Source organism: Indicator indicator, chromosome Z (assembly GCF_027791375.1).
Source record: "Indicator indicator isolate 239-I01 chromosome Z, UM_Iind_1.1, whole genome shotgun sequence".
In the NCBI taxonomy this organism is placed as follows: Eukaryota; Metazoa; Chordata; class Aves; order Piciformes; family Indicatoridae; genus Indicator; species Indicator indicator.
This window is the reverse complement of record NC_072053.1, coordinates 26354079-26426167: the sequence shown is the minus strand read 5'-3', so window position 1 is coordinate 26426167 and position 72089 is coordinate 26354079. Positions and strand designations below refer to the sequence as shown.

The 72089-nt window shown below is 37.2% G+C and overlaps 1 protein-coding gene across 1 annotated transcript; it reads right to left on the bottom strand.

Annotated features, from left to right (window-relative positions):
- Positions 1–17116: 17116 nt before the first annotated feature.
- On the bottom strand, positions 17117–65676 carry NDUFS4 (NADH:ubiquinone oxidoreductase subunit S4). Its single transcript, XM_054397736.1, has 5 exons — positions 65505–65676; positions 45504–45582; positions 25633–25805; positions 21373–21446; positions 17117–17315 (listed from the first exon to the last, which is right to left on the bottom strand). The coding sequence occupies exons 1-5, from the start codon at positions 65588–65590 to the stop codon at positions 17212–17214; spliced, it is 516 nt and encodes a 171-aa protein (XP_054253711.1). The 5' UTR covers positions 65591–65676; the 3' UTR covers positions 17117–17211.
- Between the last annotated feature and the right edge of the window lie 6413 nt (positions 65677–72089).

Genomic DNA, 72089 nt, shown 5'->3' with positions numbered 1-72089 from the left:
GCAGCAACTTTGTCATTCAACAATGAGCAGGCCTGTTTTGGTGATTTAATCCGTATAAACTCTTTCTCACTTCTGGAATCCTTCAGCTTGCTCTTAATGACAATGGTGACTCTTGCAGAGCCTTGAGGATTGTTCCACTTATATGGCATATTTCAGTCTTATTTTTTTATTTCCATTGTTTGCATGCTATTATTTCATATGACTGTCTAGGGTTGTTACTTCTGACAGCACAGAATGTCAACCTCCATCCAATAGCTCTTCCTGTGCAAGGACTAGTACTTTCCTCTTCAAGGCATGCTGTGCCAAAAATTAGCCTCTGTATCTCTGTTAAATTAAGAAAAAAAATCTAATTTGTGTGCATATGTGTTTCATTGTGCGTTTACTTTTCATTTTTTCAAAGTGTTCAGTGTTAGCATAATGAAACAAAGTTTACTACCTTAAATCTGTGGTAAGAAACCACTTAATTTCTTTTCAGAATTTATTTTAAGCAGGGACACAAAAAAACAGAAGCATTGCTAGTAGCACCTAATTGACTGCTAGTTCCCAAAACTACTTTAATACCAAAGGAGAATGAAACGTGTGGCCATAGCCAAGTTTCAGCTATTTACACACTTCCCCTTCCCTTATCTATCCCAGAAAATATATGTATCTCATCTGGCCTTTCCCTCTGTAAAATCTACCTCTCCTCATTATGCTGTAATGTATTTAAAGGACTTGTTTCTGAAAGCTGTTTCAGTAAAGCAGCTAGTTAATTAAAATGGCTATGTGCTACATAGTAATCTAGTCAGCATATTGCTGTTGTCAGGTTTTGAGGACCATTAAGTTCAAAGGAAAAATGAAAAAGAAAAATTAAGAAAAAAAAAGAAAAAGAGGAAAGTAAAAAGAGAAAAATTAAAATAAAAATAAAAGGAAAAGAAAAAGGAAAAGAAAAAGAAAAACAAAAAGGAAAATAAAAAGAAAAAGAAAAAATTGAAAAGAAAATTCAAAAGAAAAAATGGAAAGGAAAAAGAAAATGGAAAAGAAAATGGAAAAGAAAAAGAAAAAAGAAAAAAGAAAAAAGAAAAAAGAAAAAATGGAAAAGAAAAAGAAAATGGAAAAGAAAAAGGAAAAGGAAAAGAAAAAAGAAAAAAGAAAAAATGGAAAAGGAAATATTGAAAAGAAAAAATGGAAAGGAAAAAGAAAATGTAGAAGAAAAAGAAAAAAGAAAAAACAGAAAGAAAATTAAAAAGAAAAAATGGAAAAGAAAAAGAAAATGTAAAAAAAGAAAAGAAAAAAAGAAAAATGGAAAAGAAAACTGAAAAGAAAAAATGGAAAGGAAAAATGTAAATGAAAAAGGAAAAGGAAAAGAAAAAGAAAAAAATTTAACAAAAAGAAAAAAGTGAATTTGCATGGCTTTAGATGAAAATTTGATGAAAATTGACTTTGCTTACATTTTTACCTATGTTAGAATAACTTGCTACTGTTGTGGAGGAAGCTGAAGGCTTAATCCTCTGGAAACTGGCGTTTTTATGATTTAACTGAGTTGTTAACAGTAATTTCAGCAAAACCTACAAATATTTCTATTATGCCTTTCTTAGCTCTAAGGTTAAGTTATAGCCTGTTTAGCTGCATGATTAAGGGAAAATGCTTTCAATGAAAGTTTACACTTTTTATAATAAACACTACTTTCTTCAGTCTTTAAATAGGGAACAGAAGAGTAAAGCTATCAAAGGAATATCCTAACACGTTGCCTTTCCTTAAACAATTTGGGCTTAGCAAATCAGCATTTGTTTGAACACTTGCAACCCTGATATATATTGACCATTGTCACATTGCAGTTTGCAGTCTTGATGAATAACCTCCCTTTCTCCTTCATCTATCTTATTTGTGACTACACACAAATAATCATCAGATTAGCAAGCTGTGGTGCAAATGAAAGGTAAATACTAGTAACCCAATCACCACCATGGGCACTGTTGTTCTAGTAAGAAAACAACTCCCATTTGTTACTTGTTGACTACATTCAACTGACCTTTTCATTGTTGTTTTGAAGTTTGTAACACAAAGTTTGTAGAAAGTGGTGCTAACATCTTTAGGCCAAATTATAGAATTTTTCGTAAAAAAAATTTATGCAATCAACAAAGACAGTGGAAATGGAGATCTATCTTAAGTACTTTAAATTATCTAACTTTCTCTCTGCTTTACAATAAATTTATTGGGTTTGTATTTAGCCTAATCTAGGTCCATGGAGATGTTTCCCATATGGAAATAAAATTGCTAATCCCAAACTATTTCAGTGCTATTGCAAGGCAGTTAAAAACTACTGCCTTAATTAATTCCATGTTTGATTGCAACCAGCTGATGAGTTACAAATTATTTCCTTGAAAACAACAAATACTAGAATAGCAATTTCTTATTCCCAGTTCTTACCTGAAAATTTTCAGTGTCTCCAGTCAGTAGAGTGACCAGACTGGTATTCCAGACTCCTTACAACTCAAGTTCAGAATCTGATTTGTAAGTCACTGCCAACTTTCAGACATTTTTCTACTTCTGACAAAGTTCCTGGTCTGTGATGTTTCATACTTATATTAACAGATACTGATTCGGGTTAACTGTGATTCATGGCAGAAACACATTTCTGCCATGTCCAAAGCATCACCAGCTCTAATGACATCAAACAAATTTCTATTCCCATTCTGAGTAATGTTTTCTCTTTGTAATGGACATGATTTATGGAGGAAAGGAAACTGGCTGAATAGAAACCTACGGGTAAGCGTTCCCTTTTGTCTGCATGCTGAAACGTAGTTTGGATATAGGAAGAAGCACATTCTTTAGGTATGGCTCTGCAAAACAAAAAAAAGTTTTATAGGTATGTTTATCGCCTAACACTGCCTAGAGAAAAAGCTATAGAGAAAACTCTTGTAAAAAGGGATGAGCACCAGTGGCTAAAATTGTGTGTACTCAACTTGGCAGTGCTTGTCCTCTTGTCTAGTAGATTAGCTGGTCTTAATAATATTGAAGAAAAGTGTATCATGTGATCTGAAAGCAAATGGCATCCAAAGCTCTTACCATTTATTTAATAAAAAGTGTAATTTATCACAGCAACAAATACTTAAAGTATCTGGGACATGGCAAGACATTGGCATGAGAGGAGATGAAAGTTTGATGTGCTCACTTAGTAATATAGATTTAGTTCTCTTTGGTTTCAGCTGGCTACAAAGGAATTCTCTTTGGGTTTAGCTGGCTAAAAAGGAATCTGATTATTTTAATTCAGAAAGCACTTACCAGGGAGAGAATATTGGCTAAATAATTGGGAAAGTATATAAACTGGTTATAAGTAAAACTAATCTGGAAATAGTAGCAGAAAAAACAGTATTTCAGAGATAAGCAGTTCTGAACTGGCTTTTGAAATGCAACAAAGACCATGAGGAACAAAATACTTCTTCCTAGGAACTCTCATGTGCACAAAGTGGGATTTTATGACAGAACAGAAGAGAACCTTTTGTGAAAATGAAAACCACCTTTAGGTGGTTAGCTTCTTGTATCTGTAACAGAGGCTTGAAAGGAGACCTCATTTCCATGTATCTTTTTTTGCACCATACTTTAAACACTTAAAACCTGCCAGCTGTTTACCTGCAGGGGCCAGAGAGATTTACATTTGCATAATTTGGCTTTTAGGGAATGAAGGTAGGCAGGGTTACTTTCTTTTGAAACATCTGAAAATGGCCACAGGAAGTGATGAGCTATTGGGGCAGAATTTACTAGTATTTTCATGATATTAAAAACGACCAATCAAAAACACTTTCCTGTCTGTCCTAGATTTCCTGGAAGACTTTGACTGTCAGGTTTGTAGTCACATAGACTCCCCTCCTGAAATTCAGTAGATTGGTTGAGCCTTTTAACAGTCTTTTCTGGTTTCTTCCTGTCTGCATGGTGTTAGGCAGCACCTATTTTCTGGGATCCACTAGATATTTTCTGTTCACAAATGCCCTGCTATTGCTACGGTGATAGTTTGGACATCAGTGAAATGTCCAACTTTCCTTGTTTCACTCATATTATCCTCTATGACCATTTTTTTCTTTTTTATCTTAATAGTGAATGTTTTGGATCAGTTACAGAGTGACAGAAACTTGGACACAAAGTTCTGAGGTTTCACAGGTAAGTGCATGGTTGCATACTTAACAGTAGTCAGAACAGATACTTTTATAGACAGCTGTGGAGTATCTATTTGTGGTTGGCTGTCATTGATTCCAAGTCCCTTCAAAGACCTATGTTTCTTAGCTTTTAAATTCACCAAACAGTTCTTGAATCTCTGCAGCTGTGTCTCCTTCAAATACATTTGATGCCCAAAAGAACATTAAGCTACTTCATATGTCCTTTACTGCATGTGGTGGGTTGAAAATTCCCACCCAACATTAACTTTGTCAAACCAGCTCAGTTGGAAGCAAAAGAAAGCTGCATTTATTTACAAGCAAAACTACAATCTACAATGAAATGCAATGAACATGTACAAATATAGAGAATTTACAATATTTACAGGTATTTACAATTAACAAACAGCACAAGGATCCCCCTGGCCAAAAGACCAGGGGAGCTGCAACAGCTTCTCCCTCCCTGCCTCCCCTTACCCCCCTGTACAAAAGGGACAAGAGAGAGAAGCAGAGATATTAGACTTAGCCAAAATAAAAGTGATGCAGCCAAGGTCTGGCAGAGGCCAGCAGAAGCACACAGTTAGTATCTCCCAGGCTAAAGCAAGAAAAGAGTGAAATTGTTTTGGGAACCAAATCTTATGGAAACCATTTCTCTAATTGAATTGTTTAGAATAATCATTATTTTCCTTTTTACACCCAATAGTGATTTATTTACATTTTTACTACTTGCTGCTCAAGATCTGTGGAAAATTTTAAAGGCATAGTCTAAGATTACCACAAACAAACTTGAGAACATGCAGTTTACAGTGAAAACATTACTTTTTTTGTTTGTTTGTTTGTTTTTAATGCAGGCACTCCTATGCTTTTGTAGTAAAACCTCCTAGGCTCTCTTTCACTAGTTTGTCAGCTAGAAAAGTTCTATCTCCTGGGGATGGAAGAACATAACAGTCACTTCATTTAGGTTTTCCTTTCAACTCCATCATACAGACAGGTTGGCAACACAGTAAGATTTGGGTTTTGGATAGTGGTGCTGAAGATGTGATGTTAGAGTCATAGCCCTTCATGCTAGATTGCATAAAGAACATCTCTGCAACTTAAATATTGGGCTGTTGTTGGGGTTTGGTTTTTTTGGTGTTTTTTTTTTTTTGGCACTATTCCAAAAGCAGCTTAAAAGACTGGGCAACCTACAGTAGAGACCTTGCTCAGCTTTGTAAGATGTCACTTGCCATCTCCTAATCTTATTCTTGACACTTTGGAACACTTTATTGCTTCCAGATGTCAAAAGTTAACCTCTAGTTCTACAAGTGGATTTATGATGAGTGATCTGTTTTTAGAAGGAGGAACAGTAACTCCTCCTAACCCAGCTCATTCTACATGTTCATCTGCACCTTAATGGTGCTGCTTTGCATGCAGCAACAGGAAACCCTGTTCTTCCCAGAACAAAAGAAATTCTGGGTTGGGCTAAAAGTGTTTTCCCTGAAGTACTATGAATTATCTGTTAAACACACTGACTGACCAGAACAGATCTTCTGTTCAAGAAAGGATGAGACTTGGAAAACCACCACGAAACCCTTTGCTGGAGCTAAAATGACATCCATTTACTGAGCAGAACTACAAAAATCTCTTAAAAGAAACAGCATCTGTGTGTCCTCATTTGTAGTTGAGTAACACCTACTTGGAATTACAGCTCAGCTGTGGATAAAATGGGATAGGATGCAGGGAGAATACCCAGCACTTAACAGTTAACAGTACACAGACATGAAACCAGTTGGATACCCTTGGGGAAACATTTTAAACTGAGTTTATTTGATTAAGCATCATTTCAATCTTTGGTTAGCTGGATGATAAGTATCTCTTCCTATCACTGGATTAACATTGCAAGGTACCAACAATGAAATACATAAACCCCTACTCAAAGGAGACCAAACTGTTGCTTCTTCTATGGTTGCCATTTTATAAAATCTAGTTGTGCAATAAATCTTCACCTACCGTACACATGCCATACACACATGCATTCAGAACACTTAATCCTGAGGTGTTACATGGTCTTCAGTGGAGTCCCAGATATTTCCTTAAGTTATAAATCTGTTAAAAGCATTATAATAGCACAGTGCTGAATACGTGTATACAATACAATGAAGAGTTAAGTTGTGGAAATAATTCAAAGGAGAGAGAAAAGGTATCATGCATTTTACTTTTGGACATGACTTCAGTGGCAGGAGGTAATTGCTTAGTGTCTGAAGATTAAAGTAGCACTTTATCAAAATAAGCATACAACCCAGACTTGTCCCACAGGGAGCAGTGTTTCATGAATGCATAAACAGGTGGCACTGTGCATACTCCAAAGATGGGAATATTTCCAAAAGAGTTGCAAAAGCTTTTATGGAGTGAATCTTTATCTGACTGGGGACCAGGCTCTCATTTAGATATTTGTTAACATAGAGGATTTGAGTAGCAATCCCTATGGATTTGTTTTGGGAAAAAAATCAGCAGCACTGCTTGCAAAATAGTTTGCACAATTTCTCTTTCTAAAGCTCAGTCACCGCAATCAGGCTGCAAATGTTTTGGGAAGATGCAAGACATTGAAGTGTTCTACTACATACAGGATATGAAGATTTAAAAAAAATTATTATGAAGTGATTGACAGGAAAAGCTACAACTGCTTTAAGGAAAATATTTTCTTCTTGATTAAGGTAAGGTGGAAAGCTATTGTTTCTCAAGAAGCAGAATTGAAATGCTCATAAAAGCTCCCATATTCAAATAAATTTAAGAAACAAACAAACAAAAAAAGAGTCAAAAGCCAGTCCCCATTTATTTCACTTATGCTTCTAGAAAGGAAGGTCTCAAACAATGCAGAGTGCACACACACACACACACAGAGCAATTTCTAAAGACTATAACAAGCTGGATGAATTGCTGCTAAGTACAAAGAAACCTTGATACTTGAAATATACTCCCCAGGTCTCCAGGAAACAGGAGGAGAGCTTATTTGGATGAACATGATTGCAAATTTTTTTACGAGCATCACTGCAGGTGACAGTTGTGAGAACCATCTTAAATGTACTGTAAGAGGAACCTGCCAAGAAACATGCTAGAATATTTTATTCTCAGAACCAGGATGCCAGGTCAGAAATTCTTGCATATAACAAAGGCAAAATCTGGCTTCAGGAGAAATGGACGTGCCCAACAGCACATGAGGAAGTATTCTCAGATTCAGGCTTATTACTGCCCAGGGATTTCTCTAAAATTGAAATGTGTTTTAATGATTCCTGTTGATGCTCTGAAATCCAAAGTTTGCAAATTCTGTTCTGCAAAATGGCATTAGAAATTGTATTTCTTTTTCATTCTAAGCCAAAATCTGGCAGAGATGTGAGAGGCAGCATATTCTGTCTGTGATCTGGCAAAGAAGATACTCTAAATTAACTAGAAGTGGGTGGGGAAATATTATCCCTGAGGAACTTGCATGGAAATAAAGCCTGGAGCTTTTGAAGTTCCTTGTGAAGAAAAATAGAAAAAAGCAACAGAGAAATAAACTACAGCAAGTAACAGTCACAACAGCCACCTTGGAGACATAAGATCCAGACTGAGGCTCTGGCTCCAAGCCAGGTATTAAATCCTAAGTCATTTGTATGTAAGATGAGGACTCTTAAGAGTTTCTAGAGTCCTTGTTTCCAGTTACCTCCATGGAGCAGTCCTATTTTGTGCAGGTAACTGGGTATGAGTTGGGTCAGCAAAAAGGTGAGGAATGCCTTAGCCTGACGGTTACAGAATTCATGTGAGATGTAGCAGCAGCACGTGCCAGTCCCTTGAATATGCCTTCCCAGACACCATATCTTCTTGCTATTGGCTACTCTTATGCAAGTTCAGTGGTTTTGATCTGAAGTTATGTCTGGCCACAAAATATTTCAAAACTAATGTTTACTTAAGGCAGAATTTTCCCACAAATCACAATGATGACAACAACTCAACACTTCTCAATATTAATTTCTTTTACAGAGTATTTCCAAGCTGTCAAGATTCAAAGACCTTTCTGTGTGGCTGACAATTCAACCACCAGTTAAAAAAAATTAAAAATTAAGGCTAAAAATAAAATCTTTTTGAGCTAGTCTAGTACTGTATTAATGAGATGCCACAGATAAAAAGAGATAAGCACCTAGACATGACTAGCAATTCATATCACAGATGAGACAGCTGGCTACATTCTGCCATTTTATGCCCTCAGGGGATGGTGAAGGTCATTCCAGTGCACAGATGTGGGATGCTGAGCCCACTGGCCAAAAAAGAAATTCCAAACTCCAGAAAACAGCACCAGGATGGAGCACACATAACCACATCACTCAAAGACTGTGAATCTGTAAGGCAATGCCTATGGAAAAGAATTAAAGGCCCAAGAGCTGCCAGTAAGAAGTGGATTTTTGTTTCTGTGACACCATTTATTTTCTATTATGGATATTTGCATCTTAGTTAAACATTCCTCTGAGATAACACCTCATACCTGATAACATTCATCCCCAGGCCAGGCCGTGCATCTATGTCCCTGGCACGCAACTATTTCTGTCTGGAATCCAAAATGCTCTCAAGAAACACATCACTATGTGTTTAAGCTGGTTTGTTTGTGGTTTTGTTTGTTCGGTTGGTTTAGTTTTTTGTATAGAGACCTAGTCAGAAAAATTGTCCAGGAAGAGCAAAATGAATCATAATCCTGAAAAGAGACCCTGAGCATGTATGCAAGACCATATGGTAATGATCAAAGTTGAAGAAAAACAAAAAGCTGCCTTCCACCTGCAAAACAGAACTGTCTGAAGATAGCAAGATGGGAATGCTTTGAAGATAAGCCATCATGTACTGTGGGAAAATGAGGCAAGAGGCAAAACCTGGTATTGAGACTATTTCCTAAGGTGCACTTTGTGATTGGTGGGTGGGGAAGCCAGGTGCTGATAATTTTCTATCCTGTTCTAACATGTAAAAATCAGCAGAAGAAGTGCTAATTTTATTTGTTACCTGCTTTTCCTTGTAACGTGCCTTTCAGTGGATAGAAAGTAGGCAACAGATGAACTGAAAATTACCTCAGCCCTTCCAAAATATTTCAGGTAGTAAGACATCATCTGTCCTTCCTGAAATGGGATTTCTATATTCTCCTCCATGGTCTTCTCCTGGCTCTTTTCAGAAAGATACAGGCTCAAGCTGAAATGCTGGTTCTGCAATTTCTTTCTCCTGTACTTCTTAATCATTCTGAAATGTGAATGTAAGCGCTGACAGGAAGTGAGGATGCTATCTATGAGGTCTCATCAAAAGAAGTCAATATACCTAACTCTCTACATTACTCTCTTGCACTCTCTGCCTCCTTCAGAAAGCATATTGAAGCATGAGACACAGGCAGTACTTCAATAGCAAACCAAATTAGCTGTCTGGAGGAACTCCTGCTTTGTATCGAGGTGGATGCTTCAGCCATGACTGTTAAAGGAGGCATAAAAAAACTGAAGAAACTTGAGACAGTAAGACAAGTCATTCATTTTTAAGCTGTGCAAAGCAAGGAGACTCAGATACACTTACAAATTCAACAGTATCCACATCCCTCTCTCAGAGGATATTTTACTTATCAGAAATTCATTAGGTCTCAGACATGAAGCATTGTATTGACAATTAAACTTCATGTGTTTACAGCTGAGATGGCAGTAGCTTAACTAGTTTCTGTTTATAGTTATACAAGTGGTTGTGGTGGCTCCATCTGGTCCAGGTCCTGTTTCTGATGGGGAGTGAATGTAGACAGCCGTCTAGCTCGGTAGGGATGCCTGCCGAGTTGCATACCTTTGAGTATTCTCACAGCTTCCAGCATTTGTGCTTTAGGGCACTTCTATGCTGGAGGTGGCTTCTGTATGTTTAATAACCCTTAATGATATTCCCCCCCACAACCAATAGCTTGTTTAGTCTCTCTTTTGAGAGCTGAAAATTTAGCATTCACATTATACCCATGGCAACAGACAAATAGGTATTTCTAAATCTCACTGCATCTCACCTTGTCAGATTTCCACACTAGCTAAATGAATCAAAATTCACCAGCTACTAAAGGAATCCAGTGTGGATATCCACACTGTGGACAGATGGGTAGTTCACAGATTACCTCACTTTAAAGCAGAGTGTACAATGTCTGCATTTGTAGTTTTACACTAAGTTACAGTGACGGGCTGCAGTAAACTGGTTTCCAATTGACTGTTATTTTAAAAATTTGGATTATATTCACAGTGGCAGGTTTTGCTTTTTTACAGCCTAGTTATTTAAAACAATTTTGTTTAACTCACTTAGGTTATTACACAAGTGCAGCTTGTGGAATCCAGTTAGCGCAATTCTCAGTTGTTGTGGTGTGGGGAGCTGGAATCCCCCTCACACATTAACAATAACCAGGCTAGCTCAGTTTTTACCTTTCTGCTCAAACTCTGTGAAGAGGAATTGAAGGGATAGCCTTAAAAACCACCATATCAGTGCTATGGATCAGTACTTCTGGTTGAGGCAGATCTATCATAGAATCAGTCAGGGTTGGAAGGGACCACAAGGATCATCTAGTTCCAACCCCCCTGCCATGGGCAGGGACACCTCACACTACATCAGACTGGCCAGAGCCTCATCCAGCCTGGCCTTAAACACCTCCAGGGATGGGACCTCAACCACCTCCCTGGACAACCCATTCCAGGCTCTCACCACTCTCATGGTGAAGAACTTCTTCCTCACATCCAGGAATCTCCCCACTACCCTTTGCTCCCAAGTTCTATTTTACGTACAGTAGCAAAGAGCAGTTGCAAACTAGGGGTCATTAAAGCAGAAGTTAAAGAAAGCTTATTTGGTTGAAGTCATAAAATATTTAGTAGTTTCTTTTACGGTGTCTCAGTAAAGCTTCTTCATTTGTTATAAATGACATTCTATATTGGTTCTTGTTACTGAGTGGTATACATATCTGAAGGCTATGTATTAGGATGTTCACTGGTAAAGAGATTTTGCTATCAGTATCCCCATAATAAACTGGAAATCTGTCTTGCTGGAGAGAAAATGCACCACCAGAAATCCATGCAACAGATTAATGTGACAGCCTACAATGTAAAGGGTGCATTTCCCCATCCAAGCATATAACTCAAAAATACTTTCTCAAGCACTGTGCAGGCATCCCAAGTGAAGTAACAGAAGAGGTCAGGTGGAGGGAAAGGGGAAAAAGCTAACCCAAATTCAATTCCTGAGAAACTTTGCAATTTTGACAAAACAGCTATTTGTCAACAACATCGGACCATTTGTAAACCAAAATAAGGAAACCTCCAAGAACCAATCAGAAAAGGTGCTATAATAAGCAAAGAATTTATCACAATTACTGCTCGTAATAAGCATTATGTTCTGGGTTTTAATTTACACTATTTCTCAGTTTGATGTTTTACTTAGCTGGTTAAGGTAGAAGACAGCAATGACAAGCTTGCATTCAATTAGAAGAATCATCTTGGTAGACTGACTACAACTTTGCATACATATTCCTGTAACAGACAACTAAGGCATTCTAAAAGACAACTGCTTTACTTGATAGACATGCTAAGAATTTTCTCATCTTCTCTACTTAATAACAGAGAAATTAAAATACCTTCCAGTATTTATAGGCACAATACCAGAATAAACAGATTTCTTTGCTTTTTCTGATTTACTGATACCTTCTCAATTGTACTTATTGTCAAGCTATAGCAGTAGGATATATTTTAGGAGGCTAACCTGCGTGTGTAATATGCAAATATTTAATATTCATTTAAAGAAGATTTTTAAAAAGACACATTTCAAATCTGTGGAGTTTTGCCACAAGTAGGTATCTTGAGTATGACAACTTGTTTTAAAAAATGTGGTGATCACTGAAGATCAGATGGTCAGTAATAAATCTCCATCAGCTTTGAAGTGAAAATTGTTTATGGTCTTTACCCTAAAGAATGTATTTGATTAATCATAAAACCTTGACAAACCTTGACAAACACAATGGCATGAAATGTTTGAATGCCATACTGTTTCCAGTACTAAGGACAGCCATTCTGTGCAAGATCAGGAATATCCACCTGAGCAAACGCAGTTTTGGCAGTGCCCCTGACTGCCAAAGAAAGAATGTGGCTACCCTAAGGATACCCTTTCCCAGTTGTCAGCAGCCTTTAGCTCAGAGATTTTTCTAAACAGGATAATATTTCACATTTAATGCAAACTTTTACTGCATTAATTTCTTGTGTGCCAGAGTAAAGCTGGTTTTGGTAGTCAGAAAGTTGCCAACAAGCTTCATAAATGAGGATGTACTAATTTATTTTTAAGATGCATCATTTGTAGATCTGCCTCCACATGAAAACCCAGATATATGCTACTCTCTGCACCACTTGTGATTTTAAAGTCCACTACCACACTTACCCTCAGTTGTCCCTCTCTCCTGTACACTGAAAAGCTAATTACACCATACAGGTTTGCTCCTTGGACAAAAGACACTTAAGTCTTCTAAGTATGCTGTTGCCTCTCTCTAACTTGGTAAGAGGCCTTTTTGAAAGCCTGCTGTAATCCAGATGGACTACTTGAGTCATATTGTCCCCATATTCACTAGGTCCTCTGAAGAATGTGATTGTGTCTGAAACAGCCAAATTGACAAATGATTTTTAGATCTTACCCATTCGCAGCACTATTCTGGGGGGGAGGGGAAAACCCCAAGTCCCAGTAAACAAAGCAAAAAAAAAAACCAACAAAGCCTGCTACCGGTTACTCAGGTAGAGACAATTCAAAGCAAAATGTTTAAAGCCATAGATAACAGCTACAAAGCTTTAAATCTGAATTCCTCTAAGGCACCCACAGGACTTTCTGACCTTTGTATCTAATCAGCTTGTCCAGAAAGGTTTTCATTCACATTTTCGGTGCCAGAAGGGTTCAACACAGGGACTTTTCTACCTTCACTCACGATGAATGTTGACATGAAGAATCAATATTTGAAATCCAACTGCAATACACACTTTAGAAACATTTTTTTTAGTAACATTTTTTTCTATTAAGTTGCTGTAGGAATATTTAGTTCAGCAGTCTTGTGATGTTGATGATATACTCCAACATTAAACAAGTACCAGTTATAAACAAATCCTTTTCAGAATGTAGGAGTCAGAACAAGAACTTATCAAAGCAAGCTGACTTACCAGATATACGATAACTGACAATACCATAATACTGTCTAGAATTATGGGTTTAAGTTTATTCAGGATTATTTGCACTTTACTTTTTGGAGTAATAAAGTATGTTGGCATGCCTGGTAACCAAACAAAAGGTCAGGTAACTCTAACTGGAGGAGCCAAACTAACCAAGCTCCTGGTGTGAAATAACAGGCAAAAGATAAAATTAGTCCAAACCTTTTCCTTTTCTGCATGACAAAACTTTGCATACAAGGGTAATAAACTTTTCCATTCCCTATCACCTAGTATGATTTGTTTTAAATTACCCATCAAACTAAACAGTTAAGGAATACACTGCTAGAAACCTGAAACTGTGTTTTTAGTTTTCTGACAGTCTTTAGGTTCCAGGGCCTTTGTTAAAATGAAACTTTTTTTTTTAATTAAGAATGCTGCCAATCTTCAAAATAACTTGGTATCCTGCGAATGTCATTTTATCACAACAGAACTATGCAAAATATATCAAGTACATGCAGCCATGCATCTGTATTTTGTAGTGAGTTCTATACTGAAAAGTGCGTATGTAGATACATATATATCTACGTATTTGTAGTCAGCAGTACAACAGGGAACATTTACTTCCAGCATTTGTTTGGCTTAGGTAAAAAAGTGCAGTAAAATATAATGTTTAGACTCATTCTGAGCATTCAGAAGACAGCTAGATAGGTTGGGTTGGATATTATTTTTCTGTGATGTAAACAAGCGTACGTTCAACAGAACTGAATGCATTGCAAGGAACTTGCAAGAAAAAGTGGCAGGAATGGGGAATGCAAAAGTAGTGTTAAATTAAAACATAAAAAGGGGGTCAGGTTATTAGAAAAGTTAAGTTTCACCAAAACACTCCTGGTTTTAAAAAAGTAATTACCACACTGGCATGGTCAACCTTTTGAACCTTTTGAAATTCATGTGTGAAAATTTTCATGTGGTCAAGAGACAAAACACACACACACAAAAAAAAAAAAAACAACAAAAAAACAACCCAAACCAAACCAACAACAAAAAATCCACCTTTCAACCAGACTTGACAGGAATAATCCAAACCTCATGGTGACATGTAGCTGCCTGAGACAGCAATGACAAGCCTTTTTTAGAAAACTGGTGACACTACTGAGTAACCTGCTAGAACTGGGAAAGGATTTTGCCCAGTAGCAGAGTTCTGCATCCTGAACTTTGCACAACACATATATACAAGTCCAAGTGTAAACGACTTCACAGCAGCCTTCTTTTTTCATAAGACTTTCCACAATAATGGAGGCCACAAAACTGTATAGAAAGGCCTCTTACATTTACACAGCTCAATGTGAATGTGAGGCTCCTCTGCAATTGATAAGACGCAGCACTTTTGTACTTAATTCTGTTTTGGTTGTTACTGACACGTAAAATGGAAAGACACCTCAAATGCATTGAAATCCCACTTGGTAAAGAACAAGTTCTACTTGTGAGCTTTAAACCTTATCTTTTTCTTTCCCCTTAATAATTTTGGTCCACGTGTTTGAAATATTATGGCTCTATCTACCACCAAGATGAACCCCTAACCTCACTCAGCATTGGCATTAGTCTTGTGCCCTCAAAATCTCCTTTGCTTTCCATTTTCAGGTTGAAGATACTAAAAACATTAATTATTGTAATTTACATGTTATGGTTTTGGGGGGTTTTGGAATGTATTTTTGATTTGGGAGCCATTTTACCTGTCATAACACACTGCAGAGTAGGTAACAGCTGGAGTTCATCAATGAAACATTCACATTTAACAGTACTTAATTAAAGTTGGTCAGATCATCTTGTACAATTTCAGTTCCAGACTAGTACTGTAGTATTCTGGTAAGTTAACAGTAACAAAGTTTAGTATCCAGTAGATTTTTTGATCTCTAAAATACATTCCTTTTGGAACTGGTTCTTTGAAATCAATTTCTCTTCTGGGGTTTGAGGAATATAGAGACAACAATTATTCTCCATTGTCATCGTGTTCATTCTGAAGAAGCCATCCAATGGTAGGAAAAAAAATCCAATGTGGAGTGCACTGTACAGAATCATAATGAACACATGCATTAAAAAGAAAACAAAGAAGAGAAAGATTTCTTCTTTGTTAAGGGGACTTAAATCTTCCTTTGAATATTTCCTTTACTTTTGCAGGAGAAACAAAAAATTAAACACTGCTCTAAGTGAAACTGTATCTAGTTATGGGAAGTATAGATTAACATGCAATAATGTCATGTGTAAGGCGTCCGAAGAGAACACTGAATAGGTAACATTTATCAGTCATTTCCCTGGACTGCATTATTAAAAAAAACAAGCTGTGCATCTACTGCATTACATATCCCAGCATTTTTAAATTTTTACTTTGACAATCTTAGATAGCTTGATCATTAAATCAAGACCTTGCTGCTCTTCACTAGTAAAAGGCAGAAGGGAAAAACCAAAACAAACCAATGAATTGCTTTTCTTGTCTCCTTAGTAAGATCAGGATATTAAGCTCAGCTGGAATACAGAGAGGTATGATAGATTCCAGTTAGGTGTACTTTGGTGTTTCTTTAAGGCTTTAGGCTCCACTGCAAAATGCACCATTCAAAATTCAACAGGAAGATGAATTGAGTAACACTCCTGTTTGTGATAAGAAAACAGTGACATTGCACCAACATGTTGACTACACGGAAACTGGGTAAAACCCAATGATTTAAACAAATGTTAGCCAGCACATAGTGCAGCTGGTTGAAACTGAAACAAGAATATAAGCACATCTGGGCAACACAAGGTAGTTTTATGCTTTCTTTTAGCTGGTATCCAGTGTATAGAACTTACACCATTCTTTAGATTTATATGGAGAGAGCTGTCTCAACTGTTTTTTCTGTGACAGTTGGGATAAAACTCTCAGTTGCATATGAAAATGGCACATCTTCCCCCAATCTGTAACAGATTTCAGTGATCATGTGTTAATATCTCTATTTGTTAACTAGACATTAAAGAAGAGAATGAATCAAAAGCCACAGATACGTAATCAAGGTATTCCAAACCTAATATTGTGCGTTACTAAAATTCATGTCATGTAAGACAAACTGAGTTTAGGGTATATATTCAATGTTAAGGCTGAGATGCTATCACATTTCATTAGGCAACAGGAAACCTCAATGCAGATAAATGTGTAACTGGCAATAAAAGAAATAGACCTATAATTATATAATTAGTATATGCTGATGCTGTGTGAAGCACCCAACACTCTTCTGATTTAATTTGTGAATATTTAACTAGCTTAGTTTCACTTTTGAAGAACATCACAGAGAAACAACTGCAAATCTCAATCTCTTGGATTAAATCTTCCCCATATCCAACATAAAACCCAATACTATGTATTCCAGGTAGGACTACTTCTGGAATAATATCAATTTATACAGAAAGGAAGTTATATAATATACATTTATATACAATAGTCTAAGTTATACTCAACTGTTAAGTTTTATATCTCATAATTTGCTCTTCAGCTGACAAACTTCTGTTGTATATACACAGACAGAAAAAACCCCAAACAGTTTCTACTGAGCGAATTTGTATATGCAAGGCTGGTAAGTTTAAATAAGAGAGTGAAAAAAATTACCATCAAAGATAAACCATAATATTTAAAGTTGCAGCTGATTTCAAGCATTCCTTTTGATAGATTCCTAGTACAGCAATTTTTTAGAAGTATGAACACTCCAAATCTCCTCTATTTATAGGGAAGTTTGTAACAGGTTCAATTGGAGACATCAAAAACATTTTAAATAGACATCACAAGATGCAACTGTAGTTTAAAGGTCAAATTTATTAGGAGATTAAGAGATGTATTATACGTGGACTATAAATATAGCACAGCTGACTTTATTCACAGTCAGACAGCCAATGCCAACTTATTTTGTAGACACCCGTGTTCTCTTGTTCCAAGAAAAGTTTGCACCATAAGACTTGGATTTAGGTTTTGGAATCTTCTTCTCTTCAACATCATAGCTCCAGCCTGAAGATTACAGGGGAAACAGAGGGGTGAGGAGACAAGAAACAGAGAATTATACATATTGCCAGCATACACTAGAGAACAAATGCAACCTAAACCTTTAAATGTTAATGTATTTTGATTCAGGTAGGCATCCACCAGTTTATTTCTTTGTAGTTGGCAGCACAGAATACTGAAATGCCACACACATGACAAATGCCCATTCTCTCAGTTGATAAGACTCCACCATACTATTTCTTTGTCTTTACTCCTGCAAAGAAACTTGACAGCCATCAGTGAAAAGCTCAGCAGGGAACACAGAGTGTCCTGTAAGTTCATGGCTCCATAACTTCACAGCATTACGGAAACACCAAGCTTTGGTGTGTGCTGGGACAGCAAATGAAAATAAAGATAAGAAAAAGTGGGGAAAAAAATAGCATGCAGAAGATAAATCTGAAATGTTGGGGGAGAATTGAGAACTTGGAAAGCTAGAGAAAAAAGAAGGGTGGGAAGATCAAAGAAAGGAAGAGCAAAGAAAAAACTTCAGCATTAGAAAGGAGTTTAATACTTAACATTTTTTATAAGAACATAAATTAGGAGTAAGAGAAAAGGGAATGAAGTGATAGAAGACAAGTAAATTATGTGATTATTTAAGCAAGAGAAATGCTAAAAAATGTCAGAAAAAGAGGAGGTGGAGACATTAGTGTTTATGTAAATCAAAATGCAAATTGGTTGCAGCCTCCAGGTACCTGGAAAGTTGCCAGGGCAGCACTCAGTATTCCGAAGTTTGGTCTCTGGCTGCAACACTTCACTCAAAGTTGAGATACTTGAGTTGAAGTGAGAAGTGGGTTAAGTACGCAGTTTTAACTGACATTAGTAAAAGGATACCTTTCTTCCTTAGTTCTGAAACAAAAACTTGGCAAGTCCCTGATGGTTAACCTATATCTGAACATTAACATTTAAAACATTCACAGAAAACACCTGAGATGTATCTAGACATGTTTTCTAATATACACTAGTTGCTATATTACTGTGCCTCTGTTTTGTGTATTCACAAATGACACGCAAACATTTTGTTCATGCTTATTAGGCTGAATCAATGTTCACTTTCAAGTCAACTGCTCTCTATACAAAATACTGGAAGAGAAGTTTCAAAAACACACTCTTTCCACCTGTGAAAGCATTGGCTTTTGCCTGTTGTTTGGATTAAAAACATAAAATTGAGTAAACAGAACTAGATCCAGAGTCAAATTTTGGTACTGCAACACTGAACAGCATAAGGCCTAACTTTGATCCACTTGGCTGCTGGAATGGAATCTACACCCCAAGTTTCATCCTTTTATATACTAGATAGCGTGCCTCCAAAAGACATTTGCAACTACTTGCACAATGACTTGGTCTGCCATAGCTATCCAAAATCCACAAACTTAGTTACATTTAGCTTTGGATTGCAAGAGGCCACCAGATGTGATGAGGTTTCACACTCCTGACTTAGGCACCTTCAGTGGCTCAGACAGAGTCGAAGTTACTGTTATAAAAATACCCCCATGGGGGAGGTTACTCTTTGCCCCAATCCTGCCATTCAAGCCAAGTGGATAGCAAGCAGATTTCATTGTCTGTGGAAGAACATCCTCATCTCCTGACTAAAGGTTATTGTGAAGAGAAAAATTCTCTGTCCTTGTTACCCAAGATGTATGATTTTAAACAACTGCCTCTGTGATACCAAACAGGAACATAAAGAACTTAAGCTGACAGGCTAAACTTTTAACTTCATCCAATTACAAATATTTCCTCCTTGCCTCAACTTCAGACCATCCTCAGCTGTCGTATTTCAGACAGAGATCTCTCCTACTCTCCTATTCAGTCCTGTTACTCCTGCATTAGAAAACCCAACAGATGTGGCACACAGAAAGATAGCTTGCCTCAGGCTCCCAAGTTCTTAGGTGAGAAAGAATTCTTAGGTTTCCCAATCACATCAAAATACTTGCAATACCTAGGATTTGCAGAAAACAAGCTTGACGCTCCTATGGAATTTTGTAATGGAAAAATTCAGGTTGCTCATGTGGGGAGGACAGAAAGGCAAATATTTGTGTCCCTAGACTTATGATCTAAGTTCCAGTGTAAATGTGTGCCTAAGTTTTTCATTTCTTTCTACATTAATATTGTAAATTTTTTATTTCCAGATACATCTGATACTGCAGCTATTATTGCAGAAAACAGTAAGCCTAAAACCAAGCAACCTTAAATAAAAAATGGAATAATAACTTATTCAAGCCCATATTCGAAGAAAACTTGGGTACATTACATTTATGGTCAACTTAAGGGTGCAAGCTGAGTGAATACTGAACTACTAATACTAAGTCACAGCTTCAGTTTAGTTGGTAGAATTTCTCTATAGTTTGCCTACACAATGGAGATTCATTACTAATTCAGTGAGGGCATAAATTTTCTACACTGAACAAATCAAGTACTTTTCTTGAATGTGTATTTTGAAAGGATAGAACATAACACGTCCAAAGAGATAGCATAAATAGCTCATTAATACAGTTGTATATAGGCTAGGATTCAGGTTTTTTCCTTACAGGCTGCATTTCCCAGGAAATACAAACAGCATGAACAATACAGAAATGTAAGGCAAGCAATATCATTGTCCCAAGTTTTGTATTTGTTAAAAAAAAAACACTATTAAAATTGTACAGTAATGGCAAATATGATGCTCCTACTGATTTCTTGTTGAACACAATTTATTTTTCAAGAAAATTACAAATTATTTTTTTAATTCATTGAAAGAATAATTAAATACTAGCCTTTACCCATTAAAAAGTGCAAATAAACCTCACATTAAATGGTTTAGTTTAATTGTACATGTTAATGTACAACTGTTGCTGCTTTTTGTTGGGTGACATAAACTATGTAACACATCCACACAGTTTGGTCTGACCTAGGAAATTTATTATTTACCCTCGACCGTTATTCCTGATTTTAACTCCATGCAATTTGTCTTCCTCACATCCATGAGAACTAAGCATCAAGCCTAGCTCTTTTAGGAAAATGAAACTAATTTAAAAACAAACAAAAAAACAACCAAAATTTCAGCATTAAAATTCATACCAACTTATAAAAGGACTGCTGAACACTCAGAAGGCTAAGATTATGGATACGTCTTGTGGTACTGTAATTCTGTGAGAAAATACAAGCCTAAATAACCAAGTAAGTTTACAGTCCTTCTGATACATGATTAGCATTAAAAATATTAAGTAATGATCACAGAATCAGAGAATGGCTTAGTTTGGAAGGGACCTTAGTGATCATCTACTCCAGCCACTCCACCACGGGCACAGATGCCTCTCAACTAGTCTCCAGGAAAAACCACTTCATCAAAAAGGAGCTTTGTCCTTGAAGGAGGTTTCCCAGGGAAGTGGTCACAGTAGTACCAAATCTGTCAAGAGTTCAAGAAGTGTCTGGATGATGTTCTTAAAGTTATACAGTTTTAGGGTGTCCTGAGATGAGCAGGGAGTTGGACTTGATGATTCTTATGGGTACCTTCCAAATTCAGATATTCTGTAATTCTAAAATAAATACATTCTCCAAAAAACCCAAAATGGAGTCCAACATAATTACTTGGTAGTCACTTAACTTTAGTTTTTCTAATTATCACTCACAAGAAATACGGTTGTCTTTCTTTTTATTAGAATTCAGGTGCTCAATGTAAAGCCTTCAGGCAAAAATCCCATTGCTATGCAGCAGAGAACCCCCAGACTTGGATACTCTTTAAAGTATCAATATTAATTTTTCTCTCAAGACCTGGGTAAGGTTCAGTTCTCATTCAAAACATTCAGATACTTCCAAAAGCATTGAAAGAGTAATGCCTAGAGGCTGGAACACTTTTGCAAGAAAGCTTTTTCCAGCAACCTTGACAATATCCCGTGTTTGCCTTGTTCCCACGTGCAGCACTAATGGGACTACCAATTTTGTTGAATAGAGAGAAGGTACTGTATCCTCTGTTCATTCTGTTGTTAATACTTTTGAGACAAAGATTCAGAAAGCTGAATCTCTCATACCTAATAGATAAAATACATACCATTTTTTTCAGCAAAGGCAATGGCATCTTCTTTAGTAGAGAAAGTAAGAACCATGTTGGATAAAGGATCGGCTCTGTAAGAAATGCAATGACAAATTTTAAGTACATTTGAAATAGAAAATAATTCTATCTGTATCTCAGCTACTGGTCAAGTGAAGTATTACACAACTTTTTGTAGTATACCAACTCAAAAGCCATTCAAAATCCCTTCATTTTTAATTAATTCCAGGATTAACGCTTTCTGCAGAGTATTGTTTCACTCTTTTGGTCTGTTATACTCCCCTCTCAACTCATTGTAGAAATTAAGGTTACAGATTTTTATTAGACAAACACGTCTAACCACCTGCTGAAGTTAGAATAAGTGTTCTGCACAACACTTTCAATTTTTAAAGCTGTGTAATCTCTCTCTTTGTGGACAATCAGGTTATTTTGAACATTTCACAGAGACCAGAAGTCTGTAGAGCAGCTAGGGAAAGAGTAAGCTTATACAGAAAAGGACAGAATGACAAAGTGAGCTGAGCAAGAATTACCCAAGAGACCAAAAGGTACATAAAAAAGCTCAATGAATTCACCTTTGGCTGAGGTCACAATATCTACATGAACTATTTCAGCTCTGCAAGGAGATTGCAGGTCACTACTGAAAACCAAGCTCAAGAAATGCAAACTGCTAGCTAACTAAATACAGAGTGATTAGCTTCAGATAATCAACTATTCCTCAACAGCATTTCTAAAAGGAATCCAACAGCAAATAGCTATTTGAAATAAATTTAGATCTCAGTTAAAGAGACATACTGCCTTATTTGTTGCTATAAATAGCTCAATTTAAGAACAATGACTGATTTTTTAAAAAAGTTTCTAAAAAATAATCTACAGAACTTTTTAGAGACATGAGATAGCAGTTGTAGCAGCATGATGATTAGATAATGCTTCTCTGAGCTGCACATAAGCCTGGGAGACAACCAGGAAGACAAGACCAAATTGTAAGAAACTATTGAAGATGCTGCCTCTCAACTGTTCTCTCTTTGAAGGGAGAAGGGTAAATGAAGAGAAAAAGCAACCAAAGATACATTGAACTCTCTACAATAAAGGACAAAGCCTGTGACTGGCAGAAAGGGAGGGGAAGAGGGGGAACCTAGCTTCCAGCAAAGACAACAATGTAATTTTATCTGATGTAAACGTTGAAAAAGGGACTCCACTATATATCCAATATATTACCTAATAAGAAAAACCAAACAAACAAACAAACCTAGGATAAGAGTAGAAATAATGCTTTCACAAGATACTAAGATTGGTTCTCTTTATAAACCACATTTACAGATTTATCTTATAAAATCAGTAAGTAGAATTAGGAACTAAAAATTAATCCATGACACGATCAGTGGAGAATCAAGTGACCCAAATATACCATAATATTTTAACAACTTTTGCTGACTGCTATTGTCTTCCACAATGTTGGAAAAATCTTCTCAACACTATTAAGGGCAATAAAGAAGTCTAACTCTGAAGTGTGGTGAGGGACCAGTGACTACGAGTCTGGTGAAAGCCCTCCAAGGACAAAGGCAGTTTGGAAATGAGGATTGTGCAGAAACAATTTGTTGTTTTCCCATGGGATCACACACCTTTTTTTATTTCTTTCCATAAATGAGCTGTGCTTAAATTCATGACAGTCTGTGAGCAAACTGGAGATTAGGATGGCCATCACAATGTCCTGATGGTGTCTGCAAGAGCAGTGCTGTAGGATTTCCTATTCCTACTTTAAACTGTTTTATCAGTCGATGGTTTACAAACTAAGATTCCACATTTTGTCCTCTTATGAGATCTTGTACAATTGAAACTACACATTTCCCATGTTTCTTTGCTTACAGGTTTGTATTAAAAGATGTATTACAATCTACTAATTGGCATTCCTGTAATGAAGCCTCCCAATTTTAAAAAAATGGCACAGGTCCACTTTATTCAGATCTATAAATGGGTGATTTTCACTGAAAAAAACCCTATATCCAAGAAACAAGAAGTGCAACAAAAAAATCAAATGAGACTATGTAATGACAAAAATATAGCAAAGGTATACCGGTAAATAAATATACCAAATGCAGAGAAAAAGCACTCCAATCCCCAGACACTAATGGGCTCTATTCCACTAATCCCATTATATTATTCAAAAGTAATTGTAAACACTTTTAAGAACCATTCTTTGCATAAATTAAATCTGAAGGTATTTCCAGATGTTGAGTGGTAATTTGAAATTACCAGAATTTCCACTAATGTTTTTCTGAGAATTCATTAAAAAATTAACAATTCCAAAGTAGTTTACAAACCCTTAACCTAGCAGTGTCAATTCTCAACACAGCACTTGATTTTTGGCCTACCTGGAGCTTGCTTACACAAGAAATACTCCTTTCTGCATCCCAAAATAAAAACAGACGTGGAGAAGGGCTCACTCAAAACATTAAATTCCCACAAGAAACTCAATAAAGGACAATTTAACATACAGGCAAAACCTTTATACCATGTCTCATTTTTCTAGGTGGCTTACTTAGCATAAATGGTGATATTTGTTTGAAAGGTTACAATCCACTGTTTTGGCTGACAACACAAAAAATTCCACCCAGAAAATAATTTGTCTGGGAAGGTTAAAGTCAATTAAAAAGCAAAGGAGGATTAGAAGAAAAAGTAAATTCAAACTAACTAAAGTCAAGTTACTGGCACCTGCTACTGTGTTACAATCTGTGCAGTGATATAAATAGATGATACTTGGCTAGACACTTGGAGGGCACACAAAATAGCAGGAAAGAGGTACTGCTGGTCAACTGTCTATCAATTAATTTACACCCAGTGAAACAACCTGGTCATTACTTGCTAAATGTAGTACCTACTTGCAGTAGTGGAGTCATACAAAGCAAGTATGTATTAAGTCATTCAAATCTTATTCTCTGACACACCAATTTAAATATGAAACAGTGAAAAATCTTGGACATGCTTAAGATAAGGTCACTGTTACATGGAGGCATAAGGTTTTAAAGCAGGTACTTTAAAGGACTACTTAAATACAATTAACACTTCAAAATGTTGTATTTTTTCTCATCTAATGACAATTAACTTGGTTTCCCTGATGCTTTGCAATACCAATGTAACCAAGATATTACAGATTGTGAGCCCCCACAAGTTGTTATGACAAACATAGGAAGATTTGATTTCAAAGGTATTTTGAACTGGTACTTCTGGATACATTTATATGATAAACAAAAAAAAATTTAAAATTTCTGTTACCAGGTTTAGAATGTTAATGAATCTCAAAAAAAGGTACACTCAAATTATTTGGTATTTAAAGCTTTTTTCATAGAACTTTGTGTTCTTTGATCATAAGTGCTAATGTGATTGCAGCCAGACCTTTTCAAAACACACTGTACTCTTTCTGAAGTTTGAAAAATCATGTCTAGTGTTTTCATTTTGTTTATGTAGAACAATAAACTTTTCTGAATAAACCTCCAAAAAGAGCTTCAAGTCAAAATTAAAATACTGCCAGGAGAAGGACTATACTAGCACAGTCCTGACAGTTTACAGGAATTGTAACCACACTGTAAAATGTAGGTAGCATATTTATAAAGAGGAAAAATTATTAAAAAATAATTGCATTCAAGTCATATTTATACCTCCAAATTAGAGCATATTTAGCTAAGATCAGTCCTTTTCTGGATTTTGGCATATTTAAGAGTTTTTACTGTGATCAATCCTTTGCTGGATTTTGGCATATTTAAGAGTTTTTACTACTAATATTAGAAACTTTCAAACACATGGTGTAGTATTTTAATAGGTTTGTGTTTGGTTTCTTTTACATTAGTTATGGCTCCATTTCAGATCTTCAGGATATTTATAAAACTGTAAAAAAAAAAAAAATCCAGAAGCTAAGTACTGTTATTTGATGTTCAACCAAATTTAAAAGACACAACTGAGAGCTGAGAAGGTAACTAATAACCTTCCTTCCCTGATGCTGCTGTACAGAAACAAGTGTAATTGTCGACATTTCTGGTTGCTAACAATTTTCCCGAACCTTTTGAGATTATTTTGTGAGCTAAAATCTCCTTTTAGTCGTAAAAAGATCATTAACCATATGACTAACAAACCAAACCCCCACGTACTGTAGGTACTGTTAAAATGCAGGTAGATTTACAGGTAGAAATGGTATTTCAAACTTAAAATTTGTATGATTAGTAAGAGTCAAAGATAGAATAAGCCTTTCCAAATTCAGTAACTACTCACGTAGATGCCCAACCCATTAAGGGGTTCTCCCAGCGCTCCCTGTTGTCAAATTCCATCTTCCATTTCTTTGTATTGTTAACTCCTGCCTGCATTGCATTACGTGCTGGAACAAAAATGTGAACTTTTCTGGTTTTGATGTGCTCATCTGGAACACCAGTTAAAGCAGTGATATCCTATGAAAAACACAATGGAACTTGTTAAAAAAGGGTTCATGTAAAAGGCTTGTAAAATAATGCTGCTCATGCTTTTAAATATGATTTCATGCTTTATTTTTAGAAGTTAAAAAAAAAAAGTAGAAAAGAACCTTATGAGTTCAGTTGTACAAAAGAGAGGGTGATGCACATCGGTGCTGCTACCATTCTGCTTCTCCTGGATGAATGAGATTTTGCATGGATCATTTCCGAACTTGCTCATCTCCAAGGTACACAAACCGCTAGTGTCAGAGGAGACACAGGACATTCCCTACTGTCCTCTGACCACAGCTGCAAAGTCATGAATGCTCCAACTTGCATCAACTAAAGCAAATGCAGGAATGTATAAACTCTTCTTTCTCCATTGAAGAAAATACCAGAGCACAGACACTGACAAATTCCAAAATTTTATATTACCATTAGAAGCCTAAACTTTGTATCAACAGAACTATTCATCAAAATCTTAGTTAGCCAATTATGTTTTTCAGTGTAAGTGCTTTAACCTGGGTTTAGTCCACATAATTAAAAGGCACCAACATCCAGACTGACTCAAGACCCTACGCTTAGCATCAAGGAAGAAGCAGGAGGTTATCTTTTGCACAATAACCTATTGATTGAGACTGCAGACCAAGTACTAAAATGCAGCTCTCTTTTTTTCTCCGGCCACTAGTTATTACATATAATTGATCCCCTATTCGTGTTTCAGGCTATGAGTATCAGCTTTTTAGGGTTAATTCTTCTGTTGGCGTGCAAGATCAAGAGAGAAATATTTCATACTGGCAACGTTGTTTGATATTTTTTGTGAAGGACAAACAGATTGAGGAGATTCCAACCTTCAAAGAAAAACAAGGCTTGTAACATTGTATATAGTCAGTAGGAGGATGCCCTCCTATACTAAAGCTTGGCTTCTGAGCCCTCAACAAATAAACCTAACAAAGATAAAAACCAAAGGATCACAAAAGAAACCTAAAAATATTAACTGACTTTAACAAAGAATAAGGTAGGGAAAAACCTCACAAGATTTCTGAGAAAAATTACCCTCGGCAGCATCTGATACAATCAAAGTGAATTTTCTTGCTAAAAACTAAACAGTAATTATGTAAAATTAACTTGTCAGTTCACCCTAGTAAGGAGTGAAATCAAACATCAAATCCATCTCTAAGGATGCTAAACTATTCCTGTTCCCTACATAAAAGGCCAGTGGGAGCTCCTTGGTCTCCCTCCCTCCTTCCCCTCCCCTCCTCTTTCCAGGAACAAATAGTAAACTGGTAAGAGTCAAAAAACTGCAGCAAAACTTTGGCCATATTGAACTCACCTTGCCAGTCCTGCCATAACTTGAATTAATAGGCAGACAAGTTTAAATAAAACACTGTGGCTTTACATGTCTCTAACTACTCACTTTATGGGATTTTGGTTTGTGGCAAACTTAAAAAGCTCCTCCAAGTTTAAAATACTTAATTTGTATTTGCAATTAGAACAGCAGGGGAAACAAACAAGCATACATGTCAATTTTCCCACTTCTTGCATTTCTACCCAGACTACCTCAAGAAACTGTCAAAATATCAACAATTCCATTATAAATGCTTCCACTAGGAGCACGTAATGTTTATTTTTAATTTGAGTCTAGCAGTGATATGAAACTCTACCAGTCACTGGAATGTTGCAACACATGAGTAGAACACCTCCTGACAGACTGGCATTTCTATCCGTTGAATCTTAAACCACAGTTTTATAAGGAACTATCTTGAATTTTTCTTATTTGAATTGGCAAAGTGCTTCGTTTAACAAAAAGGGGATTTTACATGAAGTAAATTTTGGTGGGTCTTCAATATTTCAGCTTGCCTGTTCAGAGGAAGAGGCTACGATGTAAGCTTTTGTTTCTACATTACTAAACACGGCTATCAAGAAAATCTAAGAATATTCACCAAAAAAATCCTTTTCCCCCTCTGAATTAAACTGGTATTCACAAAAATTCTGGGTTTGTTGTCATCAAATACCTCTAAATATGTAAGTTTCAAAATAGCTCAAAAATGAGGTTGTTTTTTTTTTTTCCTATTATCACTCTCAGCAACTTCTATGCCCCACATTAATTTTATGGTTCAGATTTAGAGGTTTTTGAACTGTTCCAGAATTATCCGGAATTATTAAAATTAAATGCTGTTAATTAACATTATGGAAATATACAATTTCCGCTTTTGAAGCCTTAACACCAGAGAACTATAAAAATACTACACATTAGTGCAGACAAAATACAATTAAAAAAAGAAAAGAAAAAGTGGTAAAACCTAGCAAATGCTATATTTATGAGGTAACTGTGGTAAAGAAATGCCTAAACTTGTTCATCTGGACGAAAACAAAACCAAAACCCCAGACAAACCGCAAGTCCCTTCAAGACATGTTTTCTCGGGCACTCAGTTGGCTCAAAATCAAAGTTATTTCACTATTAATATAGGATCCATCCCATAAAAATCTTTTAAATGTGAAAACTAAAACCTGCCTACTTTCTGAAACTAAAATATTTACGTTGTGTTGCTAGTACTTCACACTTTGACTCATGATAGCTAAAGTTTCCATGCCTTCTGGGAACTTAGCAATCGTTTACTGCTATCTTCCCCATTTTAAAGCTGGCAATTGAACAGACAGTTGTTAGGACAATGAGTTTCTGGTTTCTGAAGCCCAAGTTGTCCTGACATAAAATCACTGTTTTTGCTTGCTGTAGACATGTAAGGTACTGTAGCATTGCTGAGCTGTTGCCAAAGATATGGAATAAAAAGCCTTGGCATCTATCACATACTTGACACCTAAAGAGCACAGAAGCTCTAAAATTCCTATTCCCTGTAGGCGCACTCTTAGTCTAGACAAACTGATTTCTCACACTTTTAAAATGCATTACAACACTCTATTGTGATCATTTCATCCACACAGCTCCAGCTAGTGACAGAAGAACCTGTCCTTTAAGCGACATTTCAATGGGCTAAAGCTCCCGCTCCAAGATGCCATTAAAACAATATAATACTTGAAAAGAACTATGCTGCACTGGGTTGAACTCTTTACTGTGTCTTCAGTGCTTTGTTCTGAGTTCAAGTTCTCATTGAAACTACCTGTGAACCAGCTTTCCAAAACAAAGATGTTTTTGACAGCTGGTTTCACATGACTTATCTTTTTTTTTTTAATGTGTTTCTTGCTGTATTAGGATATTAAAATATTAGTGAGGTGTTCAGCATTCAAAATTTTCAATAATAAAATTTGAGATCTGAACTGTATAGGTTTGCTTTACTAAAAATCAAGAACTTTGGTTCATATTTTTAACATGTTACCATCTAAAAGATGCATTCTGACATTCTGGTTTTCTAAATATATAGAGAGAGGATTCTTTTTTTTTTAATAGCAACATTAAAAAAATTCAAATATTCATTTTGAGGCAGTTTGGTTCTTCTTATAATAACTGAAAAAGTACAAACCACTTTTATTAAACTGCAGAAATCACATTGATTTGCTTACAAATGGAGAGAAGGGTTTGTCTTTATTATAACCTACACTATTTGTGAGCATCTGTCATGGTGGAAAGCCTAATGAAGCTGTTCTGGAAAGAGCAATAAGAAATGATAAATGTGCTGTACAGCAGAGAGAAAAACTAGTTCACAGAGGCAGTGTCAATGAAAGCAGTATTTAGAATGAAGATGACATTTAAAGGAAATGAGAGTTTCCTTCTTTTTAAGTACTAAACTAACAGAAAAAATTCCAAAGTGAACACGAAACAGAACTCTCTAATTCCAGGGACAGAGACAAAATGATTCAAAGCACCTCTGAAAAGAAATGTTTAATAGATGGGTCAGGTGTGCATAAAGGTGTCACATTCCTGCTATGACATTTCTTTCTATACACAGACAAAAACTGTACATAACCACTACCAACTATCTACTGTTTAGCACACCCCCATCCCTCTTTTTTTTTTAAATAAAGGAAACAGGGAACAAGCAATGGGAAGTTGATGTCAAAACACAGAAAAACCTCCCAGCAAGCTTCCAGCAACCACCCAGGATTTAGAGTCTTGCTAGCCGCTCTCTTTTCAATACCAGAATTTCACACATTTCAATGACCATTATGACTTCAAAGAATCAAATTTTCATCATTGTCCATCATCTGCCGGTTGATTTGTATAAAGGAGTTCTTCTGCATGCACTCCAGACAAAGGACTCCTTACTTTCGTGGCTATGTATCAAGTTTAAAAGTTCTGTTTGTGACAGTTGTGTCTGTGGTAAATTAGGGTAACACTGAAGGAGTGCAGCTGCTCTGCAGGAGCCTCCTTTTTGGCATCATTTCACTTAAATAAAAACTGAATAATTAGCTTCTGCCTTTATTAAACTGCAAAAATGCCACTGGCCTTAGTAATTACTTCCGGTTGCCCCACCTACTTAACCTCAATAGTTTACACTTCTTAGAAAGGAGGGAAAGTAAAGTTTTCTATACTTTATAGTAGCTTACAACAGCTTGCTGTCATCCCCACCCCCAACATGCTTTACTAGATGAAGTGCATAAAGTTTTGCTATAAATTTACGTTGCAATATACTTTCGTTAAGAGCTATTATATCTAAGCACAGAACATCTTGCATAATACCCACAAAATAGCTGCCGTGAAAGGAGCTTTATATTTAGTGTGCTCAGGCTGTAAATCAGGAGAACATTTATGTTTCTACACTGCAATACTGTGTTTCTGAAACAGATGTAAGAGAACAGAATCTACTATGCAAATCGTCAGTGGAAAAAATGGAGCAGAATGAAACAAACGTGGTCAGACTATTTATTTGAAAGCTACAGACATAACAAGGGGGGAAAAGCATATTTGCCCTTAGGAAACTCTGTATCACACAGAACAGAGTTTTCTTTCAGCCTTCACAATCATTTTGCATTATCAAAGTAATCTTTGAACAACATGGTGTTACTCATAATGTGTTCTACCAATCTAACCATCCTGCAGAACACCTAATAAGGAAATTGAGAAAAACAGTGAAAGAACTCTACGTTTTAAAAAAAATCCCAACGTTGTAAAGAGGAAACAAGATACAACAATAGTAATGATTGAACAAAAGCTTCTAATTAAAGCTTCAGTGTTTTGCAGAAAACACTAAAGAGAAACTGGATATCAAGAAAGGGGTATGCTGAAAAGTGGGTCTAACATAAGAAGAAATTGTGACATTACTGGAATAAACATAAATCCATTACAATACTATCATTATGCTAAGGAGGTGTCAGCATCCAAAACATTTGCAAATGCTGTTAGCTTCAGCAAACTCCATCAGTTTGCATTTCACAGTTGAGGAGATAATACTCTAACAATGATGATGGAAAGCATTCTGTGTTTTTGCAAAACCTCCTTGAGAACTTCCCTGTCATTCCACTGCAATCAGGCTCACTCACCTTTCCCAATATTCTGCATCTATAGTGTTATTCCATGCTGTTTGCACTAGATACTACAAACGTAATGTCATAATAAAAGCACACATCATTAAAACAACACCACTTGGATTTGTTCAGAGAGAACATGACACTAATAAGTAGAAAACTTCCTCCTCTAATCCTTCTTTCATATCTTAAGACACATTATTTATAGTCTGCATTAGATTACTAAATTCTGTATTCGCATTTGTCTCCTGCAAAAAATCACAGAAAGATTGTATCTATAAAAGTGATTAATGGTAGAAGTCATTGCATAAGCTGATGAGTAGTGTTTTTGTTAATTGGAAGCATCAAAATAAACATGCATTTCTCTTGACACACATGCAAAAAACACCTAGCATTCAACTTGCATTTTTGATTGACAGGTAAGCAACATTTTAGAAACTTAAAAATGAAACATTCAAAACACAAGTCCCACATCCAGCACAGAGGGATATTTCATGCTCAGGATAGTTTTTCTGCCAAGAATCAAAGAGCAAGAAAAAATGATTAATAATTAATAATGTATTCTTTTCCTGTAGCAGAATGTCTTAGTTTTTTAAGTCTGAGTAAATATCATTAAATTAAAGAGAAGAGTTAAAAAAAAAAAAAATCTGGGTTTACACTCTGCAGTTTCTCTGTATCAGTTAAATTAAGAAAACTATTATTAAATGGTGGAAAGGGTGGGCAATCAGGGAGAATAATACAGCTCATAAAACCAGACTGATGTGGGTACTAGTCATCAGAGACTTTAGTGTGGTCATGACATTCTTCAGGTTGAGGAAACAATAAACACCACGCTCATCTCAAACAAGGTAGAAAAAGTCTGAATTACAGATCTTGTACACTAATTTTTTCTTGCAACGCAGCCAGATTCAGGGAGAACATTCTTTCTAGAACTCATTCAAAGCATATATAAGCAAATTTTTTGCTTTCACATACATTAGTGGCTGGGGTTTTATTACCTGCAAGTCATCTAAAAATACCATTTTCTACAGTGCACAATTTTCAAGCAATGTACAAGATCTTAGCAATCCTCACATTAAAAAATGTGCAAAAAATTCAGATAAGAACAGGACCACAGCAAAGTTTTTAGACTCTAAACTTTCACATAAATGAAGAGGTAGTCTTAGTCTATCTGCATTTAGAAAGAGGTATAGATACTACATCTTGGTTGGAAGCTCTAAAGGAAACACAACAGTAGTAGTAGTACCTAGAGCCTGTCTCAAATAGCTAGCTTTGTACTGATTCCTCTGATTAGTTCACTTTTCTCTATATTATTAAATAAATAACACATTGTAGTTCACTTCTAGTTTGGTGATGTTATATTCTTTCAAATAAAATTTATTAAAGTTGCAGTTCTGAGTATTTATGCTGCACTCCTACGATAAATTACAATAAGCAGACTGGCTCGCAAAGCTAAACACGGTATTTCAAGAATATCTTGGTGAATTATTCACTAAACATGATTCTTGAATTTGCAGTCTATAAAATACAGTTTCAATTGTGGATACCCAAAGCTTCAACCAGCAGCTCACAATGGAGTCTTCCATATCTTAACTGACTGCCAAAAATTTAGGCTATTCTTGAATATTGGGAATATTTTCTCTATTTTTTCTGTATTTCTGATGTCACTTTAGTAATGTTCTTCATTTCAGCATTCATTAAAAGTTACCTGCATTTACAAAATAAAATACAAGTACTTGACCCAAGTTGATTTTGTAAAAGTTCACATTTTTCAGGAATACTGTCAAAAAGAATAAATTTAACAGTCCTGATCCATTTTATCCCCATCTGTGAACCTTATAAAGCTTCCTTTAAAACACCTATTAAGAAATTTTCTAAATAAGGCCCAGGAAAAGTTCCCAAATGTTTCAGCACTTGCAGTCTTTGGATGCGAAGGGGTCTATTCTGTGTCAAATATGTGGCTGAGATGCCTTTGCCATTTTGTGGAAGGTTTTTTTTCCAGTTCAACCTACACAAGACCAAATAGAACTTAAATTTCAGAGCCTAGCAGTAAACTGGGACACTACTTACACATAACCAGGGCAACTGTTGCTGTAAAGCAGGACACCTTGGCCAACTCAAACTCTAATATGGACAGCAAATATCCTAAAGTTTGAGCTGATGTGTTCAATTTGGATGTACAGTGAAGTCTTAAGACCTAGTAACTCTAATAAAGCTTCCCTATGATGAAGCTGTAAGAAAGATTATTACTACAGTACCTGCAACATCCATTGTGGATGCACTTTCAACTAGCTAACAATCTCCTTAAGCTGGCAGCCATGTCAAGGAATAATGAAGCATTTAAAAAACATTTTTATTATTACACATTCTGGTGCTCTTTTCCTTTCACCTCCTACCTACTAATTTCCTATCTAATGTTAGCTGTGGAACACCATTTAACTGTAATGGTTAAAATGTAATCAACTATTTTGTTTTTATTTATTAAAAAATAGATTCAACAAAGGTAGGGGTGAAAAAAAAAAGGCATAAAGTACCTTAGTTCAAGTTAGACAACTTGACAATAGTGTCAAAGTAGCACATGATTTGTTACTGAGAACAGTACTGAGAAATCCTGAGTTGACGTAGACCAATGCCTACCTTATTCTCTGTTCTTTACATCTTTATAAAGAAACTTATTTCTGTAACAGATCTTTGCCACATAGTAACAATTAGTGTTTTGAGACACCTGGGTGAAAACCTGAGGTAAATTCTCAATCAAGAAATGCTATTTTAGAACGAAATCCCTGTTGGCAAATGCTTTTTAGAAGAAAAGTGGCATTTAAGAAATTATAAGGAAATTGTTAAAAGCTGCCCCTTACCCTACTGCAAGACTTAAATCTTCTATGAAATATGCACAGGCTTTAAAAGTTGAAAGCATGTACTAAATAGTCTACACAGTTTACATAAAAGGCAGGTAGTGAAGCAAGAGAAGAAATGACACAGTTACCCTTGTTAAAGAGATGCACAATAGAGAGCTGTTATGCAGTGTTAGCATACTGAAGGTCTACGCCTCAGTGATGTTACGGCTATTAACAGCTTAAACGTTCACTGTACTTTGTTAATTAGTGCATACAGCTTCTAAGCCTTAAGTGTGTTTTAGAAAATTCTTTACTAACAATAACACAGTCATCACTCCCTGGTGGGGATGGAAGGGTTGATGTGGCTTCAATTGTTTCAACATCATTAATAAAATAAGCAGCTTAGTACTACTAGGCAAACTGTTTAAATTTATCTATATGGTTAGTTAAAATGGAAGCTTTCTGTAATTTCTTAAAAAGTTAAATGATAACTAGAAAATATGAGTGTTACTTCACAAAATGTCTGTCCCTGTAATTTATGCTTTGGCATTTATACGCTCGGCCTTTAAAGTTATTTATAGGAAAGAAATGATGGTCTTATGGTTCCTTGTACATTGGAAAGAAATCTGTCACCAACTAAATTAAGTAATACACTGCATCTTTCAGCTTTCTACTCTTGTGGAGAAAAAAAATCAAAGGACAGCAAAATGTATAATCGTGTTTACTAAACAGTGATTTTAAAAGTAAGAATTTGTATTGGAAACAGACATTACAGAGGACAGTCAACTTCCAACTTAATCACAGAACAAGAATTAGTTGACTCAAGAAGGCTTTCAAAAGGAGTGGACATGCAACAAAAATAAATAAAAAAAAAAAAAGGAAAGCACATCTAAGGGAAAATACAAACCAGAGGAATAAAGAGTAAAAAACTAGTGCAAAGTACAATTTTAACCTTAAAAAAGCTTCTGTGTGGCTAACATGCTACTGAGCGAAAACTTTAAAATACAAGATTTATGACGTCTGCCTTTACAGAAAAGTACTTTTATACATGAATATATGTGCACATCTATAAAATGAATCTGTAAGGAAAAACAATCCATTTCTTCAGATCCGTTTCTTCAGATGTTTGTAACCTGAATTACTTACAATAGTCATTAAAAAAGTTTTTTGCAATAAAATTAAAATATCTTTTAAAAATTATTGCATTCAGTATGCCTTATCAGAATTTTATAGAAATTCATTATAGCTCAGCTTCTTCATACTTGTTACCACAGTTTTCAGGCTAACAGGCAATAAATAGGATAAAAGTTATTTACCCATTAATTAAAGACTTTCTTACATATTAAACATAAGCCAGTGAGCTTTGTGAAGTGAATAGAGCTGAATAACCCAAAAGGTAAGTATGAGATTGAGCAATTTCTCTACATTGTATGCTTGATAACACAAGAAGTTACATATTAAAACTCCGTATGTGAACATTGGATGCTCTCTCCGTGGTCCATGTCTCCACTTAACACAGGCTAATGTTCTTAATTTGAGAAAGCAGCCATGAAAGTAGAATCATAGAATCAGTCAGGGTTGGAAGGGACCATAAGGACCATCTAGGTCCAACCCCCCTGCCATGGGCAGGGACACCTCACACTAGTAGTTCAAACATACCTCAAGAACAGCCATCAAGAAGTGGAAGAAGATCTAGTTCCACTTCATCATTGACCTTTTGAGTAGAAAGCATCAGTAATGAAGAAGCATTTCTTGCAGCATGACCAAGACGTTCAAGGATTCCTACAGGATTACTGGGATTTCCAGACAAGGGGAAGCTTCTCCCTGCTGGCTTGATTAAATTACTCAGCTAGAACTTCATGACTAGAAATAGTTTTCAAGTTTGTACACAGAACTTTCTTAGGCCAGGATTTGTGTCTTAGATCTACAATTTAGATATATTTTAAAAACGTAGAAAGACACATTTCATTAAACAGAAAAGCAGGAAGTGGTTATTAACTAATTCCTGATAGCAAAAGAATTCATATAATCTACAGAAACATTTCATAGCAAGGGGTATTAACTTAGGTGTTCTAGAAAAGGTTCAGGTAATTGTACTGTTATATGAGAACACAAAAACACTATCTAGAGTCTTTAAAAAAAAAGCAAAACTACTAAACAAAACAGGTCCAAAAATGAAGTTACTTCTTAGTACTGTTGATTAATAGACTATAGAAATGGCTTGTTTTATTGTCTCTAGCAGATTAGAAACATTGCTTGCATATTTAGACTTATAAAACCAAACAAGTATTTACATGTTGAGTAACCCTTTGGAAGCCAGACAAATTAAACAAGGCACAATTATACTTCATTAACTTCTGAGCAGCCACCACCGCAAGCTTTTAAAAACTAGTATTCTTTCACAGAAAGTGAAATACTGCGTAATGAAACAAACAAAATTGCCTGTGTACTTTTCAAAGAGACATACATATTCTTTGAACCAGTGCTCCAGACTACAGCCTCGAAATTTTTGCACAAGAATGCTTCAGGAAGGAAGGCCAGACAAAGCACACACTCAAAACATTAGAAGGTTATGTAACCTCAATCTCAGACACTCCTCCTTCCAATATCCAGCAGAGATAGCACTACCATGCACCAAAAGAGAAGGCTCTCAGACAAGGAAATCCCAATCCTTCACTTTATCATAAAACTCAAATAAATCTGCACAGCTATGAGAATGTGGTCCCTCTCATTGATACAACTGTGTATCACCTCATACAAGGTTCTTGGCTACTAGCAAAACCTGTAGTTTTATAAACTGAAGAGCAAAAGTACCTCCTGCTGAAATGTAGAACTATAGCAATATTTATTGCTCTTCAAATACAGCTGAAGGTGATGGCAATTTCTTTACTTGGACTGCCAGAGTTAGAGCTTCTTTATCATGGGGAGTAACTTGTTGCCTGCAGACATTCTTGCAGAAAGTTCTTTATTGGTATCCAGCCAACAGAGTTTTCTAAACCACCGCAAGTGTCATCAAACTACAATTGCTTATACAAACAAGTTGTAGCAAGCAGTATAGGCTGAACTAAACTAGGATATTCCAACTGAGGAGAGATTTAATTGCCGGACAGCAAAACAGCGGATTTGCAGTAGTGAAAATGTGTACATAGCTAGATAATATGGTAACTACATACACAACTAAACATGAGTTTATACTGTATTTAAGGCCAAATGCAATTTATTTATACTAATGCCTACTTATTTATACCAAAACCGAGAAAATAACTGCTAAGAAATAAATTTGTGCTGTGTTAAACCAGTCTGGTATACATGAAGTGAGGATGACTACCATCCCCAAAATCATCAAAACCTTTAAATACTAAATTTCACACTAGCTCCTTGATAAAGTTATTCAAGGCTACTCCAGAGAGTAGTATTTCTTAGTCTACACTTGGAGGCAGGGAGGAAGTGCAGATTCACAAATGAACTATCAGTGACTATACAAAGTAAAGTTCTTTAAGTGTAACTTTATGCAAGTCTATTCTTCAATTAGACACCTGTTATTAAAGTACACGTATTTTCACTTGCCAACAGTCTTCTCTTTTGAGTATTTTGTTTCTACTGAAAAACTACATTTAATTTTGAAACAGCTCTAGAATGTGGCTTTATACCCTAAACATCCTCTACACTGGAAACCAGCATCATTCAAGCACTAAACATCCCAACTACAGATGACCAAATGCAAACCAAACACTAAGCATTGCACATGAAGTGAAACAAGAGGATAAGACACACTATGCTCCATATTTTATAAATTAATAGCAAATATATTTTCTTTTATTTGGAAAGCAGATACAACAAAATTCAAATAAACTGGTCACCTGCTTACTTGACACAACTGTGATGGAAGAAATTGCTTCTCCAAACTACAGGCTTCAAATACAAGGGCATTTTGCCCAGAAACTTTCTCAAAACATTTGCAAAGTAAAGGGTGGAAAAAAGCACTTTTATTAACTTTATTTTGCATAAAATTCTTATGAATTTTTATTAATTTTCATTTTTCTGAAGCAAAACACAAGCTGCTGGTCTAATTCAGAGGGTTAAAAAATAGAAGGAGCACAACCTACGAGAGAAATTTGGGAATAGGGGAAGGGAATGGGTAACAGAACTCCCCAAAAACTTCCATTCCAGTACCCTGTACAATCTGAAAATGACAACTCCCTATCACAGAGCCATATATATACGGTAATAAAAATTGCTAAGTTACATTCCTCATCTAAAGAGGAATATTGTTCTGAACTGAATCCTTTAAAACAATATGTTGAGTTGCAGTTAAAGTGGATGAAACAAAGAAAACATTATTCTAAACGCTTCGTTTCCATAAAGTTACTTTAGGAATAGATTGAACAAGTACAATACCCCCAGTATTCCGAAAAAAACAAAACACAGAATATCCACTATATCCTTATTATCTAACACAGTGGTAATGCCTGGAGAATTCTTGGCTGAACAGTGGGTTTCAAGAAAAGGAAATCTAGTGTCTGTCTTTGACAAATGCACACTTTGCCAAGTGTTTCTCTTCACTGAGTTACAAAACCAACTCCTATACACAGTTTCCAAATGCAACGTCACACTGTTTCACATGCAATTTTATGACACATTGCTGCTTTGGGTTTCAGAGTAAAGTATATACTCTTGGCTCTTGGGAAAGGCTGCTAGCAATGTTTGCACTTTGAAAAGCATGTTAAAGCTTGATTTGCTATGTCCTTTATTTCACATCAGTGTAAAGTGTAGATTATCAAACAGACATCTGAAGAACTATAATTCCAGTCTGTTTTTCACTTTTTTTCTATATTTTATTTTGAACTACTGCATTATTATTGTTTATCATAGTAAAGTCTATGCTTTTCTAATCAAACAAAGATTTTACAATTTCACTAACTTCTAACCATAGCCCATATTTGGATTTGGATAATGAACAAACTATGACTCAGTCCTGAAAACACCACATGATGTTTGCTAATAATGCTGTCTTTTAGAAAAAATGGACTCAAGACTTTCCACAACTTTTTTTTCTTAAGAAGTTCATGTTCTGAGAACCATATGAACACATTGCTACTCCTAGATTATCCAGTACTAAACAAAACAGACAGTAACTGCTACCTCTGCTACCCTGGCACCTGTTCAATACCAGACAACTTTTTCAATTAAATTAATTTTACTAATATCCACTATGAACCTCCCTTGGTGCAACTTGAAGTAGTTTTCTCTCATCCAGTCACTTTCTACTCGGGAAAACAGACCAAGCCCATCTGGCTGCAACCTCCTTTTATGTAGTTGTAGAGAGCAAGAAGCTCTCCTCTCAGCCTCCTCTTCTCCAGACTAAACAAGCTCAGTTCCCTTTGCTGATACTCACAGGACTTGTACATTAGACCCTTCACCATCTTCACTATCCTTCTTTGTCCAGCACCTCAATGCCCTTCTCGTAGTGAAAGGCCCAAAACTGAACATGGTATTTGAGGTGCACCTTCAAAAGCACCAAGTACAAAGGGGATGATAACTTCCCTTGTCCTGCTGCCCACACAATTTCTAATACAAGTCAGGATGCTGTTGGCCTTCTTGGCCACCTGGGCACACTGCTGGCTCATATTCAGCTGACTGTCAGTTAACACCCTCAGGTCCTTTTCTACCAGGCAGCTTTCCAGACACTCTTCCCCAAGCCTGTAGCATTTAATGGTGCTGTTGCGACAACCATGTGGTCCAATGTGTTTGGCCAGCACTTGGCCTGGTGGACCCTCATACAATCGGCCTCAATCCATTGATCCAACCTGTCCAAATTCCTCTCTAGAGCCTCTCTGCCAGAAAGCAGACTGCTGCCCATCTTGGTGTTGTCTGAAAGCTTACTGAGGGTGTCTTCAATGTCCTCATCCAGATCATTGGTGAATATAATAAACTGAGCCCTGGAGACTGCTACTTGTGACCGGCTATCACATAGGTTTAACGCTATTCACCACCACTCTTTGGGCTCAGGCATCTAGACAGTTCTTTTACACAGTGAGGAGTACATCTGTGCAAGCCACAAGCAGCTTGTATCGGTTTCTTCAGGAGAACGCTGTGGCGAACAGTGTCAAAACCTTTAATGAAGTCTAGGTAAACAAGATCCACAGCCTTTCCCTCATCAGCTAAGTCCACTTCTTGATCCATTTTGTCTCAGACTGCTGCAGTCTGGTATACACAAGTTATCTTTAGTGAGTAATGCAGACTTCGTCTACAATCAAAAGCAAACTGGCCCTCTGCTGAAGTTCAGTATTGAGACTTCTGAACCATCAGAGAAAAAAAAGTTAATTACCAGTATAGACAAAGCAAACCCATTTCAGGACAAGTGCTGAAATGTCAATAGTGTTGCAGTTAGCCTATCATGTCTGTAAGAGTGTCTATCCCTACATGGTCTCAAAATGCTCCAAAAACTACTTTAGTAGTTTTACTAGAGGGACCTTTCATAAGGGTACCTAGCAATAGGGTGAGGACAAATGGTTTTAAGCTCAGTTAGAGTAAGTTTAGACTGAATCTTAGGAAGAAGTTCTTCACTACAAGGGTGGTGAGACTTTGGGGGTGTTCAAGGCCAGGTTGGATGAGCAACCGAGTCTAGTTGAGAGATGTCCCTGCCCATAGTGGGGAGGGTGAAGTAGATGACCTCTAAGGTCCCTTATAACCTAAGCCATCCTATAATTCTATGATTAGTACCATTTCAGTTGTACTTGATAACAATGCTCTCGAATACTTAACTCTGTGTAGCAACTTACTCCATTGTACCTTGGTCTGATACAGAATAAAACCAGGTGTGAGATGGCTGCAATGAACAGCAGTCTTAACCACACTTCCATATTTCTTGTATCTCCCCAGTGACCAAACCCAACTGCTCTTGCAGTGATTTTTGCTTTGAGCTACAGCATACACTCTATCAGTGGAAAATTCTGCTTTAGAGAAGCAAAGGATATTTTGTGGCAGTTGTTTTAAAATTAAAACATTCTTGCAATATCTCTCTCTGGTGGAGACCAGTGACAAGAGGCTCTCCTCAGGGATCTGCATTGGGACTGATACACATCTTTTTTTTTGGCAATATTGAGTGCACCCTCAGTGAGTTTGCCAATCACACAAAGCTGTGTGGTGCGGCCGATACTCTGGATGGAAGGGATTCCTTCCAGAGGGACTATGACAGGCTTGAGAGGTGGGCGCAAGTAAAGCTCATGCTGTTCAATAATGCCACTGCACATGAGTGCAGCCAATCCCAAGCACAAACACAAGCTGGAGGATGATAGGATGGAGAGCAGCCCTAAGGAGAAGGACTTGGAAGTACCAGTAGATGAAAAACTGAATATGGGCCTGCAGTCATTGCTTGCAGCCCAGAAAGCAAACTGTCTTCTGGGCTGCATCAAGAGAAGTGTGGACAGCAGGTCAAAGGCAGTGATTCAATCCCTCTACTCTGTTCTTGTGAGACACAACCTATAGTACTGTGTTCAGTTCTAGGGGGGACAATGAATCTCTTGGAACTGGTCCAGAGGAGGCTCATCTAGATGATCAAGCAGCTGGAACACCTCAACTATGAGAGCAAACTGAGCCTGTTGGGAGTTTTCACCCTAGAGAAGAGAAGACTCTAAGGACACCTTATAGCAGCCTTTCTGTACTTGCCACAGGCCTACAGGAAAGATAGGGAAGGACTCTTTATTAGAGATGGTAGTCATAGGACAAGGTGTAATGGTTTTAAACAGAAAGAGATTTAGATTACGTATTAGGAAGAAATTCTTTACTGTGAGTACGGTGAGATGATGGAGCACATTACCCAGGTAAGTTGAGTTGTGGATGCCACCTTCCTGAAGGTGTTCAAGGCTGGATTGGATGGACCTTTCAGCAACCTGATCTAGTAGAAGCTGTCCCTACCCATGACAGGGAAGTTGGAAGTAGACAATCTTTCAGGTGCCTTTCAATAGAAATAATTCTAGATTTTGTGATTCTATAAATATTGGTATTGTTTAACTATTACAAAACTCCTTTTATTGGTAAATATTTAGGGGTACCTTACAACTGTAAACATCAACTTTCTCAAACGTGTAGCCTGTATAAACTCCAGGCTATACATCCATAATATAGCATTAACAGCACTGCTTTTTAAAAACCATGTGCTGAACCAGATGTCTTTTAGATACAACAAACAATATTAATGCACCTTATGAACAACGACTGAAACAAATCACAGTAATTTAAAACAGTTCAAATGTTCATTCTAGGCAAAGTTCTGAAGCTCTTTATACGGGTGATGATGGAAATTATGTCATGCCATAGTCACAAACAGTTAAATCACTGCAACATTACCTCACGCAGATTTGCTGTCCACAGCCTTTGTCCTCTACAGCCCAATTTCCTACTGCAAGCAGGGTCTGGAAAGACTAGTTTTCATATGGCTATTTGTCCAGACTCTGGGAATTTGACCTAACTGGTGGCCAGCGATTCAAAATGTGATGCAAGAACTCTGTTTCTGGTTAGCTTTGTTCATTTTCTACCTTGTTTTCTACAGCTCTAACAGTTTATTAGACGTTACTTTTTTCAATACTCACTGAAAACAGGTAATAACTGGGACAATTTCTTGGACAAGGTAAAATTATAACATAAGCATCCTTTAATATTTAGGAGTCTCATTTTTTCCTAATATGAAGAATTAATGTGGTCTAAACTACTCTATTTTCTATGATTTTGCTTAAACTCATTTACTGCTGGGCTGCAGTAAGAAGGTGCTTAACAGCTGAATGTCAGGATGCTCTTTCCCCTTCTATTTCACTTGTGTTTCCCAAGACAAGGAATATTTTAGTACTTACAGAACCAAATGGGACCCCAGATAATTCAAAGGAATCCCTTTTGCTGAGTTCTAGCAGATGAATGTACACATAGAAATACAAGGTCTATAAAAGCACTTGAATTAGACAGATTAATTCAACTACAATATGCAGCTACAAGTTTCCAATACCCAAAGTATTACTCTTCTAGCTTTGTAAACATAACTCACAGAAGAGTAGAGTTTCAAAACGAATTACAAGAGGAGTATGGCAAACAAGAATAACTACGTCCCAGTTCCCAGATGTTCTTCCTTCTTTTTTCTAATATCCATGTAAAAAACACCTCTAAGGTTGATGCCGGGCTTAAAAAAAAAAACCAACCAAAAAAACCCCCACAACAACAACAACAACAACAAAAGTAGGCAAAGGCAAATAAATTAATTGAAATAGGATTTAATGATTTCTAACAATGAGCTGCATATATCTGGCAGTAACAGAAGAGGAGGAGTCTTTTTTAATTAAAAGCAAAGCATCAGCCTCTAGAATACAGTTTAGTTACAATTTTCATTATTTAAAAACAAGATAATTCATGTGATGTGTTAAATTAGTTTCAATGGGTTAAATTAGCTTTAATATAATTAATCCTATTTTAAATTTGGAAACGTACAGCAACAAGCTGAAATAAGTTCATGCAGTACTCTACTTTTTCATGAGGTCTACAGAGCTTCTCCTTAGCTGAAAACTACATCAAACATCTTTGTGAAGATTTTTGATAATGGCATATTAATTTTTGCTCATTTATAAAGTATCAATTATTGTCTATTTTATGGCATTATGGAAACTTCTCCAAAAACTTAATTACATCTACAAACAAAAAATTTAAACTAATATTCTAATTTTCAATCATTTTGCTGCTTCAGGCCCCACAATAATATGCATCTAGAATGCCACATACATGCACAATATTGCAGGAAAATATAATTCAATCAGACATTTAGCCTAATACTTGAAAGAACTGATGATAAAACATTACATGTATCAAAATTCAATAAAATTTTTAGATGGCCATTACTATGACATCTGAGAAAAACCAACCCTGCAACTTCTTCCACTTGACGAGAACATATAATGACATTACAAATAACTACTTCACCTACAATTAATTTACACTAAGAGAACAGAACAGTTGTCTTTCAAATCAGTATCACTTAAACTCAAATGGAAATATAAACTCTCATAGCTAGACAGGCTAATGCACAATTCTAACTTCAGAAAATGTGTATTTAAAGACAAGACAGAAGAATATTTATTTTGTGAGCCTTCTTCACACTGTAGCCTCTTTCAGATCTATGTACCCATCACCTGAGGTCACAAGAAGGAAACGTGATACTGTTAATTCAGGCATTGCAAAGCCTCTGTTTAGATTTTTTTTTTTTTTGGATGGTAAAGAACAGTGCTACAATAATCTAATGCAATTCATAATTTGTTTAGGTAAATGTAGGTCTATTAACTTAGTTAATCTTACGTACACAGTGACACATGAACTCTTATAGATTAAATGAAATTTCCTGAATCCCATTACACAACTAGATTAGCAAGATAATCAAGTTCACTAGAATACTGGTGGGTTTGTCCCTCGTTTTTTAAATCTAAAATTATACTATTACTTTTTAAATGCAGAAAAAAGTTTACAAAAGAACTGTTTTTCACGTGAGTAGATTAATATTGCTATATCTGTACTGCAAATCATGAAAAAAAGCCCTAAAGAGTAGTTAAAGTAGGTGCATTTTTTTCAACAGCCTGTGAAACTTCAGCTGTCTCAACTTGGATTTATCATTACAAATATTCAGTTTATAAGTACAAATTCCAAGTATTTCTTAACTAGTAAATGTAGCTTCAGGGATACAAGCAAGTACACACAAGATCAACTGTCTGGTACATACAATGGGAATTTTTTTTCCCTGAAGATCCAGAAGCAATATGAAAACCAATGAAAAGCATGCTTCTGCTGTGATGCATCCCCCCCTCAGAAGTCTTAGAAAAATTATACTATTGAATAATGTAAACATAAGTGTCAGGTTGCATCTAGAGTAACAGACCACACATTATGGAAGAACTTAGAAGAAAAGATTGCCAAATTTCTGATCTGCTACTGATTAGCAGAAGAATGTTATGCATTTGCTCCTAGTTGTAATCTAACCTTCATGCATATTCAAAAGGTAGAGTATATGTGCATAGTAACAGTAATCTTGCATGATGCTTCTATACACAATTTCTTTGGTAATACGGATCCTAATGAAGATAAATTCAGGGAGCAAATTCTTTACAACATAGGAAAAAATGCCCCATTTCAAAAAGAGCAAACATTATAAATTACAGCTCATATTGGTGCTTGGCCATAATACAACAATAATAAACAAGGTACCCGTTATTTTATATTGCTTAACACTTTGAATGCCTTATCTCTTTCACATACTAATGTTTCATTTTCAAAAATGCATCCAGGATTGTCGCTTTGTAGTTCACATTTATAAGGCTTTCCTAGAAGAACACAGAACACCATACTGAATTCCTATTGTGCAGAAATAGCCCTCAAGGCTGTATCATAGCAGCATGCAGTAGAAAACCCTTACCAATTTTTCATCAACTGTGATGAGTTGCGTGTCTCGAGTTTGGTCCTGTGCCAGCCGCCATGTGGAAGTGCTCAGTGACCTGCGGTGCAAGACTTGAAGTTAAAAAATGATTCATGCAATGAGAAAATAGAGGCGGACAAATCTTACATAAACAAGTTACTTTAACAATATCCGTCTTGTAAAAAAAATTGAAGAGGGAGAGATGAGGGCACAAAAATCCTTTTTCTCCCCAATTAGTTCTGTCTGCTGAGTTTTTGGCAGACTCCCACTTAGCAGTTCACAACAGGCTGCACTTTATGTCAGCCTACAGGCTCTCTGTCACAGAGAGACTGTCAGTGGCAAGGACTGTACTGCTCTATATGAACGTACAGTAGCTGGTTTGTCACAAACAGACAGAAAAATACAAGGCTGCTGCAAGCATTGTGGAACTGTGATCCTTAAAATGATGGCATCAGAGTTAAAAATCTTACATCTATTTGCAATGGTAGAGCTCTAGTTCTACATTTACGCAACGGAATATTGTTAAAGATAGAAAGTAAGACATGAAAAAATCAACAAACTAAACAAAAAACAACAAAACAAAACCTATGCTGGTAATTCAAACAATTTTTTTTCTCATTTTCAGTGGGCAAAGCTCATTGCTATTTTGCGTAACTTCTAAATCAGTATGGTTCATCCTATTTGTTTCCAAAATATATGATTAATCTTCTTGTGCAACTACTAAACCTGCAGGGTACAGATGGAAACACATAACCCAATTCCACATCACCGAACTAAAAAGTAAAATTTGCTCTTAATTTGTATTATGTCACTAACGTCAGGATCAGGCCCTCTCAGTACAAACCATCTTTTGGCAAAATAATGTTAACAGCAAGAAAAACAAGCCAAAAAGCCCAATTCTCTGAGTTAATAGTGTGCTTCACATTTAATTAAGGTCATTTTAAACAAATGAAGCACAAAAATGCAAGAATATAGACAACTGAACAATAAGAGGGGCTAAAAGCCACATTAGTTTCAACTGTTCTTCAGATTACCCAATGTGGGAAGCCAGACATACTTGCAGATGGAAATGAACTTTAAGATTTTGCCTATGAAATCCTTACGACTATGCTTCTAGTAAATTAATGCTATTTTTGAGCACCACCTTTAGAAAACAGCACAGTTTTAAAGCCAAACTCCATGACTTTCAGTAAATCTGCAGTACTATCCAAACTGACCCCTCCCTATATAAAAATATAACTGTTAAATAGTCAATAACATGTAAGGTGTCCTGGGACCAGATAACTTGCATGCAATCATATGATCTCAATATAATTGAAAATGTTTATCTCCTATAGCATTCTACTGATCCACAGAGACATGGAAGACTTAACTGAGGTAACAGCCTGTAGAACACAGACAACTACCGTGTCTTCTAATCTCAAATTCCTCCCTAATTTTTGCCAATTCTGGTGAGAATGTATTTGAAGACATGAACTTGATAGTGCAATTAATCTAGCTGCATTGGATTTCACTAAAAAAAAATAATCCATTTTCACACAGTAACAGTATGGTGAAGTTTTTAGGAGGTAAATCCTACAGTAGAAAGGAATTTGAAATTAGTGACTATAAAGAAAAGTCACAAGAATCTTATAGACCTAAGCAACTGGAACAAAGTTCAGTTCAGTAACACTTCAGATGCAGATTCCCACAAATTATTTTAATGCAGATTACACACTATTAAATTACCTTCAATTTTCCATTAGCAACTTCAAAACCTCTTCATATCATGAAAAACAAAACATATAAAGTTCACAGAATCATCCAACTCCATGATATGGACAGACACATCTATTTAAAATGACAAAATCTATCTGGAAGGGTACTTTGAAAAATAAGGTGAAGATTTCAAGTGTAAGGGAACACAAGAATTTAAGAAACACTGAAATTACAACTACTCTGTTAGTTTCAGCTCCTAATCCCAAACAAGTTTCTGTCTCAACAGGTTTTTAATTTGTACATGTAAAACAATACGTCATAAAAACACAGACACTACAGTATGCTACAACAAATGGCTCTGAGATGGTCCTTATTTAAAAACACATCAGGAGAGGTTATCCGAAAAGCCTTCAGAACAGCCTTCAAAATAGCAGCAATACACTTGAGTTCCAGTGGCCAGTAGATGAAGCCACAAAATTTCTAATATCAAACAAGGCAAAACATTGCAATAGGAAAATTAGTTTCTCCCCCAGCTCCAGGAATTTATTATCAAAACAGTATTCCGCAGGTATTCTAAAACTTCATGTGATACAATGTTCTCTATACAACTTAATATAGGGCCAAAGAAGGACATTTGATTATGCAATCAAACCGGTCCTTCCAGGATAGAAAATAAACCATGAATCAAGTTATCTGAACCTTGCCCTATGTAGAGGTCCGACAAATATGTACAAGATTTGAGTATGCCAGAACTGAAGTAATAAAGCTGATGAGAATCACATTTTTCTTGTAATATAAATGCAATTTGGAACAAAATTTAGCACAATTCAGTTTGAATTTTGTTGGGGTTTGGTTGTTTTGGGGATTTTTTTGTGTATGTTTGGATGGTTGTGGTTTGCTTTTCTACTTCTGGGGTTTGGGTTTTGGTTTGGTTTGGGTCTGCTGTTTTTTTTTTTTTTAATTTGGAAAATCATTAATCAGCTACTATTGTAAAATAGAAATGCTATGCCCTTCCAAAATTATTTCCACTCAGCAATGTGTCATTTGATGTTGTTTTTACTCAGAAGATAACTCATTTTAAAAATTTCTGTATTTGCAGGGAAAGAGATCATTTTTTAAAATCCTATCATTATCGCTAATTTAAAAGGTGGGCAGAATCACTTGAGATGCCTCTACACTGCATACAGAGAAAGGTCATTGGGGGGGTGGGTTGGTTTTGTTTGTTTATTTGTTTGTTTGTTTTCACAGTATGGCTCTGTAAACTGCAACAAATTGCAAGGCATTACACCACACCCCACAGCTTTCAATGACGCTGTAGATTTTCTTCTACAAAAGTCAAATTCTGCTCCTCTTCTTCATTTTTCAAAGCCATTTCTCTGGACTACACCATTCCAGACAAAAAACAAATGTTCCTGGAATTTGCAACCTTACGTATTTCTTTTAACATCTAGCCTTCTGTCCATTGCCAGATTGCAGTGAGCTGGGAACAATATACTTCCTTAAGATCCTCCTATTTGGAAAGTGGTTGAAAACTAGGAATGGGAACCAAAGTCCATGGAGGTGTCTCTGTAAAAATACATAAACCACCAGTTTTTGCTTTAAAGATAACAAGCTATTGATATTTGTATTTGTTGCACCTCTCATAGTAAAGTTACCTGGAGCTTAGAAATACCAGAAACTCTGAAACACCACTTTTTTAAAAAGTAAAGGGAAAGTATTACTTGATTCCCAGAACACTTGTTTAGTTTTCAACAGGTTTAATTGCAATTTGTCCCTAATGTCAGGTACTGAACTGAGGAGATAATCAGGAAACAGGCCTCTTTCACACAACCCTCTCTTTTCAAAGTCCCACAAGTATCATTTCATCACTCAAGTTTCCGCTTAGAAATTGAATAAACTTTAAAGCATTCATTCACCTTCAAATAAATGAATATGCAAACTAAATAACTTAAGTGACCACTTGATTTAAACCTTTCATTTGTCCTCACCAGCAAAGTAATTCTCCCAAAACCCACATCCACATTGACCTTTAGGTAGCTTTCATGACAGATAAACATGCAGAAGTAGAAAACAATTTTTAGAGTTTCACTCTCAAAAAGTTCTTCTTTCTTCAGCTAATGATCTCCAGAAAGGCAATCTGCTTTCTTCCTGTCTCTTGGTAAGTAATACGGGTCCACACTATCCCATTCTGCCTCTTTGCGACTGCTTACGCATTAGTTTTTTCTGTCATGTCAAAACAGCACATTCCATTTCCTGTTTCAAGATTAGTCCAACTCTGATTTAAAATTACTACACACAGAATATTTTAAATAATAAGACCAACAATACAATTCTAAAGTTCAAAAAGTTTTAGACTTCTGGGCTAGCAACTGCAAACCCAAAACATCTCCTAGGCTTACTAAAGTCCGATTCGAAACAGATCAGACGAACTTCCCTCACAGCCGGTATCTAATAAAGAAAGTATGAGGGGACTTGAAGCTGGCCACAGCTAAGTTGTGGATCTGAAGAAACATTTTTCTTATGGTGAGCTCCCTAGTGATAAAGAAACAAGATTTTTGAATGTAAAAGCCTGGGTTTACTAGAATAGTTAGCCTTTTAAAACAAAACCCCTGTGTTATGCAGACAAAGTAAAATTAAGATTTACAGAAAAAGTCACTTATACCCTTTATGATCTTTTATGATCCTGCAGATACTTTCCCACAGTATCCCACATCAATGTATTTGGGTAATTCAATCTGCACCTTCTTGGATTATAACCAACCCTTCAAAAGGTCATCTAGTTCCTAAAAAGTTTTTCTCTCAACAAGGAGGCATGTCTGAATAGTGGTGAAAATGTTCACATGGACTCAGACAACAAAATTCTCCTCTTGCTTAAGTTCGTCTTTCTGGGCCTCTTCCTTCAGATGCACCTGGCATCACACTCCTCCCTCTTTCCCAAGTGTATTCCCTCCCTCAGATTTACCTAGTCACTCTCGTAACGTTTCTTCTTTGTTCACTACCTTGCGTCTCTCAAACAAATACAGAGGAGTTTTCACAAACACGGATAACTTGGCATGAGCACATAGCAACTGCTTTGGCTACACAGACCCATCACTCAACTTGTCATTTGGTTTGTAATTATGAAAGTGGTATTTTCTGCTAACCTTATGCCCCTATTATTGGGCATTTAAATTCCTTATAATTCATCTACATCTATTATCACATAGCACTATAATAATTTAATTATTCATATAATTATATAATTTAAATAAAAATTTCTGAATTTTACTTAAAATGTAACACTGCACAATACGATTCTATTCTAATCACCAATCATCGTCTAGGCTCAGTATGAAGTCTGCTTTAGTATCTGCTATAAACCAATACACTTTAATGATATTTCTGGGTTTCAGTGCAGTTTAAGATCACTTTTTCTTCCTGTCCTGGGTTAATCTTCTTCACAAGAAGGCAGGAGGGGCCACACTCAGGACAGCCAGCTGAACCAGCCAGTGGGGTATTCCACACCTATGCCCGCTATATAAAAGGAATGGCCTGGCTCAAGCAGCATCTGGCAGCAGTTCTGGCACTGGCAGAAAAGCTACAGCTGCCTGAGGTGAGGGAGCCACATTTTATACTACCCAGCTTATAGGTTACTTTTTTACCACTGTTATTCCTGGTGTGAGCAGCTGTGGGGTGTCAGGTGTGGCTGGGCACGGTGAAACTGAAACAGCGCACAGTTCTTTAGAGAGCCATTATAGACATGAATATTGTGTAGGCTGGGTTATGGCTACAATGTCTTATTTTAGATTCTCACAGGAATCTAAATGTCTTTTATACAGTGTAGAGACTGGAGAAGGAATTTTGCGAAGACTATGCTACACAGTCTTACTAAATACTTGTAAAAATATTTTTACATCAGCTCAGTAACATGGAATGAATTAATGATGACTGCTAGAGAGAATATGAATTTGTAGAGTTCAGAAACCTCCGGATGTATCATGGAAAAATAAAGATGTGATACTATAACCACATCTTCAACAAAAAGCATGTACTTCCTTCCACTATCATCTGCTATTCCAGCAAAGTCACAAACAGGTTCCACATCACACAAATGGTGTGGTCCACTGAGAAGCCATTGGAAGTTCTCCAGTCTTGACTTCAATATTCACTACCACATCTCTTGACCACTGTGAGATAAGGATGTAGCAGAGTTCCCTACTGCAGAGGATATACTTGTGACTTCTCTTTCCTTCTTATATTAGACGACACAGCTCTGATGATGCCAGCAACCAGTTCTGTTGAACTGGAGAAATTGAACACTAAAAAAAATGGATAGTGAAATTCTTTTGTGAGATCAGGACAAAGGATATTAAGACATCTGACTTGAATATTTACCTTGGTAGTTTTGGATTCAATCTCCAAAATAAAAGAAATTTGAACTTCTCAAGTATTTATGCTTAATCCCTACATATTTTTTGTCTTTAACCACATAAACGTAAAAATAAATGGAAGTTTTACAGAAGAGAATGTGTGCCACAGAGCCTCCGGAAATGTGAGAATTCCCCACAAGCCTAGTGGAAGGTGATAAGCAGCCATATTTACTAAGGCACAAATTTGCCATCCACAAAGAGCAGTGGCTGTGACCAGCGTGTTACATAGCACCTAGATGCAAAAACTTGTATTTACCTGATCTAATTCAGTACATGAAGTTTAATTCACTACACTAAAAAAGGCTCCTTAACTCCTTTGTGCAACTGTTTGATCTATTAGCACCCCCTTTTGGTCAACTGTTGGAGATATGTTAAAGAAAACCAGATCTTGCAGCACAGGTAATCAGATCACAACATCAAGATGAAACCACATGTTGAAGAAAACCTCAAGTGCCTCCTGAAAAGTGAAGGCAGTCATTACGAATTAAGTCTAAATGGTGGCTTAAATATTCTGACACTGAATGACTGGGACATCAGCAGGTGTGAATATATATATATATATATATATATATATGCATAAGCTGATGAACTATTTGATACATTGAAAAGATTACAAAAGGTTGGTTTTCTAACAATAATTAGTATTATGGCACTAATGAGGAATAATACAAGCTTCATGGTTTGCAGCCACCATAATATTAATTTCTAAACAAAAAGAACAGGGAAACACTTCTAGCTCAGAATTTCCACAGGATCCAACCTAGTCACACATCACAATTAAATAATCTAAATCAGTACAATGGTCTCTCATATAAAATATGATCATTAACGACTGCCTGTTATACAATGTTAAATACAGTGCAGATCACTGTATTCAGCCCAAATGTCATACACTTTCATAAAGGCAGCTTGTAAAGTTGGACTTGAAAGAGATGAACTTTGAGACTGGGATAATACTTCCTTGTTATTCCTTCCTTTTAGCAGTTCTCCACAAGTCTTAGGCTGATACTAGACTCTTTCTCAATATGCTTGGATGCAACTAAACTTCTGAATAAAGTTATGCCACTGTTTCTAGGCCCCTGTATACATGTGATCCAGCATACACCAGCAGTCTCTTCCAGATTACAGCAAACAGACTCAAAATACTTTTGAGAGAGGCTTAACACATTAAGAATAAAATTACCCAAAAATATTTAAATACTACTGCCACCTGCACAGTTTCTGATCAGCAATTTCATTACAAACTACTCTCAAACTCTTGTGCTGTCTGAGAATACCACATTACTGTGACCCAGTGGAAAGCTCTTGTAGGCAAGTCAGATGAAAGCCAAATAACACTGGGAATATTGCACAGCCCACACCAACCACCAACTGAATTTTGCATTATCTAGTTAGAAAGCCTAATAAAATTAAAAAGGAAGAGAAAAGTTATGTAGGGACTAAAGAAAAATACACAGGTGACATTTTTGCTCCGTCTGTGCTTTCTAAATGTCAAACTTCTCCCCATACATACACATACAGCATTCATACAAGACAGTATGTAAAAACTGTGCTCTCTTTATAGTAAGAACAACAAAAGCCAAAGAGTTTAATTCTAAAATTGTGAGGAATGAAACTAACGTTCCACAACCCACCTCTGTCTTAGGGAATTTTCTGCATTTTGACCAAGTGCCTTTGAACCACGTAAAATTAAACAACAACAACAACCAAACAAATGAAAAAAAAAACCAGAACAAACAACAAAAAAGGAATCCTGTGTTTTCAAACTTGTTTATAGCGTGGGTGATCCTGTATTTCATCCCTATCCTTTCCTCTTGACTTGGCTTTTCTTTTTGACTGTGCTTACAGACTTACATAATACCCACTCTAATAATCTAAGATAACAGCAAGGTCTGCAAAACATGGCAAATAAAAGCAACTACTTTCTTATTGGATGCCCTGAAGCACTCAGACTCTAATCTGCTGCACTGTCATGGTTTTAAGTCCAGCCACAGACAAGCACCACACAGATGCTTGAACAACTGCCCCTTCATGCCCTGCCCCAGGAACATGGGAAGTAGAAATTCGGAGCAAAATGCAAAACCCTGGGGGCTGATAGGAGGAAAGCTTAACAAAACAAAGCAATAATGAACAACTGGGATAATAACAACACTAAAGGAAGCAATATATAAAAACGAGTAACATAAAACATGACACCATCATCCACCCATGTGCCAAAACAAGCTGTGCCAGAGGTTGTACAGTATGGAACACACCCCACTGGCTGGCTCAGCTGGCTATCCTAGGTGTGGTCCCTCCCAACTTCTTGTCAAGAAAATGAACTGTACCCTAGACAAACCCATCATACAATGTAATTCACTAGCTGTTCTCATTCAGAATTAGATCACCTTGCAGTACACAGCTGACCTCTCAATCCTCCTGCATCATCCATGTGGTGCACCCAGGTCCTTGGGCAAAAGCAATCTTCTGGGTTCACCTTTGCCTGAAGCAGGACTAACCCAGAATGTCCTCTGTAATAAATTCATGTGTACTATTGGGACTCTATCCCCTTCTACAGTACATTGGAGTTTTGAATGGGCAGGGCCAGCTCAACTGGCAGATCCTCTGGTCTTAACTAACCAGGTGACTTGTACCAAATGCTTGTCCCAATTTTTAAAGGTTCCACCCCACACTGCTTTCAGTGTAGTTTTTACCATTCCACTGTAGTGTTCCATTTTCCCAGTGCCTGGTACATGATAAGGGGTGTGATACACCCACTCAGTGCCATGGAGGAGCTGAGGTTTCTAGTAGACTCTTTCAAAAATTAGTCCCATTGTCTGATTCAGTTCTTTCTGGGGTGCTATGTCACCATAAAGTTTGCTTTTCAAGGTCCACAATAATGTTCCAGGGCATGGGCACAGGGGAGGTTTCCAGCCATTCAGTGGTTGCTTCCACTATTGTGAGTGCATAGCACTTGCCTTGGCAGGCTTGTGGGAATCTGATGTAGTCAATTTGTCAGGCCTCTCCATATTTATATTTCAACCATTGTTCCCCATACCACAGAGGCTTTAGCTGCTTGGCTTGCGTGACTGCAGCATGTTTCACATTCATGGACAACCTGTGTGATAGCATCCATGGTTAAGCCCACCCGCTGATGTTGGGCTGCTCATCTGTATGCTACGTCTCTTCCTTAATGACCTGAGATATCATGGGCCCAACACGCTATAAATAATTCACCCTTACTTTGCCAGTCCAAAACCACCCAAGCAACTTCAATCTTAGTAGCCTGATCCATTCACTGATTGATGTTCTTCAGTGACCCAACTCTTGGGTACATGGGCATCCATGTGATGTACTTTCACCATCAGGTTCTCTACACAAGCAGCAATATCTTGCCATAATTCATAACTGTGCCACCAGTTGCTTTGCTTCAATTGCTTCAGTTCTAACCGCCCTCACAATGGCATTTGCCACTTGGTATAGAGACAGAGCACTGGACACCATACCTGCTCCTCAGTATTAAAGTCAGATGGATGCATTTCACCTTTACAAACTGACTCAATTCAGCTTTTCCTTCCACAGCTTCAGCAACTTGTCTTGTAGGATACCACAAAGCAGCCTTCCACCTTCAATATTTTCCCACAACACAACAAGACCCATCAGTGAATAGGGCACATAACTTCTCATTATCTGGCAGTTTGTTATAGAGTAGGGGCTCTCAGGCACATGTTGGCTCTCCTGGCAATATCCAAACTATTTGCCCGCTAGCCAGTTTTTGATTACTGCCAAGACTTCTGGACAGCTAGGGCTCCCTACTCAAGCCCACTATGCTATTAGTGCAACCTACTTACTCCACATGGCATCAGTTTAATCATGGGTAGAGAAGACCCTCCTCTTGAACATTAGCCCAGTCCTGGCAGCCAGGTTGCTAAGAGAAGCCTGCTTCAATACCAACCACTTCCAAAGCTGCTCAAACTTGTTCATATGCTGCCAATCTCTCTTTTCCTGTTGGGAGTGTAGTTAGTCACAGATCGTTCATATGTCTGACTCCAAAATCCTATGGGGTGGCCTCAGGATTCCCCAGGTGCTCTCTGCCATAGGCTTCGAGTAAGACCATTCTTCCTGGCTATGGTGTAAAGCAAATCATGAATATTTTGTCCTGGCCAGACTGGTCCAAGGACTACTGCATTCACGATCTCCTTTTTAACTTGTTTGAAGATTTGTCACTGCTCAGGGTCCCAACAAAAATCATTCTTCCAGGTCATCTGGTAGAGAGGGCTCACAATCAGATAGTCTGCAACATGTATCCTCTAGAAACCCACAACACCCAGGGAAGCCTGGATTTCCTTTGTAGTGAAGGACAGACAAAGCTGGTATCTTGGTAATCATCACTGGGATTTGGTAATACCTATCTTGCCATTTTATTCCTAAAAACGAGATGTGCTTGACTTCATTTGATGGCAACACTGGTCTTCAAAAGGATTTGAACTATTTTCTTCCCTTTCTCAAAAACTTGTTCTTCTGTGTTGCCCCATACAATGATGTCATCCATGTATTGTAGGTGTTTCAGAGTTCCACCCTGTTCCAGTGCAGTCTGCGTCAGTCCATGGCAGGGCTGTGTTTCCACCCCTGGCACAATTGATTCCAGGTGTCTTGGAGCCCCTCCAAGTGAAAGGGAACTGTGGCCTGCACTCTGGTGCTATAGGAATAGAGAAGAATTACTTGGCTCCCTTTGACTCTGGTTGGTATTGGAGCTCCAGCATGTCTGGCACAGCACTACTCATCACTGGCATAACTTCTTTCAGGCCACGGTAATCTGCTGCCAGTCTCCAGTCTCTGTTAGACTTACACAGTGGCCATTATGGGGCTGTTGATGAGCAAAGGAGTTTTGCTGATCACCCCTTGGTTTTCCAGTTGACAAATCAGCTTATGGATGGGAATCTGAATCTCAGTTGGTGACACCTGCTGTTTTTCAGTGTTCAGCAACCACGTCACAGAAGCAAGGAGCACAACTCTTCAGTTTCCTCTGTCTCCAAGACAGTTACAACAAAGGCCCAGCAATACACTCTTGTGACTATAAAATGCCCTCTTCTGAGGCAGTCTGTCCTACGGAGGCATGCTGCCTCTGGGTTGGTCACAATGGGGTGTTAAGCCATTTTTTCCCAGTTAGACCTATTTCAGCTTCCAATACCCTTAGCCATTGGCATATCCCTGTCATTACAGAGATATAGATGGGTTCTATATAGCCCTCTATAGCTTGATGTCATTAGGGTACAATGTACACCAGTGTCAACTAGACACTTACACTCCTGAAGGTCTGATGTGCCAGGCCATCACATCCCCACAGTCCAGTAAACCTTTTCTCCACCTGGCTGGAGGCAAGGTCCCTCTAATCCTGATCAGAATCAAACAATTTGAAGGTTCCCTCATGAGGAATACCCTTTTGTGATTGTTTTCCCTTGCAGCTTATGTACTCATGCAGCTAGGACTGTACTCTTTTCCACCCCATTTTTTATGTCCTCTCCAGGATACCTACCCTGTAAATAAAATCAGAGAGCACCCTGTGGTGTCCCAGATTCTTGGGCAGGGGACTGCCAGCTTCTAATAGCTGAGATATGGGACTATATAGGTGGGGATCAGGACAAGTCATAGAATCACAGCATGCACTTGCCTGGACAGGACTTCTAGATATTGTCCAGTCCAGCACCCCTTTAGTAAGCAGGGTATTCTCGTTCAACTGACAGAACTCCTGGGACCTCCACAGCTGAAATGCAGGCCTGTGCACAGGAAGGGAGACTTCCATTGTATTGCTGGAGTTGGCCAACCAATTCATACATCATTTGTCTCTAGCCATCTTTCCAGGACACTACTACCAATTGAGCTGGCATATGATTGTGTTGCACTTTGTAGGAACTTCTGCCACAGGGGTGGTGTGTGTTGGATTTCATCTGGATCTAAGGGCTCATCATTCAGATCACTATGTATATCAAGTCCAGAACAGCTAAGTCCCTCAGGTACTGGATACCTCTCTCTATTGCTTAGGCAGCCAAGCCCTTGAAGGAACTAGAGAACAAGTCTTATAAGGAGCAGCTGAGGGAATTTATGAAGGACACTGAGATACTTGAACATGTCCAGAGATGGGCAATGAGGCTAGTGAGAAGTCTTGAGCAGAAGCCCTATGAGGACAGGTTGAGGGAGCTGGGATTGTTTAGCCTGGAGAAGAGGAGGCTCAGGGGAGACCTTACTGCTCTCTGCAACTACCTGAAAGGAGGTTGTAGACAGGTGGGGCTTGGTTCCTTCTCCCAGGCAACCAGCATCAGAACAAGAGGAGAGGAGAAAGTTCTTCACAGAAAGAGTAATTGGCCAGTGGAATGGGCTGCCCAGGGAGGTGGTGGAGTCACTGTCCCTGGAAGTGTTCAGAAAAAGACTGGATGTGGCACTTGAGCCACGGTTTAGGTGTTAGGTAATAGGTTGGACTTGATGATCACTGAGGTCTTTTCCATCCTGGTTGATTTTGTGATTTGATTTGTTTTAGTCTGGAGGAGGCTGACCTCATTACTCCCTACAACTACCTAAAAGAAAGTGGTAGTGAGGTAGGTGTCGGTCTCTTCTCCCTAGTTTCAAGTGATAGAACAAGAGGAAATAGCCTTGAATTGCACCATGGGAAATTTAGATTGGATATTAGGAAAAAAATTCTTTACAGAAAGAGTAGTCAAGCATTGGAACAGGCTGTCAAGGGAGGTAGTGGAGTCACCATCTTTGGAGGTATTCAAAATCATGGCACTTTGGAACATGGTCTACAGCCATGGTGGTGTTAGGTCAATAGCTGGACTCGATCATAGAAGTCTTTTCCAACAAATCCATTTTATGATGTATGATCTACCTGGAAAGGGTACCTTTCCTCCACATGTGATAAAAGTAATCTTGAGGGGCTGAGGGTGTGTGTCTGTTTTCAGATTGCCTTGTCAATGCCCCCTTCCATAGGCAGGGATCCCAATTGTTTGGCTTTCCTACCCTCTAATTCCCAATGATTGGCCCTGTTGTCCTAGCACTACTGCAGGCAGGTGATACTGTGCTCTCCTGGGCAGAGGGCAGCTGCACCAGACAAGCAAACTACACTAATATCAGCCACCCCTACCCCTACACAGAAAAAGTCCTTTCTTATAGAGACTACGGCATCAGCTTTGGCAGTCTCAGCAGTAATACAGTAAACAGGACAAGTGGCATAAACCCTTAAAGCAAAACGGTGCCTGAAATGCAGACCTTATTCTTGAATTCTAGACTACTTGTCTCTTTCTCTGGTAGGCACAATCAACACTGACATGACAAAACATCACTGCTGCAGAATTTCCCTTCAAATAATTTAATGCCACAAATACAAACACTGCTTGAATACACAGCAGAAGAGTCAAAGCTACTGCATGAAGAGCTCAGCCTCTTTTTTTCTTCATTCAAAATACAGTTGATCTACTGAAGGTAGTAAGTCACTTCTTTATTCTCGGTCTTTAAACAGACATAAAATATATCTCTGGTTTCAAAAGATGGTACTTCTGAATGTAATTGACATTGGTTGCAGTGTCCATAAAAATTTCTACTTAAAACTGCTGAAAAAAGAAACAACAAAATTTTGCAACAAAATTTTTGTTTGGACTTTAATACAAATCCCATCACTAACATTTAGTAAAACATTACTTTATTAGACTAATAGAAAATGAAAACATCAGAAGTATTTACATGTAAAGTATACATTCATGAAATATTCAAACTTTTATATATAAAATCTCATTCTTAAAAAAAAATAAAAAGAATAGAAGCTGTTTATGAAATCTTCCATGTTAACACTCTAAGAATAAGCAGCTGCAAGAATTGTTTGCCCACACACATTCTGGAGCTGCCTACAGTCTGTCTAGTTGAGTCCAAAGTTAATTTACTTCCTCAAAATCAGTCATAGGTCAAGGGAAGATTAAGACAGAGAGAAATTACTGAGGCTACAAAGTGGCTTATTAACAAAATGGTACCTAAACATACTGTTACACTACCAGAAGGAACAACTGCACTTTGAAACTCAGACAAAAAAATGCCATTTATTTAAGAAATATGTGTTGCAAGAAAGGTAATGTTAATAGTGCAGCTTACCTCCTTCTCACTTAAAAATACCTTTAATGAGAAAGAATAACGAATGTGATCTTACGAAGTATACTCTGTAACACATTCAGAATCAAATTCTTATACAAGAATTTTAAAAGCTTATAAACACTCACTGTATTGTCACAGGAACAAAAAAATGTACATGGATAAAATGCATAAAACAATAAGCTCTCCGGGATCATATAAGTTTACCACAACTACTGGTAAAAAAAAAAAAAGATCTTTTTTAAACCTCTTTTTTTTTAATAGTCATTAGCTACCTGGTGGAGTGGAATATCTTTAACTTCTAGTTTTTCTCAAAATACTACAAAATTTAACTTAGGGTCTTATTTCAACAAAAATATTGTGACAAAAATAACAAAACCAAACAAACAAAGCAAAAAGAAGACATCAGACATAGTTCATTCTCAAAGAACCAAAAATGCACAAGTTTAAGAACAGGTATTTTCCCGCATCACAAAGAATCATATAAAACATAACAATTCTAGATGAACCTGTGTGTTAGTCTCAGACAGAACCAATAGTGACAGTGCATTTGTATCTTCAGAAATTTACCTTATCCCTAACATGCTTGAAGTTCACAAAGTCCTTCATGAAAAAAACAAAAAAATTGACAGCAACAGTCACAAGATTGGGGCTGATAAGTTATTATCAGACTAAGTAGTTGATTAGGCCATAGAACGAGTCACACAAAGATGTCAGCAAAAGCAACAGTGAATATTCAGAATGCAGATAAAGGTTCAAAATATCAACCATGTTAACTGTCATTAGTGTTTCCACTATCACTATCATTCATCAACAGGCCTGATTTCCCCCAGGGTTGACCTACTACACTAGTCTAATACAGATAGATGTACATTGGTCTAGTAATTCCTATTCTCAATTTGATTTGCAGTCATTTCCTCCCAAAACAAAAAAATACTAAATACTGATTTTGCTTGCATCTAGTTGTGAGTGAAAGGCCAAAGCAGCATGTTATTGAGATAGATGGTATTAATTACACAATTGAGTTACTTTAGGTTTTGGAACTTGTGGATCTCAAGGGCACATTTTGATAGTGCCTGTTTTTGTGAATAAGAGCTTTGAAAGTGATTGTTCCTAGCAATCAGAAACATGCCCTAACCCACTATCTTCTGGACTTTTCCAATCATGTATAAATATTGATTCGAGTTGAGAAGCATGTAGGCATAACAAGGTTAACTGAGTCATAATGCTCAAACCTATATTAAGTTAACATAAAGGTAATTTTTATAACCCAAAAAGTACTATTTTTCCAGTATGACTTAAACCTCCTGCACATACAGTGTGTATTAAACCATCACTGAAAAAAATTGTATTACTTTCTTAAAACAGATTTTAAATTCTGTCTATTGACAGGTGGCATTTAAACTCCTTTCCTTCATATGTCTATATGGCATTTAATAATCTATTAATACCTTTATTTATCTGACCAAAACATGTGCTCAAAGTCATTGCAAGAAGTTCTACAAACACATTTCTCTCAAACTGTGAGATACCAGATATTTGGTGTTAGGAAATACCAACACAAAAGCCTTTTCCAGAAAAAGTTGGGAAGTTTGTTTTGAAAACAGAGTGTCATTTACAAATGCAGTATCAGAAGCATTTTAAATTGTTAGATCCCTGAAGGAAAGTATTACGTTTTGGGGTTCCAGTGACAACAAACTTCACCTTTAGCCTCTAAGGCTTTTTTATTGGGTTGATTGAGGGTTTTCTGTTATTTGGGGCATGGTTAGGTTTTTATTCATACAACCACTCCTCTTCAAATCTTCAAAGTATAGAAGTTATTAGGTCCAGAGGTCAGAAGATTTAGCAAAAATGTTGTCTAGCATGTAATAATACTTTAATATTTAAAAGATATGCCAAATTTTAGATAAGTAACTCTCAGTTCTGAGCCACAGAGCTTTTAGTTTCTCTAGCACAGAAGCAAGCATATTGCTTATTTACTATCTTTCAACACAAACATACCTTAAACCTCTGTCTGCCTAGCTTTATAATCATTCTCCTGCTGAAAACGCTTCCCCTTTGGGTTTCTAATTCCAAAGGTGAAGGAATCAAATGTAATTAAAATAAGTCATTCCATATTACACACCAAATAATGAACAGCAATTTAAGAAGCATCATTAGGAAAACTTTGCTGTCACAACACCTGTTTTTCATACTTCTCTGTAATTAGAAAAACAGACATTTCCAAAACAACACATCTCTCCCTTGTCCCATTCCCAAAGTTTAGGTTTCCTAGTCCCTTTATCCCTTCTGACCCTCTTACTTTTACATCTTTCTACCCATCCCTTTCCTCAACTAGACCAGTACTGAAAGTGTTAGAACTTTAAGAAACAGTACAGGAATCCCATACAACTTTAAGAACAACAATTATCTTGATCTTAGCTCAATAGAAGACTCAAATTAATTTTGATGAAGTTAAACGTGGTAGAACTATCGTCTTTATTGATGAAAACCAAAGATTCTGATGTATCTGAACCTGACAACACTGCATGTGTATCATCCTACACAGGATATGAGAGTAAGTAGCAGCCATGCATTACAGACAGATGCAATAATATGTAATATAACTGCTGAAACATGTTCCTTATTTCAAATTTGACAAAAAAGTCACACTGACTGGCACTAACACTAACTAATTAGGGCTTTTATTAACCAGATGCAATAAGAGCTTTGTCCACCTTTGTGTGTCTCTGGTCTACTCAGATACAGATCTGTGAACGCTACTAAGTCCTATTTTAACATACAGCTTAACATAAATATACAGTAAGAAAAGACAACACTATTTTGAAGAAAAACAAACAGACAAAAACCATAGAAACAATAAAATAAAAAAGCTAGTTATCTTAAGGAAAAAGAACCTACACAACCCAAAAACTTCTACCACGAGGAGAAACAAATCCTTCTCAATACAAAATCAAAACACAAACCAAAACACGATGTAATAGTTCTCCTCTACTTTAATATTTGTCTGAACTAAATATAACTCAGGGAAATAAGAATAGCACCTCTTATGAGTGGTTGAAAGTAGTCTTGGGACCTGTTTTCAAAATTAGAGGGCAAGCTGTATTATTCCGTAATAGTACTTCTGAAAAAATACAGAACTCTAGGATGTTTCACATGCAAAAGTCTGCAAAAAACCCTGCAAGTAAAACTTCATAGTTTTAACTTTAATCCTATAGTGCTCAAATAATATGCTATATTACTTCCATAAACTAATTTAGGCAAATAACATGAAACCATAATTTATCAATGTCACACGAAGCCTGACCAAACCTTATTCTGAATTTCAAAAAGCAAAAGCATATTGTTGAAGTGATGGAAGAATCACTCAAATGCCCTCAGAGTTGACAATTCCAGTATCTTCAGTTATATCCTAACACTATTAACATTTATTAGTAAGTCTAACACTTATATTTACTTTAGGATATACAGCTGCAACAATACATTCTTTCTACCAATTAATAAATACTCAGATTACTCCAGTACAGATGAAGACTTTTAGTGTGCTCCTAGCATGTAACAAAGAAGCTACTTGCATCAAATTGCAATATATTTCTGAAAGGAAACAAGTAGCAAAAGATTGGTAGATCCAATTGCAAGATAAGCCACAAACCACTAGCTCTGGAAGTAGGCTTTTGGATAGTCACTGACAATTGTAACTGGGAAAGAGCTTAAATTGTTTGTATTATAAGACCCTTCACAATTCTGTGATCTAGGGAAGTATCTTTACCCACATTTTATAAACACAAGCTCTGAAATATTAAAGCTAAAAATGGGTCTTTTATATTGCCAAACTTTGAGGCACTTACTTGTCTACTGAAATTTATGATATTGGAGTCATCTACATTTCTGGGAAAATACTAAGGATTATACAGTATCCAAGAAAGTTATCCCCAAAGAAAAACAAACAAAAAGAGCTGCTTTCAAGAAGCAACAGAAAATATAGAAGCAAAACATACACCTTCTCCCATGCGTCTTTATCTAATTTTATTATCTTACCATGAGCTCCAGGAAGACATTGGAATTTAAAATGCTGTGCCTTAGACCCTTTTCTGTAACTGTGTACTTTGATTTGCCTTTCTAAGTAGGGAGACTGCAGAAATTGCTTTAAAATGTCTTTTGGATAAAGCAGAAGCTGAGAAGAAGATGCAAGTTTCAGTGCCTACTTCATCATGACAGTTTTACAGAAAAGTTATGTAATGAGTGCCAGCCTTCACACTGCCATAACTATCTTACTCTGAAATATCTTTTCCTTGTTTGAAGGAAAATTTTATTCTCACTCTTCCAACATGTAATGATTGCAATGTATAAAACTTTCAAATTAGAGAGACTCATAGCGCATTTCCTTGCCTCTTCTTCAAAAAACCTGCAGGTTTATTAACACTCTCCTACAAGATGTAAAGCTTAAGTTCCAGTCCCCTCAGGCAAACACTAAGGGATACTAATTCTTCAGTTTTCCTCTGGTAAAAAAGCCAACTTTAGGTGTCCCTACCTCACATCTCCTTGCTGTTCGTTTTCACTATTTGTTCTGGAAAAACTGCTTAAAAGACAGAGTGTTAAAGCTTTAAAAAAAAAAAGAAGAATTAATTTTAGTCTTAATCAGCTGACTGATGTCATTTACCACATAACGCATGCAAGCTGCGTCAATGCTGCTGACAGAAATAAGAGCAGAAGTATGAACATGAACAGTCAGTTTTTGCATTAGGACACAGAAATTCCTAACTTCATATACAGAGATTCCAAAGATTTTTGTAACACTGAGGATTACTCTTCAGCACTGTAAAACAGGTGCCATGTTACAAGGAAATGGGAGTAACCAACAGCCAGGGCATAAAAAATTGTGGGAAAAAAATAGTATTGCCATGGTTCTTCTTTTCCTATATATAAGTGCAAATATAGATTTACTTATTTATTGGGGAAAGGAGATATGTATAAAGATCCCACAGATTCAAAAAAACTACTTGAAATACCTTGTAAGTTTATATGTAAAGATTTAATCAGCATGAAAAAACAAACCTTTCAAATCACAGTTAATGGCCCTGACCTGTTTTTCTCCTGACTATAAGGGAGTCCTACAAAAAACGTAATTCCGGACACATGCACAGAAATAAACACAGGCATGCAAGTAAACACAGGCACACATTTTCAACTAGAGGTTAGGTCAGGTACTGGTCCTTCCATACAGGTCTCTGCATTAAAAACAGAAACAGCAAAGTGCCACCAAAAATTATAATGCGGTTTCCAGCGTTATTTCGAGGAATCTGTGAAAGACTAGCTAGGTACTCCTCGAAAAAAAGTAACAGACCTTGGGGAGGGGACTGAGAGGATAAGCTACAGGGTACACAATAGGGCAAAGGGGTGCCGGTGATGAGGACGGAAGAAGCCATAGCTTCCTGGCAGCGAGGCAAACACTGCCCGTCCCGGCTCCTCTGCTGTTTCGACCAGCTCCCGACCTCCGGGCGCCGCAAGGACACCGGGCGGGCCATCACAATGAGTAAGACAGCAAGGACGGACATGCACAGCCCCGGAGGAAGGCCTCGGTCTGGCGCCCGCTAGCATCTCGGTCCCCTCCCGCTCGCGGCGGGGTTATGCGCGGCCCCCCATGGCTAGCGGCTGGGGCGAAGCCCTAGGCCCGGGTCAGCCTCCTCGGGAGCGCGACCGCCTTCGCGGGCCGCCGCCGGCGGGCCTCTGGATGTGGCGGTTCCGCTCGGCCGTCAGGCAGAGCGCCCGCGGTGCCCGTTACCTGTCTGGCGACAGGCGGACCGCGGAGGCCCCACTCCTCGCGACAAAATGCCTCAGAGCCGCTGACATTGAGAGAGCCGCCGCCATGTCGCTCGCCGCAAGCAGCTGGGAGACGGTGGCGTCGCGGGGCCAAACCTCCTCCGTCCAGACAGGAAACGCGAAGGCGGACAAAGAGGAAGCGGGAGAGGCGAGCAGGGAGGGAAAGGGGAGGGAAAGGGGAGGGAAGGGAAAGGGGAGGGAGAGGGGAGGGAGGCGGGAGGGAGAGGAGAGGGAGAGGGGAAGGGAGGGGAGGGAGAGAGGAGAAGGAAAAGGAAAGTGTAGGGGGGCGGGGCTGCTAACAACCTGTCGCCAGCGCGAAGAGTTAGGCTTGATAGAGCCCTGTGGAAAAGTTACGCACACGTTTGGGGCTTAGGCATCGCTTTCCACCAAACACATTCACCTCAGGAACATTTTCCGGCAGCTTTGGGCATGACACTACCCTCTCGATGGCAGTGAACAAGCCTTTGGGAGGGTTGGGGCTGGCCTCCAGGGCCTCACTGCTCTCCTGGCAGGGTGGTAGTGCTGGACAGTGTGTGTTTCTCTGGGATAGGCCAGCGAGATACGGTGGACATGGCAACCATCGTGATCTCCGAGTCCCGATATTTTTGGACCCTTCTTTATTGTTAGGTTTCACTGACAAAATGGTGTAGTTTGAGTACAAAGACATCTCACACCTGTTTTTTCTTATATTTGGTAGTTTCACTGTCTATAATGGATCCACATTCTTCCTGAAGATAAGCAAGTTCGTAACATAGTGTGATACTTCTGGGAGCTGTTTTGTTTTTAAATTCAATCCAGCCTTATTTTCCATATTGAAGCATGAAAGACTGGCAAGACCCTTGTTCTCTTAAAGTGGAGTTGTATTATTAGTGTGTTGACTCTAAAATAGAAGTAAGTAACAATACTTAGGCCCTGGAAGCACTGTAGTGCAATGTTCATGGTTCAAGAAGACAGACTGCTATAAAATGAGTCAAATATGATTGTGTTTAGTACCAAAACCTCAAATGACAAAGTTTAAAAAAATGCATGATACAAAAGCACAGTGTGATAGCAGTGTCTGTGATACTGTGAAGGACTGCAAAATTATTGTTGTGGGGGGAGGGGAAGTCCAGTATTCTTAAAACTATTCTAAATATTTTTATATTAAAAACCTGTTGACATTTTGAAAAAAAGCTGAACTTTCAGTTTTGATTTTATGGGAAAACTGAAAACAACCCCAAACATAGAAGTTTGTTTAACAAAAAAATGGTGAAATACCTACATGAGGAGGTACTGATTTTGACTAACCTCTTCTGCGTTCCTCAAGGAGAAGCCAGCCTTGTTCTTGATTTTGACAGCAGTTTGACAGGGTCAAATACAAAAATTCTGCACAAGCAAGTAAATTCAGCATTTTCCTGCCCCAAATACAGGAAGACAGAATAGTTCTAATGAATAGTTCTAATGAAAAGCTAAACTTTCAACATATGTCTTCTGCAATTACCAAGTGAACAGAGCATTAATTTCCAATGAGATCAAAGAAGCAAAACCCTTGTATTTGATATTGTCAGACCTGGAGCCATTATTTCATAGTATTTGTCTTAGGCTAAAGTTGCAAAGTACTTTCTACTGCAAATCATCATGTTTAGAACTTCCTACTCTCAAGCATGTAATTTTCTATGCTTTTTTTCCCATCAGATATTTCTGGTTTTTTTCACAATTATCTATCTATCTATCTATCTATCTATCTATCTATCTATCTATATGTATGTATTTCCCCCCTTTTCGAAGCCACAATGCTGCAGAAAAATGCTGGTAATTTTACAGATAACAGTACTTAAATACTTTTTCAGTTGTTGGTGAATATGTTAGATGCACTAAGATAGCAGGAATAATATTGTAGCAATGATTTATTTAAATGTCTTACTTGAGGAGGTGATATGTTAAATACAGGTGGGAAAATACCTCTGACTTCTGAACTTGTAATTTTTTTCCTCGGTGATTTTTGACAGAAGGACTTGAAAAACTTCACCACAGTATTTTGTGATTTAGTTGTTTTTTCAATAATATCCATTATCAGCCTATCAGCATGTTACTTCTCACACTGAACTTTCAGTTGCATGCAGATAAAACATAGTAAGAATATCTGCATCTCAGGAAATTAGTGAATTTTTCTCTCTCTGTTCCAAAATCTCTTTTCTATGCATGAGTGATGATAGGTTAGAAGAGGCATACACACCAACTCATATTTACTTCTGCTTATCTAAATTTGTCCTTTTTTTCGGTGCTTCAGCTAAGACAAATGTTCTTATTTCTGGAAGCAGAGGAAGAATTTATAGCTGTTCAAAGGCACTAGTGGTTTCGTGAGGCCAGTTGCCCTTGAGGGCTCCATTTAAACTTAGGCAAGTTATTTGAGTCTACTTTGCATCAGCTGGCAGATCATCATAGCTCAACCAAAGACCTTTGGGGTAGATCCAACTTGGTATCTGGTGTCTTCTTTCACTGTCAGAGATGGAGCTGGTGGTTTGGGCAGCACATGAAGGCTGTTGTGCTTCATGTGGCTCAGTCCTTTGAACTCCTGCTCTTCCTCCCACCTCTCCTTGGGGTGGGAGAAGGACAGAGGTAGCACACAGCAGCTGGAACCTGGAGCTGCCACCTTATTAACTGAATCTCTGAAAGAAGGGTGCCATATTCAAGAACTGCCTTTGGCAGCTGCAGAGACAGGACTTTCTTGTGCTAGATCACAGTGACTGATGAGCTTGAGCATGTGCACAAGTGAATGTGTTGCTAATTGCTAGTGTAGTCCCCGGAACTGTTTGGCACTGGCCAATTAGCACTGTTCCAAACAATGTCTGAACATAGTCTGGGAACTAGCATGGGCCTGTGACTGCTCTTAATAAGCTGCATGGATGAGGCCATTCTGGGGTTTGGACTGAGTTTTTACTTTTTTTTTTTGAGCAGGGAAGAGGGGAAAGAGCTTAGTTCCATGAAGCTAAGCTGCAACAGGGGTAAAAAAAGGTCCTTGGACTGTTTATTTACTAATATAAACATAATCTAGCATTTGTTGCTGAAGTGTTGTTGTTTAGTAGTCACAAACACGAGAGACTATTTCAAGATAAATAAGCATAGCTCTCCAGAGACAGCATGTGTGGCAATCCAAGTACACAGTTTACCATGGAATTAATATGCACCAACAGTCCCTTGCAGTCTGGTGCTTGAGAAAGGGAGAGAGATTAATTTATCTGTCTCCCAGTATTCCCCTAGGTTTAGAAGTAGACCTGTAAGATACTCCTACACAGGTTTAAGTTGAATGCATACTGGTTTATCTGATTGGCTTAAATTTATGTCAGTGTATTCAGAAATATAATACACCACCTTTTAAAATCATCACATCTTGAGTTAAACAAATGGTTTTTTTGTGTGTACAGTCTTAGAAAATGAAGTGTTAAATGTCATATTCCTCAAAATAATTTGATGCATCAGTTTTTGAGGTGATTGTAGAAGAATCACTCTAAGTCCATACTTTCATGAAGGTTTAAACTTTTCATTCATAATTCTGGCTCCAAGCTGCTCTTCTGTCACTGATATATCATGAAACACTGTCCCTCAAGACTGAAACAGTTTGTGTGCCAGCACTTATTGTGCTGTACAGTATGCTCACAGTTCCTATTGTCTCAGTCTATGAGAAAGCTTATTAGCTTAACTATGCAGAGTTAGAGTCATATTTTCTTTTTACATATGTGAGCTGCACACATGGTGAGAATTTTAGAGGAAAATTTAACCTTTTACTTTTTTCCTGCAAGACTGAGGTTGCACAGCTTTACTCCATGGCCAAGAAATGATTCTAATAATTTCGTAGTCCTGACTAAACCACACTTAACCGTGACAGGCAGGATTCTAGAGCTATTCCTTAATGTATTGTTACTTTGAATCTGTTTGTTTCTTCTGGGTGGCATAGAGGAACTGTATGTCTCAAATATCTCGACCTAATACAGCAAAGAGCTGGCAGTAAAGGGGTACAACACACGAACAGACCAATTATACTGGCTATAGCTGTATGGAGCCGAGGTCCATTCTGTTTGCTGGTTGCATGGCTTTTACATACAGAAGCTATGATTTCAGTGTTGGATAACTCTCAGTTTCTGACTTCTAGAAGTGACTGCTTAGAATACACTAAGTAAGTCACTTTAATTTTTGTAGGACTGGAACTTAGTTTTTAAAATACTAATTTTTAGTTTGAAAGTTTTTGTTTAAAAGTTTTATCTTTGTAGGAATTTATTCTGTAAGTCATGATTCTTTTGGCTCTGTTCTGTCCAAGTTATTTTGCTGACAAAATATCAGCTCAGTTATGCTTTCTTTTTTTTTGGGTATTTGCAGTGGACAAAGACTGTTCCTCTTACACAGTCCTTTGCAAACCTTGCCGTGCTTTAGATGTCAGAACAAATTTAGTGGGAGAATTTCTGTAATTAAAATTTCTGCATTAAAAGATGAGTTAGCATAGGAACATGATGTTTTGGGATTTCCGTATGTATTTAAGTTCTCTATATGGCAGGCAGGATGATATGGAAACTGACAATATTCTCAAAGTCTGATTATATATTAAACTTATAGTGCACTCGGAGCTGTCTGCATTTAATTCCCCCACTCCTCCCCTCCCACTCCACCCCTTTTCATAAGGGTTAATAAAACATCTCAGCTTATACAGGAGAAAAAAAAATTAAAACCAGGCAGAGCCAACCCTATTGTAAGCTTCACATGCAATCAAACAGCCTCACAAGGAAACTCCCCTTCCTGGCTGCACTGCTGCCACTAGTGAACCACAATTAAAACAAAACAAAAAAAAAACAAAAACAAAACAAAAACAAAACAAAAACAAAACAAACAAAAACCCAACAAAACAAAAAAAAACCCCAACCAACCAACCAACCAACCAAACAAAAAATGCAATCCAAAACAAACAAACATAAAAACACAACCACTGTTTATGCTCCCTGCTTTCAAGCTAGACATTGACATGTGAACCAAAATCTTCTTTTTAACTATTGCCCGGGAGGCCACCAAAGAATCCCGGTTGACCCCCTGCCATCAGAGTGAGTGATGGTCGGTTGCTGGTGTTGCAGCTCACTTCCCCCAGGCTGCCACCCTGAGAGATCCCACCATCCACCGTCGGTGTGAGTGACATTAGCCCACTGGGCTTTGAAAACACTTTTCAGGTCGGTCATCGCAGAGAGATAGCTTCCTTCACACACACCATCAGGGTGAGTGACGTCAGGCCACTGGGGTTTAAAATACAGACCCTCAGGCTTGCTAAGCTGACACTGCTGAGAAAACTGCTTTTATTGTTTTACATCAGCAGGGACCTCTTTGTCTTTTTTTGCATTGTTTACTTAGAAGCCAACCTCCCCCTTCCCTGACTCCCACTGCAGACAATTATTAACATCTGTAGCATAACTTCTAGTTCTTTTTTCTTTTCTTTTCTTTTTTTTTAATTGGCGGTAAAGCAGATTTTAGTCTTTGAATTTTTATAGCCATCTGCCTTCTTGTATGATTTTTGAAATATCCTGGGTGTGCCTGGGTGTTTTTCAGTGGGAGAGTCTTAGAATATTAAAAATGAGAGCAATTCTTAGAGATTCTAGTCCTTTTAGATCTCCAAGTCAGACACTCCTTGACTGATAATTCTAATGATTGTCATTCTTCTTTCCTAGCTTTTCCTAAGGCTCCTCAAAAATTAAGACTTCAGGAAATGTTTTTCTTCAGTCTTGGCAGAGTGTAACTCTGCCTGGTACTTGGTCTTCCAGTTCATGCTGCAGAAACTAAAAGGCTCCTCTCTGGCCAACAGTTACAGAAATATATACCTGATATTTTGTTTAGTGTTTGAACCTTAAATCTTGCTAATGAGATTTTGGGAGCTTTGTGAAATAATACATGGGATTTAGGGTAAATCCCTTACACTGGTTAATATAGAATAAAAAGATTTAAAATTGACTGCTGAAAACACTCTATCACTGATAATATGTAGTGCAGTAGAAGTACCATTTTTCTGAACTCTTCTGCCCTTTCCTTCAAAATTTTTCTTGATATATTTCTGAAAAGTAGTGTTTTTTTTCACATATCCAAATGATTCTATTTCCTTATGAAAGCAGCAAAAATAATAAGTAAGCTGAAAGAAATACCTCCATTTGAGACATTAGAAAAATGAATTCTGAGTAAGATTACTTGGTTAAATGTTCATTTACATAGACTATATTAAAACTTACAGAGGTTTTGTTTGATTTTCAACTTTATTTTTTTTTGCTCTGTGCAATTTGAAGGTCTTGTCTCACTGATCTGATCCGCATTTATTTGGATGCATAAAACTCAATTTGAAGTCAGATTTCATAAGAGGTAATGTGTGGAATGCCAACACTCCTAAAGAGAAATTTAATAGCTTAAAATAGTCTCTCACTTCTTCAGCTTGCCTATTTTTTGAATGACATCAGCTACAGATAGGTAATGAATGAAGCATGAGGCTTTTTGACGTTTTTGAGAGATTAGCAGGAAATTGTTGAAAATACATAATAAAAATTATTTT

What these genes read in the sequence shown, in the direction of transcription:
- NDUFS4 (XM_054397736.1), bottom strand. Translation starts at nt 65,590, where the DNA reads ATGGCGGCGGCTCTCTCAATGTCAGCGGCTCTGAGGCATTTTGTCGCG. An exon ending in GTCCGCCTGTCGCCAGACAG is followed by an intron (nt 45,583 to 65,504) that starts GTAACGGGCACC and finishes CTTGCACCGCAG; the next exon opens with GTCACTGAGCACTTCCACAT. An exon ending in TGCCTTTGCTGAAAAAAATG is followed by an intron (nt 17,316 to 21,372) that starts GTATGTATTTTA and finishes TGTAATCTTCAG; the next exon opens with GCTGGAGCTATGATGTTGAA.